This window comes from Pecten maximus, chromosome 16, assembly GCF_902652985.1.
Source record: "Pecten maximus chromosome 16, xPecMax1.1, whole genome shotgun sequence".
Taxonomy (NCBI): Eukaryota; Metazoa; Mollusca; class Bivalvia; order Pectinida; family Pectinidae; genus Pecten; species Pecten maximus.
The window spans coordinates 4,904,881-4,976,969 of record NC_047030.1 but is presented as its reverse complement, the minus strand read 5'-3'; the positions used below and the strand labels follow the sequence as shown (position 1 = coordinate 4,976,969).

Genomic DNA, 72,089 nt, shown 5'->3' with positions numbered 1-72,089 from the left:
AGGAAACCGTGATTTGAACTCGAAATCGGCAAATCGCGTGATATATATGTATAAAATATAGAAGTTCAAGGATAATATAACTATGTGTCCCTGTAGGGTGAACGTCTTCACTTTCATCGGCGACATCCGCCAAGCAAATCTAGGTCCGATCTGGTTTAAATAGCGTCCACATATGCACCGCCTTTGTCAATTCCATCAAATTTGTTACATCCAGTCCTAATTAGGTTATTTAATACTGAAATGGATTAAACAGTCCTAACCAGGTCACTTAATACAGACACGTGCTAACCAGTCCTAACTAGGTCACTTAATACTGACACGGGCTAACCAGTCCTAACCAGGCCAGTTTATACTGACACGGGCTAACGAGTACTAACTACGTCACAAAATACTGACACGGGCTAACCAGTCTTAACCAGGTCACTTAATACTGACACGGGCTAACCAGTCCTAACCAGGCTACTTAATACTGTCACGGGCTAACCAGTCTTAGCGAGGTTACTTAATACTGACACGGGCTAACGAATACTAACCAGGTCATTTAATACTGACACGGACTAACCAGTCCTAGCCAGGTCACTTAATACTGACACGGAATAACCAGTCCTAACCAGGTCACTTAATACTGACACGGGCTAACCAGTCCTAACCAGGTCACTGTATACAGCCACGGACTAACCAGTCCTAATTAGGTTACTTAATACTGACACGGGCTAACCAGTCCTAACCAGGTCACTGTATACAGCCACGGACTAACCAGTCCTAATTAGGTTACTTAATACTGACACGGACTAACCAGTCCTAACCAGGTCACTTAATACTGACACGGGCTAACCAGTCCTAACCAGGTCACTGTATACAGCCACGGACTAACCAGTCCTAATTGGGTTACTTAATACTGACACGGACTAACCAGTCCTAACTAGGTCACTTAATACTGACACGGGCTAACCAGTCCTAACCAGGCTACTTAATACTGTCACGGGCTAACCAGTCTTAGCGAGATTACTTAATACTGACACGGGCTAACGAGTACTAACCAGGTCATTTAATACTGACACGGACTAACCAGTCCTAACCAGGTCACTTAATACTGACACGGAATAACCAGTCCTAACCAGGTCACTTAATACTGACACGGAATAACCAGTCCTAACTACGCCACTTAATACTGACACGGGCTAACCAGTCTTAACCCGGTCACTTAATACTGACACGGGCTAACCAGTCCTAACCAGGTCACTTAATACTGACACGGAATAACCAGTCCTAATTAGGTTACTTAATACTGACACAGACTAACCAGTCCTTACCAGGTCACTTAATACTGACACGGAATAACCAGTCCTAACCAGGTCACTTAATACTGACACGGACTAACCAGTCCTAACTACGCCACTTAATACTGACACGGGCTAACCAGTCCTAACCAGGTCACTTAATACTGACACGGGCTAACCAGTCCTAATTAGGTTACTTAATACTGACACAGACTAACCAGTCCTTACCAGGTCACTTAATACTGACACGGACTAACAAGTCCTAACTACGCCACTTAATACTGACACAGACTAACCAGTCCTTACCATGTCACTTAATACTGACACGGACTAACCAGTCCTAACTACGCCACTTAATACTGACACGGGCTAACCAGTCTTAACCAGGTCACTTAATACTGACACGGGCTAACCAGTCCTAACCAGGTCACTTAATACTGACACGGACTAACCAGTCCTAACCAGGTCACTTAATACTGACACGGACTAACCAGTCCAAACTACGCCACTTAATACTGACACGGGCTAACCAGCCCTAACTAGGTTACTTAATACTGACACGGGCTAACCAGTCCTAATTAGGTCACTTAATACTGGCACGGACTAACCAGTCCTAACCAGGTCACTTAATACTGACACGGACTAACAAGTCCTAACTACGCCACTTAATACTGACACGGACTAACCAGTCCTAGCCAGGTCACTTAATACTAACACGGACTAACCAGTCCTAGCCAGGTCACTTAATACTGACACGGGCTAACCAGTCCTAACCAGGTCACTTAATACTGACACGGACTAACCAGTCCTAATTAGGTTACTTAATACTGACACGGACTAACCAGTCCTAACCAGGTCACCTAATACTGACACGGACTAACCAGTCCTAATTAGGTTACTTAATAATGACACGGACTAACCAGTCCTAACTAGGTCACTTAATACTGACACGGGCTAACCAGTCCTAACCAGGTCACTGTATACAGCCACGGACTAAACAGTCCTAATTAGGTTACTTAATACTGACACGGACTAACCAGTCCTAACCAGGTCACTTAATACTGACACGGGCTAACCAGTCCTAACCAGGTCACTGTATACTGACACGGACTAACCAGTCTTAACCAGGTCACTTAATACTGACACGGACTAACCAGTCCTAGCCAGGTCACTTAATACTAACACGGACTAACCAGTCCTAGCCAGGTCACTTAATACTGACACAGGCTAACCAGTCTTAGCGAGGTAACTTAATACTGACACGGGCTAACCAGTCCTAACTAGGTCACTTAATAATGACACGGACTAACCAGTCCTAACTAGGTCACTTAATACTGACACGGACTAACAAGTCCTAACTACGCCACTTAATATTGACACAGACTAACCAGTCCTTACCATGTCACTTAATACTGACACGGACTAACCAGTCCTAGCTACGCCACTTAATACTGACACGGGCTAACCAGTCTTAACCAGGTCACTTAATACTGACACGGGCTAACCAGTCCTAACCAGGTCACTTAATACTGACACGGAATAACCAGTCCTAACCAGGTCACTTAATACTGACACGGACTAACCAGTCCAAACTACGCCACTTAATACTGACACGGGCTAACCAGCCCTAACTAGGTTACTTAATACTGACACGGGCTAACCAGTCCTAATTAGGTCACTTAATACTGGCACGGACTAACCAGTCCTAACCAGGTCACTTAATACTGACACGGACTAACAAGTCCTAACTACGCCACTTAATACTGACACGGACTAACCAGTCCTAGCCAGGTCACTTAATACTAACACGGACTAACCAGTCCTAGCCAGGTCACTTAATACTGACACGGGCTAACCAGTCCTAACCAGGTCACTTAATACTGACACGGACTAACCAGTCCTAATTAGGTTACTTAATACTGACACGGACTAACCAGTCCTAACCAGGTCACCTAATACTGACACGGACTAACCAGTCCTAATTAGGTTACTTAATAATGACACGGACTAACCAGTCCTAACTAGGTCACTTAATACTGACACGGGCTAACCAGTCCTAACCAGGTCACTGTATACAGCCACGGACTAAACAGTCCTAATTAGGTTACTTAATACTGACACGGACTAACCAGTCCTAACCAGGTCACTTAATACTGACACGGGCTAACCAGTCCTAACCAGGTCACTGTATACTGACACGGACTAACCAGTCCTAACTACGCCACTTAATACTGACACGGGCTAACCAGTCTTAACCAGGTCACTTAATACTGACACGGGCTAACCAGTCCTAACCAGGTCACTTAATACTGACACGGAATAACCAGTCCTAACCAGGTCACTTAATACTGACACGGACTAACCAGTCCAAACTACGCCACTTAATACTGACACGGGCTAACCAGCCCTAACTAGGTTACTTAATACTGACACGGGCTAACCAGTCCTAATTAGGTCACTTAATACTGGCACGGACTAACCAGTCCTAACCAGGTCACTTAATACTGACACGGACTAACAAGTCCTAACTACGCCACTTAATACTGACACGGACTAACCAGTCCTAGCCAGGTCACTTAATACTAACACGGACTAACCAGTCCTAGCCAGGTCACTTAATACTGACACGGGCTAACCAGTCTTAGCGAGATTACTTAATACTGACACGGGCTAACGAGTACTAACCAGGTCATTTAATACTGACACGGACTAACCAGTCCTAACCAGGTCACTTAATACTGACACGGAATAACCAGTCCTAACCAGGTCACTTAATACTGACACGGAATAACCAGTCCTAATTAGGTTACTTAATACTGACACAGACTAACCAGTCCTTACCAGGTCACTTAATACTGACACGGAATAACCAGTCCTAACCAGGTCACTTAATACTGACACGGACTAACCAGTCCTAACTACGCCACTTAATACTGACACGGGCTAACCAGTCCTAACCAGGTCACTTAATACTGACACGGGCTAACCAGTCCTAATTAGGTTACTTAATACTGACACAGACTAACCAGTCCTTACCAAGTCACTTAATACTGACACGGACTAACAAGTCCTAACTACGCCACTTAATACTGACACAGACTAACCAGTCCTTACCATGTCACTTAATACTGACACGGACTAACCAGTCCTAACTACGCCACTTAATACTGATACGGGCTAACCAGTCTTAACCAGGTCACTTAATACTGACACGGGCTAACCAGTCCTAACCAGGTCACTTAATACTGACACGGAATAACCAGTCCTAACCAGGTCACTTAATACTGACACGGACTAACCAGTCCAAACTACGCCACTTAATACTGACACGGGCTAACCAGCCCTAACTAGGTTACTTAATACTGACACGGGCTAACCAGTCCTAATTAGGTCACTTAATACTGGCACGGACTAACCAGTCCTAACCAGGTCACTTAATACTGACACGGACTAACAAGTCCTAACTACGCCACTTAATACTGACACGGACTAACCAGTCCTAGCCAGGTCACTTAATACTAACACGGACTAACCAGTCCTAGCCAGGTCACTTAATACTGACACGGGCTAACCAGTCCTAACCAGGTCACTTAATACTGACACGGACTAACCAGTCCTAATTAGGTTACTTAATACTGACACGGACTAACCAGTCCTAACCAGGTCACCTAATACTGACACGGACTAACCAGTCCTAATTAGGTTACTTAATAATGACACGGACTAACCAGTCCTAACTAGGTCACTTAATACTGACACGGGCTAACCAGTCCTAACCAGGTCACTGTATACAGCCACGGACTAAACAGTCCTAATTAGGTTACTTAATACTGACACGGACTAACCAGTCCTAACCAGGTCACTTAATACTGACACGAACTAACCAGTCCTAACTAGGTCACTTAATACTAACACGGACTAACCAGTCCTAGCCAGGTCACTTAATACTAACACGGACTAACCAGTCCTAACTAGGTCACTTAATACTGACACGGACTAACCAGTCCTAGCCAGGTCACTTAATACTAACACGGACTAACCAGTCCTAGCCAGGTCACTTAATACTGACACGGACTAACAAGTCCTAACTAGGTCACTTAATACTGACACGGACTAACCAGTCCTAGCCAGGTCACTTAATACTAACACGGACTAACCAGTCCTAACCAGGTCACTTTATACAGCCACGGACTAACCAGTCCTAATTAGGTTACTTAATACTGACACGGACTAACCAGTCCTAACTAGGTCACTTAATACTGACACGGGCTAACCAGTCCTAACCAGGTCACTGTATACAGCCACGGACTAACCAGTCCTAATTAGGTTACTTAATACTGACACGGGCTAACCAGTCCTAACCAGGTCACTGTATACAGCCACGGACTAACCAGTCCTAATTAGGTTACTTAATACTGACACGGACTAACCAGTCCTAACCAGGTCACTTAATACTGACACGGGCTAACCAGTCCTAACCAGGTCACTGTATACAGCCACGGACTAACCAGTCCTAATTGGGTTACTTAATACTGACACGGACTAACCAGTCCTAACTAGGTCACTTAATACTGACACGGGCTAACCAGTCCTAACCAGGCTACTTAATACTGTCACGGGCTAACCAGTCTTAGCGAGATTACTTAATACTGACACGGGCTAACGAGTACTAACCAGGTCATTTAATACTGACACGGACTAACCAGTCCTAACCAGGTCACTTAATACTGACACGGAATAACCAGTCCTAACCAGGTCACTTAATACTGACACGGACTAACCAGTCCTAACCAGGTCACTTAATACTGACACGGACTAACCAGTCCTAACCAGGTCACTTAATACTGACACGGACTAACCAGTCCTAACCAGGTCACTTAATACTGACACGGACTAACCAGTCCTAACCAGGTCACTTAATACTGACACGGACTAACAAGTCCTAACTAGGTCACTTAATACTGACACGGACTAACCAGTCCTAGCCAGGTCACTTAATACTAACACGGACTAACCAGTCCTAACCAGGTCACTTTATACAGCCACGGACTAACCAGTCCTAATTAGGTTACTTAATACTGACACGGACTAACCAGTCCTAACTAGGTCACTTAATACTGACACGGGCTAACCAGTCCTAACCAGGTCACTGTATACAGCCACGGACTAACCAGTCCTAATTAGGTTACTTAATACTGACACGGGCTAACCAGTCCTAACCAGGTCACTGTATACAGCCACGGACTAACCAGTCCTAATTAGGTTACTTAATACTGACACGGACTAACCAGTCCTAACCAGGTCACTTAATACTGACACGGGCTAACCAGTCCTAACCAGGTCACTGTATACAGCCACGGACTAACCAGTCCTAATTGGGTTACTTAATACTGACACGGACTAACCAGTCCTAACTAGGTCACTTAATACTGACACGGGCTAACCAGTCCTAACCAGGCTACTTAATACTGTCACGGGCTAACCAGTCTTAGCGAGATTACTTAATACTGACACGGGCTAACGAGTACTAACCAGGTCATTTAATACTGACACGGACTAACCAGTCCTAACCAGGTCACTTAATACTGACACGGAATAACCAGTCCTAACCAGGTCACTTAATACTGACACGGAATAACCAGTCCTAATTAGGTTACTTAATACTGACACAGACTAACCAGTCCTTACCAGGTCACTTAATACTGACACGGAATAACCAGTCCTAACCAGGTCACTTAATACTGACACGGACTAACCAGTCCTAACTACGCCACTTAATACTGACACGGGCTAACCAGTCCTAACCAGGTCACTTAATACTGACACGGGCTAACCAGTCCTAATTAGGTTACTTAATACTGACACAGACTAACCAGTCCTTACCAGGTCACTTAATACTGACACGGACTAACAAGTCCTAACTACGCCACTTAATACTGACACAGACTAACCAGTCCTTACCATGTCACTTAATACTGACACGGACTAACCAGTCCTAACTACGCCACTTAATACTGACACGGGCTAACCAGTCTTAACCAGGTCACTTAATACTGACACGGGCTAACCAGTCCTAACCAGGTCACTTAATACTGACACGGAATAACCAGTCCTAACCAGGTCACTTAATACTGACACGGACTAACCAGTCCAAACTACGCCACTTAATACTGACACGGGCTAACCAGCCCTAACTAGGTTACTTAATACTGACACGGGCTAACCAGTCCTAATTAGGTCACTTAATACTGGCACGGACTAACCAGTCCTAACCAGGTCACTTAATACTGACACGGACTAACAAGTCCTAACTACGCCACTTAATACTGACACGGACTAACCAGTCCTAGCCAGGTCACTTAATACTAACACGGACTAACCAGTCCTAGCCAGGTCACTTAATACTGACACGGGCTAACCAGTCCTAACCAGGTCACTTAATACTGACACGGACTAACCAGTCCTAATTAGGTTACTTAATACTGACACGGACTAACCAGTCCTAACCAGGTCACCTAATACTGACACGGACTAACCAGTCCTAATTAGGTTACTTAATAATGACACGGACTAACCAGTCCTAACTAGGTCACTTAATACTGACACGGGCTAACCAGTCCTAACCAGGTCACTGTATACAGCCACGGACTAAACAGTCCTAATTAGGTTACTTAATACTGACACGGACTAACCAGTCCTAACCAGGTCACTTAATACTGACACGGGCTAACCAGTCCTAACCAGGTCACTGTATACTGACACGGACTAACCAGTCTTAACCAGGTCACTTAATACTGACACGGACTAACCAGTCCTAGCCAGGTCACTTAATACTAACACGGACTAACCAGTCCTAGCCAGGTCACTTAATACTGACACAGGCTAACCAGTCTTAGCGAGGTAACTTAATACTGACACGGGCTAACCAGTCCTAACTAGGTCACTTAATAATGACACGGACTAACCAGTCCTAACTAGGTCACTTAATACTGACACGGACTAACAAGTCCTAACTAGGTCACTTAATACTGACACGAACTAACCAGTCCTAACTAGGTCACTTAATACTAACACGGACTAACCAGTCCTAGCCAGGTCACTTAATACTAACACGGACTAACCAGTCCTAACTAGGTCACTTAATACTGACACGGACTAACCAGTCCTAGCCAGGTCACTTAATACTAACACGGACTAACCAGTCCTAGCCAGGTCACTTAATACTGACACGGACTAACAAGTCCTAACTAGGTCACTTAATACTGACACGGACTAACCAGTCCTAGCCAGGTCACTTAATACTAACGCGGACTAACCAGTCCTAACGAGGTCACTTAATACTGACACAGGCTAACCAGTCTTAGCGAGGTTACTTAATACTGACACGGGCTAACCAGTCTTAGCCAGGTCACTTAATACTGACACAGGCTAACCAGTCTTAGCGAGGTAACTTAATACTGACACGGACTAACAAGTCCTAACTACGCCACTTAATACTGACACGGGCTAACCAGTCCTAACTAGGTCACTTACTACTGACACGGACTAACCAGTCCTAGCCAGGTCACTTAATACTGACACGGACTAACCAGTCCTAACCAGGCCAGTTAATACTGACACGGGCTAACGAGTACTAACTACGTCACTGTATACAGCCACGGACTAAACAGTCATAATTAGGTTACTTAATACTGACACGGACTAACCAGTCCTAACCAGGTCACTTAATACTGGCACGGGCTAACCAGTCCTAACCAGGTCACTTTATACAGCCACGGACTAACCAGTCCTAATTAGGTTACTTAATACTGACACGGACTAACCAGTCCTAACTAGGTCACTTAATACTGACACGGGCTAACCAGTCCTAACCAGGTCACTGTATACAGCCACGGACTAACCAGTCCTAATTAGGTTACTTAATACTGACACGGGCTAACCAGTCCTAACCAGGTCACTGTATACAGCCACGGACTAACCAGTCCTAATTAGGTTACTTAATACTGACACGGACTAACCAGTCCTAACCAGGTCACTTAATACTGACACGGAATAACCAGTCCTAACCAGGTCACTTAATACTGACACGGACTAACCAGTCCTAACTACGCCACTTAATACTGACACGGGCTAACCAGTCTTAACCCGGTCACTTAATACTGACACGGGCTAACCAGTCCTAACCAGGTCACTTAATACTGACACGGAATAACCAGTCCTAATTAGGTTACTTAATACTGACACAGACTAACCAGTCCTTACCAGGTCACTTAATACTGACACGGAATAACCAGTCCTAACCAGGTCACTTAATACTGACACGGACTAACCAGTCCTAACTACGCCACTTAATACTGACACGGGCTAACCAGTCCTAACCAGGTCACTTAATACTGACACGGGCTAACCAGTCCTAATTAGGTTACTTAATACTGACACAGACTAACCAGTCCTTACCAGGTCACTTAATACTGACACGGACTAACAAGTCCTAACTACGCCACTTAATACTGACACGGGCTAACCAGTCCTAATTAGGTTACTTAATACTGACACAGACTAACCAGTCCTTACCATGTCACTTAATACTGACACGGACTAACCAGTCCTAACTACGCCACTTAATACTGACACGGGCTAACCAGTCTTAACCAGGTCACTTAATACTGACACGGGCTAACCAGTCCTAACCAGGTCACTTAATACTGACACGGAATAACCAGTCCTAACCAGGTCACTTAATACTGACACGGACTAACCAGTCCAAACTACGCCACTTAATACTGACACGGGCTAACCAGCCCTAACTAGGTTACTTAATACTGACACGGGCTAACCAGTCCTAATTAGGTCACTTAATACTGGCACGGACTAACCAGTCCTGACCAGGTCACTTAATACTGACACGGACTAACAAGTCCTAACTACGCCACTTAATACTGACACGGACTAACCAGTCCTAGCCAGGTCACTTAATACTAACACGGACTAACCAGTCCTAGCCAGGTCACTTAATACTGACACGGGCTAACCAGTCCTAACCAGGTCACTTAATACTGACACGGACTAACCAGTCCTAATTAGGTTACTTAATACTGACACGGGCTAACCAGTCCTAACCAGGTCACCTAATACTGACACGGACTAACCAGTCCTAATTAGGTTACTTAATAATGACACGGACTAACCAGTCCTAACTAGGTCACTTAATACTGACACGGGCTAACCAGTCCTAACCAGGTCACTGTATACAGCCACGGACTAAACAGTCCTAATTAGGTTACTTAATACTGACACGGACTAACCAGTCCTAACCAGGTCACTTAATACTGACACGGGCTAACCAGTCCTAACCAGGTCACTGTATACTGACACGGACTAACCAGTCTTAACCAGGTCACTTAATACTGACACGGACTAACCAGTCCTAGCCAGGTCACTTAATACTAACACGGACTAACCAGTCCTAGCCAGGTCACTTAATACTGACACAGGCTAACCAGTCTTAGCGAGGTAACTTAATACTGACACGGGCTAACCAGTCCTAACTAGGTCACTTAATAATGACACGGACTAACCAGTCCTAACTAGGTCACTTAATACTGACACGGACTAACAAGTCCTAACTAGGTCACTTAATACTGACACGAACTAACCATTCCTAACTAGGTCACTTAATACTAACACGGACTAACCAGTCCTAGCCAGGTCACTTAATACTAACACGGACTAACCAGTCCTAACTAGGTCACTTAATACTGACACGGACTAACCAGTCCTAGCCAGGTCACTTAATACTAACACGGACTAACCAGTCCTAGCCAGGTCACTTAATACTGACACGGACTAACAAGTCCTAACTAGGTCACTTAATACTGACACGGACTAACCAGTCCTAGCCAGGTCACTTAATACTAACACGGACTAACCAGTCCTAACGAGGTCACTTAATACTGACACAGGCTAACCAGTCTTAGCGAGGTCACTTAATACTGACACAGGCTAACCAGTCTTAGCGAGGTTACTTAATACTGACACGGGCTAACCAGTCTTAGCCAGGTCACTTAATACTGACACAGGCTAACCAGTCTTAGCGAGGTAACTTAATACTGACACGGACTAACAAGTCCTAACTACGCCACTTAATACTGACACGGGCTAACCAGTCCTAACCAGGTCACTTAATACTGACACGGACTAACCAGTCCTAACTAGGTCACTTAATACTGACACGGACTAACCAGTCCTAGCCAGGTCACTTAATACTGACACGGACTAACCAGTCCTAACCTGGCCAGTTAATACTGACACGGGCTAACGAGTACTAACCAGGTCATTTAATACTGACACGGACTAACAAGTCCTAACTACGTCACTGTATACAGCCACGGACTAAACAGTCATAATTAGGTTACTTAATACTGACACGGACTAACCAGTCCTAACCAGGTCACTTAATACTGACACGGGCTAACCAGTCCTAACCAGGTCACTTTATACAGCCACGGACTAACCAGTCCTAATTAGGTTACTTAATACTGACACGGACTAACCAGTCCTAACTAGGTCACTTAATACTGACACGGGCTAACCAGTCCTAACCAGGTCACTTAATACTGACACCGACTAACAAGTCCTAACTACGCCACTTAATACTGACACAGACTAACCAGTCCTAACCAGGTCACTTAATACTAACACGGACTAACCAGTCCTAATTAGGTTACTTAATACTGACACGGACTTACCAGTCCTAACCAGGCCAGTTAATACTGACACGGGCTAACGAGTCCTAGCTACGCCACTTAATACTGACACGGGCTAACCAGTCCTAACCAGGTCACTTAATACTAACACGGACTAACCAGTCGTAATTAGGTTACTTAATACTGACACGGACTAACCAGTCCTAACCAGGCCAGTTAATACTGACACGGGCTAACAAGTCCTAACTACGCCACTTAATACTGACACGGACTAACCAGTCCTAACCAGGTCACTTAATACTGACACGGGCTAACAAGTCCTAACTACGCCACTTAATACTGACACGGACTAACCAGTCTTAGCGAGGTCACTTAATACTGACACGGGCTAACCAGTCTTAGCGAGGTCACTTAATACTGACACAGACTAACCAGTCTTAACCAGTCACTTAATACTGACACGGACTAACCAGTCCTAGCCAGGTCACTTAATACTGACACAGGACTAACCAGTCCTAACTAGGTCACTTAATACTGGCACGGGTTAACCAGTCCTAGCCAGGTCACTTAATACTGACACGGGCTAACCAGTCTTAGCGAGGTCACTTAATACTGACACGGAATAACCAGTCTTAACCAGGTCACTTAATACTGGCACGGGTTAAGCAGTCCTAACCAGGCCAGTTAATACTGACACGGGCTAACCCGTCCTAACCGTCACCCTATACAATACTCCCTGCTGCACTCCACATATGGAGGCTGTATATCAATACATGTGGCAAAGAGATGACTTAAATCCCCATCACCACGTCCACAATTTTGGGACCCTTACTGTGTGTCACAGCACAAGACAGCGTGCCAAAGCAGGGGTAATCTTCTATCATATCTTCTAACATTGGGATATTAGGATATTTATTTTTTCCTTTCTTCAACTGTCATTTCTTCCTATCAGCGTTTTATTTTCTTCTGTATATGCGGCAATACACAGAATGTCGTCACATGAATCAGTGCGTAAACAGTACGATTGATAGCCTCTATGTGTTGTGTGTTACATTAACGCTTTCGTCAGTGGCCCACACATCCGACTACAGTTATCGTTAGATCTTAGCTGTTGTAAGGACATGGCATTCAAAAACATTTCGATATCGTTGTAACACAATTCCTCCGACGACTTTCAGTGAAATGTATATTTAGATTCCTACACAATGATTCTACCTGGGAAAGGAAGTGAACCAAAGAAAACCACCAATACATTGTTACAGCCATTCAACACCGGTATATACAATATATCATATTAACTCGCTCTTACACGCAAGTTTAATAACACGCTAACCAGCACATAAGATAAACAGATAAACACCCTATCGCCTATCGGGGAAAAGAACAGGATAGAAGAGGACACCGAAATGCTCAGAATACCGTACTCCTAACTCATAAAAAGTACTAACAAATTATAAACTAACATGACTGGTGTGCATGGAAGTATAAACGAGAGATGAAATCGTGTATTCTGTTATGGTAAACGTTTCTGTTCCATCGACGACATCAATCAAGGAATTCTAGGTCATAAGGAAACCGTAACCCTAACTCAAAATACCAACATATTACGAACTTAAAGAGATGACATTGTGTATTCCAATCATCGACGACATCCACCAAGAGAATCGAGGTCAAATCTGGTTTTTATCGCGTCCTCAAATACACTATCTCTGTCATACCCATCAAGACATGAAATCACACCTCCAATGTTTGTCTTATTCGATATATTTCTATACAATCAGTAAATCAAAGGTTTATTGATGGCAACTTTCACGGTCATGCCGTGACAAAAAGCTTCAAGACAATCTAATATACGATCATTCAAAACACGGCAAAGACAATGAAAGTGTCTCCGATGCCGTATTATTAATTCGAATAAATTTTGTGCATTTGCATGTAGTTATTGGAGGCAACTAAAGTTTGGGGTTCTGCAAATTCAGGCGTTTTATTTTGTGATCTGATTTTATCAAGGTAAAATTAAAGACCTGAATTACAACACGTGATCGTCACATGTCGCCTGTCAACTTTTACTACGCCCACTTTGTTTCTATTCCGACATCCAGCCTTATACGACCTAGGCTGCAGGGAAGACACCAACCCCATACAAACAAGCAAATAACACCATACGAACAAGCAAATAACCCCAAATCGCAGCTATAAATTGGTGACTGTAAGACCTTTCCACGTTTTCATAAAGTTTCCCTTACCCCAAAATATCCATAAGAAATCAATATTGGGTTTAAGTGATAAAAACTAATGAAGAGATAACAATAGTGCTCATTCTTTACTTTTATTTCATACATAAGTTAATAATGATATAATTTAATTTTGACGCATGCTTTCAAAGTTTGGCAATGTTCAGAATAACGTCATGTCTGGATAAGGATGCCACATAGTGTGAAAAAGTCACGTTTGTAATGTATAATGAACTTTTATACATTAGAGCAAATATGTAGCAAGACAGTATCCAGAATAGCGAATTCGTAGCAAGACATTATCCGGAGTAATGAGTTGCAGTGATTTGCGTATGACAGACATTTACAATACGTCGACTTCTCTATTGCAGTGCCCTGACAATTTAATCCACAGGGGAAACTTTCGGACTTAAGTTACACGATATGACAATGGCTGGACTAGCGAGGTATGAAGCAGATTATGTTACTCAATAACTATTCCCGAATTATCATGTATATGAGCATTTGAATCTTTTTTATAATTAGGGTACCAATGACGATAAAAACACACACAATAGCAACACAACAATAACTAAATGAATTGTTATGTCATTGATCTTTTTAATGACCTCCAGGTCATGTTTTTCACTTCTTTCCATGTATGCAATGACAGCGAGGAGACCCCCTGCAGCGACTTGACAGACCAACGCTAGACCATTGACCACCATAATGAGGTTGTAGAAAGGTGGCGGAGACACGGACGCTTGTAAAAGGCGCAGATTGGTTGTGGTATGTATGAGAAGCACTAGGAGCAACATTCCCTGTAAAATTGTCTTCTTCTTCATATAGTCTGCCTCAACTTCCTGTCGACGGGAATCCTGTAATTATACAAAAGATGTACTTGAAAATACATTACTTGCAATAAGCCAGTGTCCTCTTCCACGTAAAGTATCTGTTATGAGACATCACTATAAGCAGCAGGAGAATCTTATGTTTACCAAAGTGTGTAATATCGAACTTTGTTAATTGATAGGGTCGGTCTATATTTTTTTTTGTACGCAAAACGCATCGTTTTGTATTCTTTATAAGCGCTTTGGTGCGGTTTGATTTCTCGCTCTTTGTGGCGACAATGTGTCTTGTAAGGAACAGCGCTCTTGACTGCTAAATATTAATAGAAAATGGCGTTTTGCCGAGAATATGGTCCGTTTTACATCAAAAAGAGCGAGGATGCATTAGTTATGTTTAGAAATGGGAACAGGGGTGTTGCGTTACAACAGCATTTAATAGAACGTGCTAATATTAACACTGTCTGATCATAAGTGTTTAGCACACTATGAGTCAAGATCGATTATGGTGTATATAATCGACCTTTGACTAATGGTCGTGAGCAAAACCAATAGTCTGAGAGTGAGGTAGCGGAATAATGTATATAGAAATAGAGGATCTGATTGATCACTTCGTGTTATTACCACTTGTGTCGACTTGTCTACCAGTAAAGACCATTGGCGATTATTGATGGAATCGCTACTTTGATTGTCTACTGTAGCGTAACGTCCCATTGTCCGCTTCCGGTGACTGCCACCTTGACGTCGAGACAAGACGGCATTTGCGGCCATGCTCATCGTCGCCTCTTCATATGAATCCATATCGAATTAGTCCTCAAAATGGGATCTGAAGTTAGAGAAAAGGATGTCATATATAAAGCATTCGTTAAATTAAATAGGGTTTATTTTTGTAACAGTTGTTTTTTTCTGTAATGTCGAAAACATTTGGTAAGATATTTATGCAATGGCAAATTATCATAATCAAACTAAGGTATAGGAAGGGATAAATGGGGGTTGGTCGGAGTGGGGGTGTTGTTCAGGGATGCCTACCAGCATGGGCTGTGGTTTGTTTTGTTTAACGTCCTATTAACGGCCAAAACATGTGACGGTAAATATAAAATTCTTTCTTTGCTGACTGCCATGTAGTTTTTGGATATAAGTTGCAAAAGAACTCTGAAGATAGATTGTTCAGGACATTATACATAAAACAGAGTGGCGGTTAGTAATTCGGCGACCATTTAAGTTTGGTAAATATAGCTAGCGAAGAAATGTAAAAGGGCATCCTTTAAAATAACACTATCAGCTTTTTTTGTCAGTTTTTGCAGTTTTTACATATTTTCAATGTTGTTTTGCGAGGCATTTCCCAAGATATAAAAGGAGTTGTCAAAATGGGGTTAATTAAGCAATTGAAATAAGTGAGACAAGATAATTTAATCAAGAAAGGTTGAATGCGTCTCATTTAGAAAATATTATCAGCAATATCTTTTGAAATACATGTGCAATATCTGAAATTTGTTTAGACAAGGTAACCTCGTCTATAGTGACCTCAAGATAAACATTCGTCTATAGTGACCCCAAGATAAACATTCGTCTATAGTGACCCCAAGATAAACATTCGTCTATAGTGATCCCAAGATAAACATTCGTCTATATATATAGTGACCCCAAGATAAACATTCGTCTATAGTGACCCCAGGATAAACATTCGTCTAAAGTGACACCAAGATAAACATTCGTCTAGAGTGATCCCAAGATAAACATTCACCTATACTGGCCCTAAAATAAACAATCGTCTATTGAGACCCCAAGATAAACATTCCTCTATACTGACCCAAAGATAATCATTCGCGAATACTGACCAAAAGATAAACATTTGTCTATAGTGACCCCAAGATAAACATTCGCCGATAGTGACCCCAAGATAAACATTCGTCTATAGCAACCAAGATAAACATTCGTCTATGGTGAATCCAAGATAAACATTCGTCTATAGTGACCAAGATAAACATTCGTCTATAGTGAACAAGATAAACATTCGCCTATAGTGACCCCAAGATAAACATTCGTCTAAAGTGAACAAGATAAACATTCGCCTATAGTGACCCCAAGATAAACATTCTTCTATAGTGACACCAAGATAAACATTCGTCTAAAGTGTCCCCAAGATACACATTCGTCTTTAGAGACCCAAAGATAAACATTCGTCTATAGTAACCACAAGATAAACATTCCTCTATACTGACCCAAAGATAATCATTCGCGTATACTGACCAAAAGATAAACATTTGTCTATAGCAACACCAAGATAGACATTCGTCTGTAGTGACCCAAAGATAAACATTCGTCTATAGTGACCCCAAGATAAACATTTGCCTATGGTGAATCCAAGATAAACATTCGTCTATAGCGGCCAAGATAAACATTTGTCTATAGTGACCTCAGGATAAACATTCGTCTATAGTGACCCAAAGATAAACATTCGTCTATAGTGACCTCAGGATAAACATTCGTCTATAGTGACCCCAAGATAAACATTCGTCTATAGTGAACAAGATAAACATTCGCCTATAGTGACCCCAAGATAAACATTCGTCTATAGTGACCAAGATAAACATTCGCCTATAGTGACCCCAAGATAAACATTCGTCTATACTCTATAGTGACCCAAAGATAAACATTCGTCTATAGTGACCTCAAGATAAACATTCGTCTATAGTAACCCCAAGATAAACATTCGTCTATAGTGACCCCAAGATACACATTCGTCTTTAGAGACCCAAAGATAAACATTCGTCTATAGTAACCCCAAGATAAACATTCGTCTATAGTGACCCCAAGATAAACATTCGTCTATAGTGACCCCAAGATAAACATTCGTCTATAGTGACCCCAAGATAAACATTCGTCTATAGTAACCCCAAGATAAACATTTGTCTATAGTGACCCCAAGATAAACATTCGCCGATAGTGACCCGAAGATAAACATTCGTCTATAGCAACCAAGACAAACATTCGTCTATGGTGAATCCAAGATAAACATTCGTCTATAGCGGCCAAGATAAACATTTGTCTATAGTGACCTCAGGATAAACATTCGTCTATAGTGACCCCAAGATAAACATTCGTCTATAGTGAACAAGATAAACATTCGCCTATAGTGACCCCAAGATAAACATTCGTCTATAGTGACCAAGATAAACATTCGCCTATAGTGACCCCAAGATAAACATTCGTCTATACTCTATAGTGACCCAAAGATAAACATTCGTCTATAGTGACCCCAAGATAAACATTCGTCTATAGTAACCCAAGATAAACATTCGTCTATAGCGACCAAGATAAACATTCGCCTATAGTGACCCCAAGATAAACATTCGTCTATACTCTATAGTGACCCAAAGATAAACATTCGTCTATAGTGACCCCAAGATAAACATTCGTCTATAGTAACCCAAGATAAACATTCGTCTATAGTGACCCCAAGATACACATTCGTCTTTAGAGACCCAAAGATAAACATTCGTCTATAGTAACTCCAAGATAAACATTCGTCTATAGTGACCCCAAGATAAACATTCGTCTATAGTGACCCCAAGATAAACATTCGTCTATAGTAACCCCAAGATAAACATTTGTCTATAGTGACCCCAAGATAAACATTCGCCGATAGTGACCCGAAGATAAACATTCGTCTATAGCAACCAAGATAAACATTCGTCTATGGTGAATCCAAGATAAACATTCGTCTATAGCGACCAAGATAAACATTCGTCTATAGTGAACAAGATAAAAATTCGCCTATAATGACCCCAAGATAAACATTCGTCTATAGTGACACCAAGATAAACATTCGTCTATAGTGTCCCCAAGATACACATTCGTCTTTAGAGACCCAAAGATAAACATTCGTCTATAGTAACCCCAAGATAAACATTCCTCTATACTGACCCAAAGATAATCATTTGCGTATACTGACCAAAAGATAAACATTTGTCTATAGCAACACCAAGATAGACATTCGTCTGTAGTGACCCAAAGATAAACATTCGTCTATAGTGACCCCAAGATAAACATTTGTCTATGGTGAATCCAAGATAAACATTCGTCTATAGCGACCAAGATCAACATTCGTCTATAGTGAACAAGATAAACATTCGTCTATAGTGACCCCAAGATAAACATTCGTCTATAGTGAACAAGATAAACATTCGCCTATAGTGACACCAAGATAAACATTCGTCTATAGCGACCAAGATAAACATTCGCCTATAGTGACCCCAAGATAAACATTCGTCTATACTCTATAGTGACCCAAAGATAAACATTCGTCTATAGTGACCCCAAGATAAACATTCGTCTATAGTAACCCCAAGATAAACATTCGTCTATAGTGACCCCAAGATACACATTCGTCTTTAGAGACCCAAAGATAAACATTCGTCTATAGTAACCCCAAGATAAACATTCGTCTATAGTGACCCCAAGATAAACATTCCTCTATACTGACCCAAAGATAAACATTCGTCTATAGTGACCCCAAGATAAACATTCGTCTATAGTGACCCCAAGATAAACATTCGCCTATAGTGACCCCAAACTAAACATTCGGCTATAGTGACCCCAAGATAAACATTCGTCTATAGTGACCTCAGGATAAACATTCGTCTATAGTGTCCCCAAGATAAACATTCGTCTTGAGAGACCCAAAGATAAACATTCGTCTATAGTAACCCCAAGATAAACATTCGTCTATAGTGACTCCAAGATAAACATTCGTCTATAGTAACCCAAATATTAATATTCGTCTACTATAACCCCTAGATAAGCATTCGTCTATAGTGACCCCAAGATAAACATTCGCCTATAGTGACCCCAAACAAAACATTCGGCTATAGTGACCCCAAGATAAACATTCGTCTATAGTGACCTCAGGATAAACATTTGTCTATAGTGACCCCAAGATAAACTATTCGTCTATAGTGACCCCAAGATAAACATTCGTCTATAGTGACTCCAAAATAAGCATTCGTCTATAGTGACCCCAAGATAAACTATTCGTCTATATTGACCTCAAGATAAACATTCGTCTATAGTTACCCCAGGATTATTAACATTTGTCTATATGGAGTGACCTCAAGATAAACATTCGTCTATAGTGACCCCAAGATAAACATTCGTCTATAATGACCCCAAGATAAACATTCTTGCTCCACATTTTCTATTTTGGTGCCATTTATAAAGACAGAAAGCTGTTCAGTTTGTCTACATTTTCGATGTGATGTTCCTATTTATATAACTTCAGTTTTGCTCTGTGTTGACATTGGTGTGTTTCATGACACCAATTTTGAAGTAATTCAGTATCATTGCTTAAGATGGAAATGGTGTTTTCTATTAATTAGCCATGTGTTTGAGCTGGGACACCAACAGTGAGGAGTAAATGTTTTTATGAAATTTACTGTGTGACTCTCATATTTAATTCTAGTTTCCCAGATATCTACCAAGTTCAAAATAAACCATACAATTAGGGGTAATTTACGAACATTGTGTGACATCTTACAGAAGAAATATAAACAAACTTTCCCCACATAGGGTGATTTATGCAGCGCCTTCATTTCAGATTCACTAGTGAGTATTCTATTCACCTATGTATCAGAAACCGTGTTGCAGGATTTAAAAAGTTACTACGACATACTTCCATTATTACAAATAAGGCTTCCCCTTGTTCGGCTACCCTCTGTTGAGTTTTACTGAATTTTACATTGTAATTTAGCAATATTCCAAGATATAATCCAATCAATTGAACATTTATGACACATAGCTAATATATACTATTGATTAATTTGCTCTGGCAGTTCCACCATTATGGAATATAACTATTTTTTGAAGTACAATGTGATATCCCAATTCTGTGTGTATTTTGGTAAGGAGTCTAACAACTTGTAATCCTTCGGGAGTTTCTGATAATTATCACCATGACGACGGCGTACATTAAAATTAATATATTTATCATTTGGATTTCGATAATAGGTAGATCCTAAAATAACCCATTTTCACAATAAAAACCGAGAGAAATTATTCAATCTATCACACCATTTCACATTCGTATACAGAGATCTGATTAAATTCATTATTTTCCCATTAATTCCTTCGCTAATTAATTCATACCATAAGTTTTGGCGATTTACAAAATCGAACGCTTTCCGATAGTTTATGAAATTACAATAGGGTCTATTTTGTGTTTTAACGCTCTATTAAGGCTGCAGGCCGAAAATTGGATTAAATGTAGACAGTCTACCCAGCATCAGGGATCTTACTAAAGCTTTTATCAAACTCGGCCAATCTATTGTTAAGGAGATAAGCAAAAAGCTTTTAATTCATATACAACTGACTAGTGCAATGCCCTATAACTGTTGGTATCATTAATAATATTCATATAGCCTTTCTTAAAGACTGGAACAAGAGATCCTAATTGTGACCAAAACAATGGATGAATGCCAGATTTAACAAGAGGCCCATTATGCTATTTAAAACAGACGATTCTACAAAATGAAGGCGACTTAGTTGTGGACAAGGGTTTATGTGTGGTTAAATACGGTACTTGGCAGGATAATGACAATTTGTTACAGCTACTTTTGTGACAAAGACTGGACAATTGTTACAACATTTTCAGTTAACCAATATTTCATTAATATTCACACACATACACACAACATCACAATACAAATCATGAATACATATAGGATTGGAAATTGAGCTAAAATGTTATAATAATTCCCATAATTTTTTGACGGGCAATATCCTGTCACGTACGTCCCAATTTGTACAAAAAATTGTTGCATTAAATTGGCACGCAATATCCTATCAAAAATTGCGAAAGTTCCAATTTGTTATAAAAATGCATTGTATTCAAACAAATTAGATGTACGTTGTAATAAAAAATTACTTTGCATAATTGTGGTCGTTTAAATTATTTATAATATTTGTCGGAGAAAAAAAAAGGCAAGCATGGTAGCTACGCCACTGTGCCAATCCCCTTTGTCGGGAGCAGTCAGCACTTTTCATAAATAAGGAAATAACGTAAGCAACACAAATACACTTCCTTCACGAGAGTACGCAATTATAACGTGTTGGGCTTGGGTAGACGTGTAATGGATCTATTACCGACACATGAGATTATGATAAGTTTAGTACAAAGTCGTACTCTCCGATCCCTGCGTACAGAAATTGTCTGTCACGTGTGTAAGGAGTTCACACACGTGGAATAACAGTGTACGACTCATGCTACATAAGATGTGTATTGTTACCCGTGTTCATAATGCCATTCTAAGTCTACAGAAAGCATTATCAACTTAACGAAATTTACAGTTAAAAGTATGGGTTTTTTTTAGCTTGCTTTTCAAGACGACTGTTTTTTTTATTGTTTTTTCTTTTAAAATTCCTATACAATGTGGACGAGGAGTGTATTGTTCGTTGTCCGAAGATGTAAACAATACCTATGTTAATACAGCATTGAACATACGTTAACGACACCAGGCATGGAACTATTATAACGACCAGATGTTGTGATGTAAACAACATGTTCTGTCACGGCGGCGAGATGGAGTATTATACAGAGTGGAGTGATGATGTAGGCCTGTTGCGTTGGTCTTTTTAAATGTCTATTTGATGGGACAAAAACACGTTTTGTTTGCGTGATATCTAAATCCTGTCTTAAGAAGAATCATGTCATTCAAACACGCACCTCTATTTGTTAAAAAATGTGCAAGGCAATCCGGAATATGGTTTCGTGATATGGGACTTGAAATAGATCTCTTCCTTAACAATTGATTCTTAATGTCATTTGAACACGTATGTTGGAAGGCAAATACTGATCTGCTTTTTCTATATAAGTATATATTTTGTTCTAACAAAGAACCACAGGTTCTTGACACATTTTATGACCCAGAATGGATAATTAACACTGGGGTCCGACCCTTAGACCACATATCATTGTCAATAATACGTGATATAGATGTCGGACCCTGGGGTTATTTACTGGTTCGTAGGAACGTGTCAAGCCCCTGTGCTGAGAACAATTAAATTGATAACTTCGGTGACACTAAAAGTGAGCAGTAGAAAAATTAACATATATACGGTAATTCTAGATACTCCAAAGTATCCGGCTTCTAACATAACAATAGGCAAGTGGGTGAAAAAGAGTAACACCGGTCGTAAGCGCCATGTCTTCCGGATCTGCTCAAAACAGGCTTACACGACAACACGGCCTGTTATTTCATTTAATGGGGAGGGTGATGCTCAGTGCCTCGATGATTAATGGAACACCTTTCCCAAGCCGAGCTTCAGTTTACGTTGGGCGTAATTCTAAAAAAACAAAGTCTGTATATTTACAGTTACCGAGTCCAAGTTAGCATGTGTGTATTGTGTATGGTGCATATATACACGTTCTTTACACGAGCATGCTATCCATGCCCGAGTAGATAATCGAAGTTCCTTTCGAAATATATTATTGTATATATCATTTAAAAGCATGTACCCGGTGAACTCACTAGCTGTTGTCTCGATCTACCCCTATTCAGCCTCTACGTAAACGTCTTTACTTCCGTTTCAACAGCTATTCACACTCGGCGTCCTAGCTTTCGCTCCCTGATTGACGTATTTTTAACGTGAGTTAATTCTAACATTCTAAAACGTCTATTATATAGGCTAGACACTCGTCAGGATCGGTACACTTCCCACTACACTGTTTTTCAGGCCCCTATTATAATGATTGTATCAATAACCCTCACCCCACCTCTAACAATACCCCAGCATTGAGACCCGACATATCTCATTGTCAGTCCACAAGAATCAACCTGCCTATCAATGGTCCCACATACACCATCTCCACTTCATGCGATATATACTCCCCACGCACGTACACGTGCATCCCCACATGCAATCCCTAGTGTCCGTCCCCATGCACGTGATCTTACCTTGGGACTCTGCTCCATTTCTTACAGTCGGTTATAAACTAACATGTCCACAAACCTCGCTGGTAAAGCCACCGTATATTCCTCACTACTTCCCTGACCCAAGTACAAACTTCCTGTTACATTCCACCAACAATGTCATTTCATACTAAATATGTTTGTGTATTACGTTTTAATCAGTGTATGCACACGATGTTAACTACGTCCTGATCAGAGTATACTGCAAAGACGAGTAACTTCGCTTACCGTAATTCTCGTGGTTACGGTTACCGTTATAGAACATACATTATACCACAAATTTATTCTTTATCTATTCAAAGCAGTTTACTTTTAAGCTGTTGATTCTTGCACAAATTAACGTGTCCGTTATAACAATTGTGTTTTTGACAGGGCATACTGCAAACGCGAGCATTTTCGCTTTCGCTAAATTTCGCGATTCGTGTAGGTATATAGTCATGCAATAAAGTACAATATAGCAAAACATACATTATACACCACACATGAACTTAGTTTTCATTAAAATTGTATCTAGGTGTTCATGGTAAATTGTGACAGGGTATAGTGCAAAAGTTAATGATTTCGTTTGCTCTGAATTTCCGCGGTTGGCAGAACATTGCATTAAAGCACATACAATATTCTATTTTCTAATTGTTGCGTCTTAAACAAGTATGAAGGACTTGTGATTCCGTATATATACAGCGTATACTGCAGAGACGACTATTCTTCGCTTAATTCTCGCGATTGTAGTCATAGAACATTCACAATGTACATCATGACACGGAAATATTTCAGTTGTCTATTTTTAGCTATTAATTCTTCATTCAAATCATAGGTGTTTCTGATGTAGTGTGACGAAGCACATGGGCTTGGCACGAATTCCCAGCCCACTGTTCATGTATAGTGTAATTGTACTTATTTTAGCGCAGTCAAATTTTAGCGCAAACACAGAAAAATGTAAAATATGATTTATCAGCGTGAAGATGAATTAGCGTAAACGGGAGGTTCAAATATGGAAAAGCCTTGTCTCAAAAATTAAACACAGGCTCAACATGCGAGTATGTGTGACCTTGAATTCATGCCAAGTCCCTGCGTGACAGAATATACTGCTTACTTTTCGCGATTATGATAGCCATAGAACATTTATTTTAGCACACAAACATTTTTTTTAATCTCGATATGTTGAGCCCCTCGTACCTGGACATATTAATTAGATGCAGGTGGTAATGATCTATTGTGACAAGCTATACTAACCAATGCGTATGTTCGTACCATTCGTGATACAGTGTTTAGTTTTGAAACATTGCCTTATATCACCCAAAATATTCTACTGTTTAATTGTCCTTATTTGGTATTCAGTATATGGTATACAGTTTATACAGTGAGGATTTTCTCTTTAACCTAATTTCGCGATTGGTATAAATGTACCCCCCCCCCCCCCCCCCCCCCACCCCCCCCCCCCCCCTGAATATCGCGGTGTACAGGTATGTGGGTTTTACTGCAATGACCAGTATTTTCGCTTACGTTTAATTTCAGCAATTAGAATAGTAATAGAGGATATATACAAAACATTTCGCCTGTTTATTTTATTTCAGTAACCAGGATATATGTCCTCTATGTTCTGACGTACTTTTGTACTATGGCAGTCATGCCAGATATAGAATACTCTGGTATACGGTAAAGTTGTTTTCGGTATTTAGTTTCTTGTCGGTGCTATTAACCCAGAAATTTAGTCTACACACGGTCAGTTATAACATAGATTTCTACAAGTTTCACCCGAGATGCCTGGTGAAATATGATTTGTAGATCTAGAGTCCAGAGTGAATTTCTTGCTAATTTTAATAATATGTATTCAAGGATTTGTTTTCATGGTTAGCAATAGAAATAAATCAGACATTGAGTTTGTCTCTGCCGAGGGGCGAAATCTGCATGGCATGGTGAATTTGAATTCCCCACCAACAAAATTCGAAACTAAACAGATATATATGTGGCATAGCTTTACCTGTTGCATTCAAGATGGCGACGCCCATGCAAACATCCACGAACGCAACAACAGAGGAGTTTTTACCCGGAATAAAAGATGTTACAGAATTTACACAGGTAATTTAGTGTTCTTAAGGATAGTTTTTCCTTAAAAATTCTTATGTAAAGTACATTAGGTTGAATTATTCTTTGTTTGATGTATTGCGATACCTTGCACGTGCTCTGTTTGATCACATGGACCTCCTACAATTTTAATATCAGTCTAGATAGATCTGTATTAAATGTATAGCCAAAAGGGCATCTATATAGCTGTACTGTAGATCTGCGAGAGTATTTTTTGACTCTCCAAAATCAGATATGACTTTTGGGTTTCAATTGACTTCTCTATTTTACATGTTTTGACCCTTTAGATATCTACACTGTATCTGAAAACTTATATAAAATTCATAAAAATCATGGTCAACTACGTATACACTACTTTATGTCCGTCAGATGTACTGTATTTTAACCCGAGCTAGCCCAGTTACAAGGCTTTAAGTATTTTACCGGACAGATGCCTTCTGGCTCTCAACACCAGACAGTAGACATTTTGACGAACTGACATTATACAGTATATGATCATGAACCTAAATGTAATTATCAGTATAAATATATACTGTGCTTTGAGGGGCTGGAGGAAATTTGGCCAGGTTATCCAGACATGAAGTTGATGTTAGTGTGTAGAAGTTTATATTTTCAGACGTTTAATCGGGCAAGACAGGTTGGGGAGAAACCCTGATTTCACTATAATAGTGTTCCACCACAATAGTCAATAGCTATATACAGCTTTGCCTGAGATTCCTCTGGGAGTGACAACATGTCTGGTGTAGGGCCAGAGCGCACTGCTATGTGAAAACGTGGAATTATCTAACACCGTTTGGTGTCGCTAAGAATTTGGTGCAAATACAGTAAAATCGGGTGTGACATAACACTTACCTTACATATATGGATAAATGAGATATTTATACCCCAGAACACACATTTAGTGCCATCTAGGTGTTTTATTCCGTCTGTATAGACCCTCGCTTTTCGCTAGTCAAAATTTCATACTGTTGACCCACCATTATGTACATGTTCAAATATAAAATACAGTGACTTTTATTTTTCATAGTTGAGTTTGTTTCACTGCTGGTGATTTATGTTATACTGATTTGTATGTTTCAGAAAACGCTTCGTGCTGTGCTACAAGCTACAAAATCTTCCAATGAATTGCCAGCTGCAGGAGATGACTTTGATTATTACTCCAGTTTCCAAGGATTCAGAGACATACTGGACATAGAAGGGAAACAAATCCTCCACATGTAAATATGAATAACACCATAAGTGTGAGGTTATTTACTTCTTGTAATCTGATAACAACAATTTAAACTTAACAATCTTCCCTAATTTGGAGGAAGATCCCATATATTGAACCTGAATTTTGAATAATTATAAATTGTCTGTTAAATGTCCTTATTATTCACAACACATTTCCAAAATCCAATTGTTGCATCGGATGTTTTTATAGAATTCATTAAATGTTTCAAATGTAAATAATTTCTTCCTGAAAATCATTTGCATATAATTATGTACATACCATAATATCATGATGTCATAATACATATAAGAGAGGTACGTTTTATCAGGACATGAAATATACTGAACAATGTATGAATTGTTATACATGTTTGTACTGATGAGCTGTAAATTTTAAAGCTCAAGGTTAATAAACAAATTGAAAATTGAATATAAGACTAATTACCGTTTTTTGTTTCTGTTTTTTTTTTCATAGATTAGTTATTTGATAAAATTTGTTTCTTAAAATTTCTCCTTTCTTTCAAGAATGGTGCAGGTGTCTGTATGCGTTTTATAGAAAGGAAATCAATTCAATGTTTTTTGTTGACTTTTATAATTATATATTTATTTATGTGCACAATGTCTACTTAGTTTGATTTTCCTGCAGTCTTGAGTGATACTGTACTTGTAAGGTTCTAGCCTGTAATTGTTTTCCCATTTTTTGCCTATTGCAGATAAGTGATATATATATGTATGTGTCTGTCAATGTATATTGTAGAGTGCAGAATGTGATGCAGCATCAGAACGTCAGAGGCAAACTGTCCCACGGCAGTTCAGATGTTCTCGACCTGGAAGACAAATTTGATGTGTTGACTGATGCAAACGACCAGATACTGGAGAGAGTGGTCAGTGTATTATCTGGGTTTCTTGTTTTTCAGAAAGAGTGTTATAGGAATATGTCTATTACCCACCTTTTGGAATTCTGTGGATTATATAATGTAAAAGCAGAGAGCATGGTCACCTAACCTGCGCTCTGTTGTAGGAATTCCCCTTTAGCCTATAGTGGTTTTGTGATGAGCAGTTTTCTGTAGCTAAGTAGAGCTTCAGACTAGTAATCCACCGGTCCCAGATTTTATTCATACCGGAATTGTCATGAGACAGTTCTGTATTTAATGAGTTATGTACAGGTCTGAGGACACTGGGTCTCCCACAATACCCTGTGGTCTTTACCAATGTTTAACAATATACCCACAGTTACTTGGTAGCAAAACAAGCATTCATTCCATCATTCTATCATAAAATACAAAGTATGATAACTCCTCTCTGACATAGTGACAAAAATACCTACCAGGTAGTGGCTTTGAAGTTGTTTTTACCAACATTACTGACATCTAGCTCTGACAAACTTCAGACAAATTATTTTCTTGACAGAACAAAAAAAAAATGTTTTCTTGACAGAACAGAAATATGGTATTGATTGAAAATCTTAAATCAAGAAATTTTGTTCCAGGGAAGCTGGTTAGATGAAGCTTCAGGAATCAAGAAGAAGGATAACACACTTGTTATTGCATCGGCCACACCAAAGCAACAGGCCTCTACAAGCTGGAACAAAAAGGTTGGTCTGTGTATGGCTACTGGTGTTGTTCTTATTATCAATTACACACTTACAGTAGACAACATGACTGGTTCTGTTTATCAATCAGAATTTGTAATTTATTCATTGGTTGGAATTATTGCATGTCACTGTTGTTATCTATTGTTTATCAGCCACCAAAATACTTTTTAAAATATTTACATATGGCTATGAGGCAGATTTACTGTTATAGGTTTTTTAGTGTGAGAAAACAAAAGAATGGAAGTTCATCATATACTAACATTACATTTTAAAGTCTGGGTGGTCTGATGGTACAAGGTATCCCCAACATTGTATCAATATACAACCTGTCTGTCAATTGACCATGACCTTCTTTAAGGTCACATTGCCATGGTTATAAATAAACTAGCTGTCAAGGACATCACATGGTCAACTATCATACTGACAATTCACAAATCATTTCCCTTTGTGTTCCCAGCTATCAGTTGATGAAATAAAACTGTAATTTCTTTTGTTGTAGAAAAGCACATCTGCAGCAAAGAGTCCTGCCAGCTATCATCTTCTATCAGCTAAAAATATCTTGCGTCCACAATTACGCTTCAAAGACAAAGTCGATAATGGAAATCAACCATTTGTCCCTCGAATAAAGGAGAAACCCAATGCTCTTAAGTCTCTAGAAGGTACACACTGTTCAAATTGTTTTCAATAGTGGTTAGTATGTGTGACTTGTACTGGAGACTAAGACCCCATTGTACTGGAGACTAATTATATAAGGTCCCATGGTACTGGAGACTAAGGTCCTGTTGTTCTTGAGACTAAGGTCCTGTTGTACTGGAGACTAAGGTCCCATTGTACTGGAGACTAAGGTCCAGTAGTACTGATGACTAAGATCCTGTTGTACTGGAGACTAAGGTCCTGTTGTACTGGAGACTAAGGTCCTGTTGTACTGGAGACTAAGGTCCTGTTGTACTGGAGACTAAGGTCCTGCTGTACTGGAGACTAAGGTCCTGTGTTACTGGAGACTAAGGTCCCATTGTACTGGAGACTAAGGTCATGTTGTACTGGAGAATAAGGTCCTGTTGTACTGGAGACTAAGGTCCTGTTGTTCTGGAGACTAAGGTCCCGTTGTACTGGAGACTAAGGTCCTTTGTACTGGAGACTAAGGTCCCATTGTACTGGAGACTAAGGTCCCGTGGTACTGGAGACTAAGGTCCCATTGTACTGGAGACTAAGGTCCTGTTGTACTGGAGACTAAGGTCCCATGGTACTGGAGACTAAGGTCCTGTTGTACTGGAGACTAGGGTCCCATTGTACTGGAGACTAAGGTCCCGTTGTACTGGAGACTAAGGTCCCATAGTACTGGAGACTAAGGTCCCGTTGTACTGGAGACTAAGGTCCTGTTGTACTGGAGACTGAGGTCCCATTGTACTGGAGACTGAGGTCCCATAGTACTGGAGACTAAGGTCCCGTTGTACTGCAGACTAAGGTCCCATTCTACTGGGGACTATGGTCCCATGGTACTGAAGACTAAGGTCCCGTTGTACTGAAGACTAAGGTCCCGTTGTACTGGAGACTAAGGTCCCATTGTACTGGAGACTAAGGTCCCATTGTACTGGAGGACGAAGGGTACCATGTTGTACTGGAGACTAAGGTCCCATTGTACTGGAGACTATGTCCCATGTGGTACTTGAGACTAAAGTTCCTGTGGTACAATGGAGAACTAAGGTCCCAATTGTACTGGAGACTATGGTCCATGTGTACTGGAGACTAAGGGTCCCATTGGTACTGGAGACTAGGGTCCACTGTGTACTGGAGGCTAAGGTCCCATTGTACTGGAGACTAGGTCCCATTTGTACGGGAGACTAAGGTCCCATTGTACTGGAGACTAAGGTCCCATGTGTACTGGAGACTAAGGTACTGGAGACTAAGTACATGTACTGGAGACTAAGGTCCCATTGTACTGGAGACTAATGTCCCATTGTAACTGGAGACTAAGGTCCCATTGTACTGGAGACTAATGTCCAATTTGTACTGGAGACTAAGGTCCCATGGTAATGGAGGACTAAGGTCCCATTGTACTGGAGACTAAGGTCCCATGGTACTGGAGACTAAGGTCCATTGTACTGGAGACTATGGTCCCCTGTTGTACTTGAGACTAAGGTCCCATTGGTACTGGAGACTAGGGTACTGTTGTACTGGAGACTAAGGTCCCATTGTACTGGAGACTAAGGTCCCATTGTACTGGAGACTAAGGTCCCATTGTACTGGAGACTAAGGTCCCATTGTACTGGAGACTAAGGTCCCATTGTACTGGAGACTAAGGTCCTGTTGTACTGGAGACTAAGGTCCCATGGTACTGGAGACTAAGGTCCCATGGTACTGGAGACTAAGGTCCTGTTGTACTGGAGACTAAGGTCCCATGGTACTGGAGACTAAGGTCCCATTGTACTGGAGACTAAGGTCCCATGGTACTGGAGACTAAGGTCCCATTGTACTGGAGACTAAGGTCCCATTGTACTGGAGACTAAGGTGGTGTTGTACTGGAGACTAAGGTCCCGTGGTACTGGAGACTAAGGTCCCATTGTACTGGAGACTAAGGTCCCTGTTGTACTTGAGACTAAGGTCCCGTGGTACAAGAGACTAAGGTCCCGTGGTACAAGAGACTAAGGTCCCATGGTACTGGAGACTAAGGTCCCATGGTACTGGAGACTAAGGTCCCATTGTACTGGAGACTAAGGTCCCATTGTACTGGAGACTAAGGTCCCATTGTACTGGAGACTAAGGTCCCATTGTACTGGAGACTAAGGTCCCATGGTACTGGAGACTAAGGTCCCATTGTACTGGAGACTATGGTCCTGTTGTACTTGAGACTAAGGTCCCGTGGTACAAGAGACTAAGGTCCCGTGGTACAAGAGACTAAGGTCCCATGGTACTGGAGACTAAGGTCCCATGGTACTGGAGACTAAGGTCCCATTGTACTGGAGACTAAGGTCATGTTGTACTGGAGACTAGGGTACTGTTGCACTGGAGGCCTTGGTTTGTTATCAATGTCAAACATTTAAAAAAAAACAACACATCTGTTTACGATGACCTTGAATAAGTTTTATGTGATGGATCTAAGGTTGATGTTGTTTTTAGGAATATAAAATGTTTATTGAAACTGGGCAAAATATGAACTTTTTTCCTCTGATTTTCATATTAAAAATATCTTATATAGAACACATTGTAAAATTCTATGGGCAAAATATCTGCCAAATTGAATGTATAAATAATTTTTCTAAAAAATGAATTTCCAATAACTTTTTTTGAGAGCCTATATTTTACAGATTATTCATGAAAGTTGTAAAATTTTAATGTTTTTGATATACTTATAGACAGTCTGCGGTTACCAGATGATGTTACAGCTGATATGACTGAAAGTCCCTCATTTCTGTAAGTGGATTGATCTTTTAAATTATTATATATAGAGCAAACATAAATGAACCATTAACTCTTTCTGCTGAGAAAACATTAAATAATCATTAATTCTTTCCTCTTAGAATAATATCAATGAACCATTAATTTTTTCTGGAACCATTAATTTTTTTTGAAAATTAATGAACCATAAATACTCATAAAACACCGATGAACCACAAATTCTTTCTTCTCAGAATACATTAGAGATCCATTAATTTTTTTTTCTCTGATCCTGTTACCCTACTGTATTTACATATAGGTGGTCAGCTACTGTTAATGGAATCAGACATTTTGATTGACAGATGTTGTATTTTAAAACAAATTAATCACTAATTGCATTTTTCTATGTCACAATAGTTTGTATACATTATATTATGTATTTTGTATACATTACATTATGTATTTTGATACATTACATTATGTATTTTGTATGCATTACATTATGTATTTTGATACATTACATTATGTATTTTGATACATTACATTATGTATTTTGTATGCATTACATTATGTATTTTGTATACATTACATTATGTATTTTGTATACATTACATTATGTATTTTGATATATTACATTATGTATTTTGATACATTACATTATGTATTTTGTATACATTACATTATGTATTTTGTATACATTACATTATGTATTTTGATGCATTATATTATGTATGTTGATACATTACATTATGTATTTTGATACATTACATTATGTATTTTGATACATTACATTTTGGATGTTGTTAATATCACATGTTGGTAAGATTACTATACACTTGGTGCTTACAGATACCCACACCCATACCAATATGAGCTTGACCACTGGACACCTCGACCAGACACATTGACCTCGGCTGTACCCATAGTGAGTTATTTTTAACAGTATCCTTAGATATTTTAAACACATAACATTGATAACAAAGGGATGCTGTGATGCTTATCAAACTTATTTTGGTAACATGACAAGATATTCAAAGTATTTGAAATCCAGTTCCAAAACTTTACAGGTATTTCTATGTGTAATTATAACTTCATGGTAGTAATCAACAAAATTGATATTGACTGGTTAAAGCTTTCTTCTTTTTTTCCAAATCACAGTTCTGAGGTTCTGAATTATTTAAAGTCCATGGTATGATTTTGACATTGGTTTTCAGGAACCACGTCCAGTAGATGACACACCCCTCACCATGGTAACCAAGGTCCCACAGCTAGTGGCTTTGTGTGACAAGCTCAAGTCGTGTCAGGCTGTGGCAGTAGATTTGGAGGTATAGAGACATGTATAGTTGACACATAAGAAATGATATTTATAGTACTCTCGTTAGAACTGTATACATTGTCCTAGTGTATGGAAAAAAAACATCCGATTCAACAAGTTGAACAAAGCTTTCCATATGATATCTCTAGTGATAAAATTAGAGCACATTTTCATTAGTGTGAAACAAAAACAACCGTAATAGATATTTTTTTCCCCACATTTTGAAACAGTTTATATAAAAATGGAAAATGATAAGTTTTGAAAAAAAAACCACCAAAAAAACATGCCCTCGTCTGCTTTTGACCAGTAAAAAGATAGCAAAAATAACTCTCTTCCTCATTTCTTTCTAGAAAATTTGTTCGAGAACCAAGCAATTAATTTTATTGAGCCTGAACAAGTTTATTAATATCCATAAGACTTCAGTGTAAGATTTGATTGATAACATAACTTATATAAGCAAATTGCTTTTCTCATAAGACCGGGTAATTTCAACTCAAACGGTAGTTTCCACCACAAAAACAATCCTGTGACATCATCACGTATTGACACAATAGTGTTTTTTATGCATACGTTTTTCAAATGAGAGAACCTGTCACTAATTATATATAATGTCATAAATCACCACACCAATGTTCTATTATTACATGTATTTGATATAATAGAAGTTTCTTGTCTAACATAACGATGCTCTTTTCCAGCACCATTCGTACCGGACATTCCAGGGAATTACTTGTCTCATGCAGATATCTACACGAGATGAAGATTTTATCATAGACACAATCGAACTTCGTAGTGACCTTCACCTACTCAACAGTGTGTTCACAGACCCAAACATAGTCAAGGTTTGTCAAATACTTACTTAATGTAAACATTTATATTTTAGCGGTAATATTCTTTTAAGGCTTTTACACTGAAAGCATTTTGTTGTGATTATAATTATAATGCTGTTTAGGTATATCATATTCTCATCATTTCCAAGTATTTTTACAGTAGGTAGACCTGCATGTATACATCATTGTGGTGATATGTTTGATTTGGGTTATGGGCTAAACTTATTAGTCCCCTATCTTTGAAACTGGGGGAACTCCTGTCCATCAGTTCATCTGTCCAGCCAGCCATCAGCTGTCAGTCAATTCAATCAGCTTTTCTCAGCCATACTTCAAGGTATGTCGGTGAAAGTTGGTATGTAACTTCAGTAGCTACAGATCAAGTTTGAGGTTTAAGGTTTTTTGGCAAGTGTTACTCTTTTTAGCGAGTGGCCATAGGAGATATGTATTGCTTTTAGCAATACCCAGCATGCTTGTTTACCTTATTGAACAGGAATACGGCTGTGAAGCTTTGTTTAATGAATTTTGATTATTCCCTTGGGACAAAGTCAGGGAGAGGATATGTAGTTCTGTTCATACGTTTATTCATATGTTCACCTTTTGTCAATGCTCTGGCGAAGGCATTTTCACCCAGATTTCAATAAAACTGTATTCATTGGTCAAGAATGACGATACCTCAAACGAGTTTGTGTTTCAAGGTGCAAAGGTCAAGGACAATGTCACCTTAACTATTTATAGAAATTTTTTGTCAGCACACTTACAACTTTTAAAATTTTATACATCAGTTACTAGTAACCTAAAACAAGTTTATGTTGGTTGAGTATGAGAAGCCGTGAATTAGTAAATGTTACAGGGAGCCAAGATCAAGGACAAGGTCACTGTCACTTTTTATCAAATATTTTTTTAATCACTCTTAGAGACTTCATTCTAAAACAGATTTTGAATATACTTCATATAATGGTCAAATATAAAAATACCTTGTCCCAGTGAGTGAGTTTGGGTTTCAGGTGCAGGTGGTCGGCAACAAATTTTACTACATACTTCATGTGATAGTCAAGTACATGGATGAGAATATATCAAACAACGAAACAATGGAGTCTAACTGCTTTAACATGAGGTGATTCTCTCTCAAGAAAAATCAATTAGTATTATAAATAATCGAGGAAATTCAGGACAGTACAGTAGAGCCAATATTAAGTAAACTGCATCACAAAGCAGGCAGTTTCGTCTCTCTATGACTCGTCAGTGATGTGAAGGGCCTGAAATGTTCATACATAGGGAGCAGTTTGAAAGATATGCAATAATCATGACGATTATTCAGTATTTATATATCAGAAGTAGTTAATAAAAGTTGTGTTAATTTGATGACAGAAAATGTATGTGTTAAGGGATTCTAATGAATGGTCACTAGTCAGAATAATGCCAGGTGTATGTTTTATTGTACATATTGTCAGTACTGGATCAGAGTACCAGAGTAATTTGATGTTTTGTATTGAAGGTATTCCACGGTGCTGACTCTGATGTGGAATGGCTTCAGAGGGATCTTAGTCTATATGTGGTGAATATGTTTGACACAGGCCAAGCTGCCAGGGTGCTAAACTTAGCCCGTTTCTCTCTGGCTCATATTCTCAAACAATATTGTGGTGTGGAAGCTGACAAACAGTACCAGCTGGCAGACTGGAGGATACGGTGAGAAAATTTAACATTTCAGTTATAAACCTTCACAGATCTGCAGATATTAATACAGGCCTTAGAAGTCTTTGTTAAGACTTATACAAATATAAGATCAATAGATCTGATCTAAGTTGAGTTTCATAAATCGAAAAACTCTGGTCACACCAGTCAAATCATTTGGATCATGATAAACAAAATTGGTCCATGACCATGCTATGATTCATCACAAAGAGCTACATACAGGACTTTCTTTAATTTAAAAAAAATTGATAAATGCGAAATGATATACAGTGTGTCTGAGACCCAAATGTACAATTGACTGTTACAGTAGAATTTTTTAATAAGATGGAAAATGGAATAAGATTGATAACAATTAGGTTGTGTCTATTTCAGACCCTTACCAAAGGAACTAACAGCATATGCCCGGGAGGACACTCATTATTTACTGTACATCTATGACAAGTTGAAAAACGAGCTGATAGAACGGGGAAATGAGCAGAAAAATCTCCTCATGTCTGTCTTCAACAGGAGCAAGGAAATTTGTGCAAAGGTGATGTTTTCTGAATGTTGATATATTGCTTGTAATGGGTTTGTATTTACAATTGCTTATTTATTAATTAGGCAGTGTCCTTCCTTTTATAATCTCAGAAACTCTAGTTTTCATTTATTTTTTTACAAAGGAAATTACATTTCATTGGTTAGTCCACTCTGGGCAGATAGAGAATTTGAACAAGGACAAACAATGTACATGTAAAAACAGACATTTCATTAATCAGATAAATGTTTCACATTTTCCAGATATACAAAAAATACATTTTTAAGGAGGATGACTTTTTAGACCTGTACCATAAAAGTAAAAAGGTATTCAACTCTCAGCAACTTGATGCCCTGAAGAACCTGTATATGTGGAGAGACCAGACAGGACGACGCGAGGATGAAAGTCTCGGGTCAGTAAACTTAGGAGAGCTGCTGACAGTAATCGTGTCATAAGACTAATGATCATGCATATCATTAACAATTGACAAATACAACCCATGTTTTTTGACAGTCTGTCCTTATTTCAATCCAACTGTTGTGTAGTAGGCCAGTAATGTACAACAGTACTGTATAATTTTGTGATGCTATACTTTTGCCATTGTTGTCCTCAAAGTTTGTAAGTGCACTGAATTTCAGAAGAGCTTTATCTAGTAAAAAAAGCTTTAAATTTCATGCTGTTTTTGTGTCTTAACAAAATATGTGTGCCACTTTGAGGTTTATAGCCAGGCAAGATTGGATTCTGGAATTTTGTATGAAAAAAAAAGATCTTAAAATTTATGAGTGATGCTTATACTAAAAACCAGTATTAAAGGAAAAAACTGACCATTCCTGGTCAGAACTTCGTCGTGATTATAAGTTACATTACTGCATTTCCTACATCATAACGGAGACGTTTTTTTTCACTGGAAAATATCTGTTCTAATGTCTCAAAAGAATATAAACCTCAGTTTAACAGTAAGTTGACTGTTTATGCATTTTTTATACTTCTCAAGGAAAACTTGAAGCTTTTTTATGTTTAAATGTGGACAGTATTGTCCAGTTTCTTCTTGATTATGATTTCTGCTTTCCTTTCAAAACTCAGAAAGTCAGAGAAAAAAGTCACTTTTCAGTATTTGGGACACAGAAATGATGCTCATTACAGGCGTTTGACAGGTGATCACTTAATTCAGGTCACTTGTATGGGAATTAACATTTGGAGGAAAAAATATGGTCTTATATGAGAGGGGGTCGCTTAATTCAGGTGGTCGCTAAGGCAGCTTTGACTGTAGGTATTTTTACCTATGTAGGTATGTGTTACCGAACCACATGCTGCTCCAGATTGTGGAGATCCTTCCCCGGGAGAGACAGGGAGTACTGGCCTGTTGTAACCCAATCCCTCCACTAGCGAGGCAGTATCTCCCGGAGGTTCATGGTATCATCTCCGACGCCAGGGAGAAACCTCTCGAAAAGGTAAATAGATAACTACAGCTAGTATTCTGGTCTGATCCGTCACAATTATACAAACAAATTAGTCAGGACAGAAAATATTTGTAAATAGTTAAAGGCTATTCCAGCGTAATATTATATACACTGTATATGGCCTGTGGGAAAACAAGAGAAATAAAGAAATATTATGCATGATCAGCTAGAAAGAGATGTTGGCTTATTATACATGTTACTGTTTGAATTCAATCATTTATTTTGGTGGTCCCCATTTATTAAACATGGAGATCCTCCCTTTGGGTACTGGAAAAGCCTTGATATGATACACAAATGTATTATTATAATATAGCCTTTCTCCAATGACCCAGCCCAGATGGCAAAAGAAAACACTGATAGGCTGTTCACAATGCACCAGCCTGCACCAGTAATGTCATTTCATCATCAACTAATACAAAATTACAAAGATGTTTTCATCATCTTATATAACACTTTAACAGGCAAAATTGTACAATATTGGTATCCTCTTGTCACACGACTTATACAATTAAATTAAAATTGAAAATTTTAATCAATCCGTTTTGACCAGTGCGTTGTCCTGAACTGATTTGCCAGCTCACAAGCTGCATGTGTATTTCATATACCACTACAGGTGTGCCACCTTTCGGGCAAACCATTAGAGAAAACTATTTTGCTCTAAATTCTTGTAGTCAAGCGCACGTCGATATATGATTTCTTGTCTATCAGACTTGTTTCCATTGTACAGATAACATAAAACTTCCTATCAACGAAGGATGGAAGTATCAAATATCACTGACATCACCAGATACTTTGCTTGCGAAAATGAATATTTGGTTTCTGTATATGAATCCCTTGCGAGATCAAGGGAAGTAAATTGCATTGTTGGCATTCAACAGCTTCAAAAGTCATTTTATACAGCAAACTCCCAGATTTAATTGCCATAATTTTTTGGAAGTTCACAATACCAGTAAATAATATAAGGAACCAGAATTGTCTGTGGGAGGGATCAGAGGCACTATCAAAATTTGATGGGTGGTGGGGGTAAATCTGCATTTTTCTAGTCTAAGATTTCCTTATTAAACTAAGTAATATTATAAATTATTATTTGATGGGTGGTGGGGTCTGTCAAAAAATGCCTCCCAAACGAATAATTTTGAAACAACCCTAACATAACTGATGTGTATGATGTACATAATGTCCAAATCAAACTCTCACTTGGAGAATCTCTAGAAAGAAGATAGATTCCATTTGGACAGAATGTGTAGAAAGTGTGTATAATTATATTTGATTGATTGTTAAAAATTGAAAAATACTCTACTAACGTTGACAGGTGACAAAGAGAAAGGTGAACAGGCCATCTTACCAGCAGCACCCGAAGTATGATGGAGAGAGCTTGCTCCTCTGTCCTCATGATCTGTCTCACCAGTTGTCAAGGAAACCAGGTGATGTGTCCGTGTTGTTACCAGGTAATAACTGTATATATTCATGGTCACAGAAACTACTGTTAGCATTGAATTACTACATACACACTTAAATAAGACAAAATCTATTTTTGTTGCCATGATTCCTATTGATATATAAAATTTCTGCCGGGTTATTTTACTAATAAAAGTACTACCACTCCATACTCATTTTCTCAAGGCCATTAAGGAAAAACACTTATTGGTTTATATAACTTATTATTATTATTCAGAGCAATTTTTAAATAAACACGAACACAATACATGTATACAGTCAAAATTCATTATCTCGAACTCAGAGACCCTGTTTAACTCCTGGGAAACATTCAGGTATGACAGTAATACTGAACTCCTAGGAAACGTTCATGTATGACAGTAATACTGAACTCTTGGGAAACATTCAGGTATGACAGTAATACTGAACTCCTGGGAAACATTCAGGTATGACAGTAATACTGAACTCCTGGGAAACATTCAGGTATGACAGTAATACTGAACTCATGGGAAACATTCAGGTATGACAGTAATACTGAACTCCTGGGAAACATTCAGGTATGACAGTAATACTGAACTCCTGGGAAACATTCAGGTATGACAGTAATACTTAACTCCTGGGAAACATTCAGGTATGACAGTAATACTGAACTACTGGGAAACGTTCAGGTATGACAGTAATACTGAACTCCTGGGAAACGTTCAGGTATGACAGTAATACTGAACTCCTGGGATACATTCAGGTATGACAGTAATATTTAACTCCCGGGAAACATTCAGGTATGACAGTAATACTAAACTCCTGGGAAACATTCAGGTATGACAGTAATACTGAACCCATGGGAAACATTCAGGTATGACAGTAATACTGAACTCCTGGGAAACATTCAGGTATGACAGTAATACTGAACTCCTGGGAAACATTCAGGTATGACAGTTATACTTAACACCTGGGAAACATTCAGGTATGACAGTAATACTGACCCCCTGGGAAACATTCAGGTATGACAGTAATACTGAACTACTGGGAAACATTCAGGTATGACAGTAATACTGAACTCCTGGGAAACATCCAGGTAACATTCAGGTATGACAGTTATACTTAACACCTGGGAAACATTCAGGTATGACAGTAATATTGAACTCCTGGGAAACATCCAGGTAACATTCAGGTATGACAGTTATACTTAACACCTGGGAAACATTCAGGTATGACAGTAATACTGAACTCCTGGGAAACATTCAGGTATGACAGTAATACTGAACTCCTGGGACACATTCAGGTATGACAGTAATACTTAACTCCTGGGAAACATTCAGGTATGACAGTAATACTTAACTCCTGGGAAACATTCAGGTATGACAGTAATACTGAACACCTGGGAAACATTCAGGTATGACAGTAATACTGAACTCCTGGGAAACATTCAGGTATGACTGTAATACTGAACTCCTGGGAAACATTCAGGTATGACAGTAATACTGAACTCCTGGGAAACTTTCAGGTATGACAGTAATACTGAACTCCTGGGACACATTCAGGTATGATAGTAATACTTAACTCCTGGGAAACATTCAGGTATGACTGTAATACTGAACTCCTGGGAAACATTCAGGTATGACAGTAATACTGAACTCCTGGGAAACATTCAGGTATGACAGTAATACTGAACTCCTGGGAAACATTCAGGTATGACAGTAATACTGAACTCCTGGGAAACATTCAGGTATGACAGTAATACTGAACTCCTGAGAGACATTCAGGTATGACAGTAATACTGAACTCCTGGGAAACATTCAGGTATGACAGTAATACTGAACTCCTGGGAAACATTCAGGTATGACAGTAATACTGAACTACTGGGAAACATTCAGGTATGACAGTAATACTGAACTCCTGGGAAACATTCAGGTATGACAGTAATACTGAACTCCTGGGAAACATTCAGGTATGACAGTAATACTGAACTTCTGGGAAACATTAAGGTTTGACAGTAATACTGAACTCCTGGAAAACATTCAAGTATGACAGTAATACTGAACTCCTGGGAAACATTCAGGTATGACAGTAATACTGAACTCATAGGAAACGTTCATGTATGACAGTAATACTGAACTCCTGGGAAACATTCAGGTATGACAGTAATACTTAACTCCTGGGAAACATTCAGGTATGACTGTAATACTGAACTCCTGGGAAACATTCAGGTATGACTGTAATACTGAACTCCTGGGAAACATTCAGGTATGACAGTAATACTGAACTCCTGGGAAACATTCAGGTATGACAGTAATACTGAACTCCTGGGAAACATTCAGGTATGACAGTAATACTGAACTCCTGAGAGACATTCAGGTATGACAGTAATACTGAACTCCTGGGAAACATTCAGGTATGACAGTAATACTGAACTCCTGGGAAACATTCAGGTATGACAGTAATACTGAACTACTGGGAAACATTCAGGTATGACAGTAATACTGAACTCCTGGGAAACATTCAGGTATGACAGTAATACTGAACTCCTGGGAAACATTCAGGTATGACAGTAATACTGAACTCCTGGGAAACATTCAGGTATGACAGTAATACTGAACTACTGGGAAACATTCAGGTATGACAGTAATACTGAACTACTGGGAAACATTCAGGTATGACAGTAATACTGAACTCCTGGGAAACATTCAGGTATGACAGTAATACTGAACTCCTGGGAAACATTCAGGTATGACAGTAATACTGAACTCCTGGGAAACATTCAGGTATGACAGTAATACTGAACTCCTGGGACACATTCAGGTATGACAGTAATACTGAACTCCTGGGAAACATTCAGGTATGACAGTAATACTGAACTCCTGGGAAACATTCAGGTATGACAGTAATACTGAACTCCTGGGAAACATTCAGGTATGACAGTAATACTGAACTCCTGGGACACATTCAGGTATGACAGTAATACTGAACTCCTGGGAAACATTCAGGTATGACAGTAATACTGAACTCCTGGGAAACATTCAGGTATGACAGTAATACTGAACTCCTGAGAGACATTCAGGTATGACAGTAATACTGAACTCCTGGGAAACATTCAGGTATGACAGTAATACTGAACTCCTGGGAAACATTCAGGTATGACAGTAATACTGAACTACTGGGAAACATTCAGGTATGACAGTAATACTGAACTCCTGGGAAACATTCAGGTATGACAGTAATACTGAACTCCTGGGAAACATTCAGGTATGACAGTAATACTGAACTTCTGGGAAACATTAAGGTTTGACAGTAATACTGAACTCCTGGAAAACATTCAAGTATGACAGTAATACTGAACTCCTGGGAAACATTCAGGTATGACAGTAATACTGAACTCATAGGAAACGTTCATGTATGACAGTAATACTGAACTCCTGGGAAACATTCAGGTATGACAGTAATACTTAACTCCTGGGAAACATTCAGGTATGACTGTAATACTGAACTCCTGGGAAACATTCAGGTATGACAGTAATACTGAACTCCTGGGAAACATTCAGGTATGACAGTAATACTGAACCCCTGGGAAACATTCAGGTATGACAGTAATACTGAACTCCTGGGAAACATTCAGGTATGACAGTAATACTGAACTCCTGGGAAACATTCAGGTATGACAGTAATACTTAACTCCTGGGAAACATTCAGGTATGACAGTAATACTGAACTCCTGGGAAACATTCAGGTATGACAGTTATACTTAACACCTGGGAAACATTCAGGTATGACAGTAATACTGAACTCTTGGGAAACATTCAGGTATGACAGTAATACTGAACTCCTGGGAAACATTCAGGTATGACAGTAATACTTAACTCGTAGGAAACATTCAGGTATGACAGTAATACTTAACTCCTGGGAAACGTTCAGGTATGACAGTAAAGTTTTATGTAAAATTTAATGGGGCATGATGACTGTAAACACAAAGTTTTCTTGATGGTTAACAAAAGTCTTGTTGATAAGGTGCTTTACAAAGGGGCGATAAGGTATTGAACAACTGTAATAATAAGCAAGATGTAGTTAACTCTTTTAATATATCAGTAATATTATATAATATACCTCTATTAAAACAAATACAGTCTAACCTGTAATTGGAAATTATATTTAATATATGGATATAATATTAATATTATATACATATATTAAATATAATTTCCAATTACAACCCACAGAGATTAGATATTTTTTTCTTTCTTTCTAGTGACATAAATTCTTGTGAATTGTAAAAATTAAAATTATCTAGTTACCAGATGAGTGAGTGATTATAATGATTCTGTATATTGGTTTACCAGATGAGAGTGATTATAATGATTCTGTATATTTGTTTACCAGATGAGTGAGTGATTATAATGATTCTGTTTATTGTTTTACCAGATGAGTGAGTGATTATAATGATTCTGTATATTGTTTTACCAGATGAGTGAGTGATTATAATGATTCTGTATATTGTTTTACCAGATGAGAGTGATTATAATGATCTGTATATTGTTTTACCAGATGAGTGTGATTATAATGATTCTGTATATTGTTTTACCAGATGAGTGAGTGATTATAATGATTCTGTATATTGTTTTACCAGATGAGAGTGATTATAATGATTCTGTTTATTGTTTTACCAGATGAGTGAGTGATTATAATGATTCTGTATATTGTTTTACCAGATGAGTGATTATAATGATTCTGTTTATTGTTTCACCAGATGAGTGATTCTGTTTATTGTTTTACCAGATGAGTGATTATAATGATTCTGTATATTGTTTTACCAGATGAGTGATTATAATGATTCTGTATATTGTTTTACCAGATGAGTGATTATAATGATTCTGTTTATTGTTTCACCAGATGAGTGATTCTGTTTATTGTTTTACCAGATGAGTGATTATAATGATCTGTATATTGGTTTACCAGATGAGAGTGATTATAATGATTCTGTATATTGTTTTACCAGACCCCAGGAATCTGACTAGCCACTATCCCCTGTCACTACAGTTCTCTGACCTTCACCCTAGTGTCACACTGAAGACAGACCCAGATCTTACTGTTTACAGCTCCCTAAAAGTGAGTGTACTACCTTTCAGAAACATTTTATACAGTTAAATTATAGTTACATCAACCTCATATTTAGCCTGGTCCAAAGGGCTTGTGAGATTATGCCAAGGCACACATCCATAGTCTGTCTATTGTTCGTTCATCATCCATCCATTGTCCTTCATATTTCCTTTATATCGACCAAAACCCGAATGGATTTTGATGAAATATGGTCTAGAGCATTAATGGGCAAAGGAGGTCTAATGTTGTATAAATGAAGTATGTGGCTCCCCTTGGGGCCAGATGGGCAGGGGGCAATAGGGGAAATTGAGGTAAATTATTTAAATTGCTAGTATAGTCCTGATTACCCAAATGGATTTTGATGAACTTTAATTGGGCAAAGAAAATCCAATGTTTTATAGATAAGAGCTTGGCTCCCCTGGAGCTGGACAGACAGGGTCTGACAGGGTCTAACAGTGAAAATTGAGCTAAATCCTTTAATCCCTACTAGTCCTGAACTACTGGATGGATTTTGATGAAATTTGGTCTGGAACATTATTGGCCAAATGAGATCCAAATTATCTCTTTGTATTGTTTTTATGACAGGATTTTGATTTTTTGGTACATTTGGTGTGTAGATTTAACTTGAGACTGTCAAACAAATATTTATACTGCTTTATCTTCGATTTAGATGAAAACAGAAAAAGAGTCTCAAGCTATGAAGATTGCTGCCAAGATTCATGAACTTTTTGTCAGTCCATTTGAAAAGGTAACTTCTAGTACTTATTTACTGAAAGTTTTCATAATGTGTTAATATATTGACAAGGGTGACTTCTTCCATATTGACTAGATGTTTCATTTAGCAATGTCATTGAAGAGATATGATTTGTGTACATTGGCACACTATACAACATACTGATGTATAAACAAAAATCTATTAAGTGTTGCCCTTACAAGCATTGCTGCTATCTCTATATAGATAACTCTGGAAAACTTTTTCCCTAGAGGTTACCATCTTTGTAAAATTTCTGTCCAAAATGAAATATCTGTATAGGTTTGTAGATTACCTGATACATATATCACTATACCTAGTTATGTGTCATGTCTTTGTGTAGTATTTCTGTCCATATACGTACCTCACAGCTTTACAAGTCAATTTTATTCATTAATGAGAACCATAATCCTGGTATGTATAATCCTGGTATGTGCTAATTAACTGCTGAACTATGAATCACTGAGAATGAGTTAAAATGTAAATATCTGTATATTTGTAGTACTTACCGATTATAAAGGAATCTCCGGTGAAGACAAAGGCAAATTTGAATTCAAACTCATCTGGGGGCATACAGTTGGTGAGTGCATGTTAACATCCATACCTTCTATTTCAGGAAGGATGTACATGTTATATTTCTACCATAATACGCTGTATTATTCCACTCTCAAGCCATTGTATAAATGTCCCGACTGTTGGATAAATATATGCTATATACCACTAGTGGAATATGACCTTCCGGTCTTTTGATTGGTCAAGAATTTGAACTTTGACCCGAGCTGCAATTGTAATTGATAATGGAGTGACGTCACATCACCGGGTCACAGCCGTCACCTGTACAACTTATTTGTATATGCGAAATAAGACTTGGCAACGTTTCCCTTTGATTCCAGCCGATATTATTGTGGTAAAAACAGGTCACATGACTTGTGATGGTATGATATGGAATTTATTTCACACGAGTAAAATAACGCTAAAGCTCGTGTCTTTTGTAACTTTAAAAAAATAACTTACTCGTGTGAAATAAAAACCATATCCAACAACCACTTGTTGTGTAACCTCTATATACACATTTTATTAATAGATTTATTGCATAATCTGTCTGTTATCCAGTAAATTCACATGTGTAATATTTTTTTATAATGGAGCATTTTTCATCTGCAGTGCTAGTCAGAAATAGATGTGACATCATACTATTGGATAATGACGTCACATGATGTGATGAATTGTGAATGACACAACAAAATGGTTGTCTACTTTTGATTTAGTCTTCCACATGTTGACTTTATCAAATCGGTAGAAATCTAAGTTTTCTGAGTCATGTATAAAGTATCATAAATTTGTTTCATTTCATGACTTTGATTTAGGACTCATTTCATAAAATCTCAATTGCACATGAAATGAAAACCCATTTAAGATCATATTATTTATTATTGATTAAAATGTGGATAACAGTTTCCACTTTTACCGATAACTCTCAGCAATTTCATGAAAAGTTATCAAATTATCTACAATATTAGTTACATTCTGCTGTGAAATAGGTAATAATAAGTATTAGGCTGTAAATGATTTCACCATTGGTTTTTAATATTGTTCATGTACCGTCATTGGACTAAAACTGACATGTATAATGTGTGTCCTGTACTAAAAACAATTATGTTGTATAATGCCATTTCCTGGTTTCCAAAAAACTCCACTGTTTGTACATGAAAGTAATTCCTGTTGTGTTTTATAGATTGATGTGAAATGGAAACTAGTCAAGAACACAGTTAAAAGAAAGTTACCTGAGGAAAAGGCCACATCCTCTCCAGCTCCAGGTACCCAATGACAAAAAATGAAAAATATCAATACATGTGTATTAAAACTGTCACAGTGGAACTGATAGAGGAAAAAATAATCAAAAATTAGAAAAGGGCATTCTATCATGGTTAGAGAATATAGTTTAGAAAATTAATTCATGAACTTTTTTGGCGGGTTTTAGTTGAGATTTAAATTGTTGATTAATTCTAAAGTTGGATGTATCCTTAAGTGGAACTCTTTTGGAAGGAGATGCATGACTTCATAAACAAAGTAGGATGTATCCTTAAGTGGAACTCTTTTGGAAGGAGATGCATGACATCATAAACAAAGTAGGATGTATCCTTAAGTGGAACTCTTTTGGAAGGAGATGCATGACTTCATAAACAAAGTAGGATGGATCCTTAAATGGAACTCTTTTGGAAGGAGATGCATGACTTCATAAACAAAGTAGGATGGATCCTTAAATGGAACTCTTTTGGAAGGAGATGCGTGACTTCATAAACAAAGTAGGATGTATCCTTAAGTGGAACTCTTTTTGATGTATTCTTATGTGGAACTCTTTTGGAAGGAGATGCATGACTTTGTAAATAAGGTAGGATGCATCCTTATGGATAGTTGAATTTTGTACTAAACTTATTTAAATAGGAGATTCTCTTATTACAGGTCCTCCTGCCAAGCGACAAAAAAAGGAAGAAAACGAGGAAAAGGCAGAGGAAGAATCAACTCCTCGTAAAACACTATCACAGGTCTGTTATCTTATTAGACCATATTGGTATCATCTTTTGAACAATTTATTACTTCTGGTCAGGATTAATTGTGGTTCATTGAACTATGGTTTTTATCCACTTGCAAGCTAAGTTGTAATGTTCTTGTTGCAAATTTTTATGTAAGATAAAGCTAGGTTTGAAGTATCTTGAGAAATTGCCAACATCTGAAAACCAAATGATGCAGAATAGATACAGTATGTACGAGGGCTGATTGATAAGTTGTGAGCCTCGTATTGAAGGAGGTACTCAAGGATGTTCTTTTAAAGTCATTCTATTCTCTATATACGGCCCTGTACCCAAGAACTGGTCTCATTTGGTTAGTTTATATCGACAAGATAGCACTCTAAAGTAAACACAGCAAGCGGCTTTTGCAAAATGGACAAAACTGGTTAGATGAAAGAGTCTGTTATTGCCATGGCTACCATTCACAATTGTGGCTTTAAATTGATCGAGCATCCGCAATATTATTCACCTGATCTCGCTCCATCAGACTTTCATCTATTTTCCAAAACTGTAAATAGCTATTTCAGGCACCCTAACCCTGACATGCAGTATATTTACTTTCTGAACAGCCAAGAAAGGAGTTCAATAAAAGTGGCATTGAGGCCCTTAAACACTGCTGGCAAAAGTGTATAGATACTGAAGGGAATTATGTTGAAAAATAATACAATATGTCTGGAATAATTCAAATCCTTCAGTATGAGGCTCACAACGTATCAATCAGCCATCATAATTTTGAGAGAGGGACACATGGATTTCAAAAATAACCATTCATTTAAGGTTTACACAATATTTGTTATATTTTTGGGACTCTGAATACATAATAGATACCCCATGATTGTAATCAAATTCATTTCAAATTCACTTTGTCTGGTAAATAATTTTCAGATATTAAAAGCAAAGTACAGTAAGTTGCAGAAAGTGGAGAAGATTGGCGTCACAAAGGACTTGACTGAAGCAGACGAGAAGAAAAAGAAGAACAAGAAGACTAAAAGTGTAGCAGATCTGGAGGATAGTTTCCAGCCTTACGACTACAGCAAAGCAGACAGCAGCATGTTTCAGGGTAAATATGATGGAATAATACAATCCAACCTGTACTATCTTCAAGAAGAGTATTAATTAAAAGTGGTCTATTACAATATAATGTACCTTTACATCTCCCCTTAAATGTATATAACCTAGCTGAACAATCACCTTTATGTGTTCAATTGGATTTGTCAAAACTTTTACAACCTATTGGGGCCCCTGTGCTGATAATGTGCAGCTTGTCTGGCAATATGCCACACTAAAGTTTCATCAAGACTAGTGTTTGTCACTTTGTATAATTTTGCTTTGTTGTTTAACATGTCCCTAATCATGTTGTTTTGTTATGTTTTTATTTCCTGTAGTACAGAATTTGTGTAATCATCATCTTGACAAGAACATTTAACAGGAATTTGGCCTGAGTCAGATTGTTAATGCAGTATAGAAATATATTGGCTACAAACATTGTGGCTTTGTGAAAAAATGTGTAGCTTGATTATGCCAACAGTAAGTTATTGATAAAGGATTCCATAGGATCAGTCAATGTATTAACTAATTAAATTTGGTTGTAGGTGGCGCTTCAGCTGGTAAATCAAACGTGTATAACCCCAACAGGTACTATGGGTCAAAGGGCAAAGGTAACAAGGTGAGTGACCTGTTAACAAGTAGTTGATACATAATAACTGAAAAGTGTGATTTTCTTTGGTTGTAGCAACCTCTCAGGTCCCTGTGTATAAGCACAGACATCGTAGACAGCTCGTCTTTAGTAAAAAAGGTTTATTTAACTGAAAGTAGCTAGACTCTTTAAGTCCAACAGATACACTTAATGTGTGGAGAGACTCTCAGATAAGATGGATTTGAGGATAAGGGGAAAAGGCATTAACTAGTCTAAGAATAGATGCCTGTATACAGTTAGTATAATAGGACAGTGCATGCTTATGATTGTTGTTGATGGATATTATAATTATACAGTTTTCTTGTTGCCAGGCACAGAAACCCAAACTGTCAACATCCAAGTCAAACAAAAGTCACAGCTTCAAGGACAAGAAGCCACGTCAGAAGAAGTGAATGACACATCATATTAACTGAATAAAGACCGATTTATAACCAACATGTGATGTAACACCATTGGCTCAATCATAGCATATATAGGTCATGGTTGGACATCGATCAACATCTCTTCACCACGTAACATCTTAACAGTTTGCCACAGAAAGGACGAATGTAGACACAAAATACCACAGAAATGGCAATAATATTGAATAGTGCTTTAGATATAAATATGAACAGCCATTTAGAAAGAGATAGGAATTACAATCATGATTTTGCTGGATATTTACCTCCATACTAAGCGTTCTGAAAATGTACAGTACAAAATTCAGAGCACTATGGAATTGTCAAAGTGATTTCATCATTTTCTAATTAATACTGCATTAAATAAGCTTCATTTCCCAGTTGGGGACCAAAGTATTTGTGCCATTGGTTGTTTATAACCAGGTAATTCTGGCTGGGTCTTGATAAAGGTCACAGGTGCCAGTAACAATTCATTTTTCTGTGAGTTTAATGTTGTACATTGTATATGATAGATAGCTTGTCTATTCATGACATCCTTCCTATGAGAAAGTAAATTGTGCCTGGCAACTGTGATAAAGATGGACAAGGTGGTTGGGAGATTTTGTTAAAAGTTGTTAATGATATTTTAAAGAGGTATGTAAATGTACATTGAACCATCAAAATTTAGATGTAGAATGGCAAATCTCAGATACATCTAAAGTTTATTTGGGGCAATCTGAGCTAGATACACCCACAGAATTTAAGAAGTTCCTCATGTCTTTTAATTTTAATGATTTACGAGTGCTGAATGGAGGAAGTAAGAATGGTGGAAAAGGTCACAGAATGAGGGAGAGAGGGTGAGAATTGTTGTTTACATGCAGTATGTTGAAATTAAAAGACAATGATAAAGTAGTTATTGTCTTGTTATGTGTATATGTTACAACTCTATGAAGAGTTGAGGCTTTCCTGTTTCTTATTTAATTCATACGTGTACCTAATCCTCAAAACTCCAGGTTTATATTCAGTTTCCCTCTCTCCAACTCTGAAATATGTTGTGGAATTAAGGCTCAGTCATTGCCACCTTGTGGATAAAATAAAGACTAGTCTGACCCTCTCATGTAAATTAAATTAATCTTCAGGTCATCATATTATTAAATTGACGTACCGGCTTTTAACTTTTTTGTCGCCCCTCTGTGACTTCATGTAAGAGATTGGTCAGGTTTTTGTCACCGACACCAAATACTTAGCTAGTTGTGTGCCGTAAGTACTACCATAATGCCGGTATATTCCAGGGTGCAGAGTGAATGTAAACCCTGGAGTATCAAGATGTTCTACCCTACCAACATCAAGGAAGCTTGCGAATTTGAAAATAAACTACATGTGTACCTTTATCCAAAGACTGGTACACTTAAAGACTTTTATATGATATGGCTCTTGTATTTTACTCCTCGATAAACAAGATATATCAATTTCGGATTCATTGCTTGGTGGAGCATCTTTGTAAGAGAATGGTTCCTCTCTCAAAAATACTTATCTTCTCAACATCTGGCAAAATCAAACTCCTTTTAACCAATTTCATTGCTTACTGTGTTTGGCTATACCATATACAATGTACTGCAAAATGTCCTATTTTGACTTTCTCAGATTTGAACATCCAGTTGTAGATCCCAATACGTGACAAAGAATTGGTGCTGCTACAATGTTTGCCTCAGAAAACAATGCACAGAAGCTCCAGTTACCACAGTTATGATTTAGCACAATGCTGACCCAGCGCGAAAAATTACTAAAATACATGTATGGTTACAGCATTAAATGGACAAAGGAACAAACTAAAGTAGTTTTTTTTTTACTTTCATATTTTATTTACATATCAAACTAAAATTGGATAAATTAGACTTTGCTATATACAGTACCAATGTAATTAAATGATAATAAATATACAATGTACTTATATATTCTGGACACATTACATAGTGCTTGTCCGAGATGGAGGAAAACTTTTTTTTGTATAATTGAACTTAAAATTCCTAGAACTACATGTATGCTAATTGTTTAAATGTATTCCTCATCTGAGTACTCTTACTGCGAGTACTGTTACTCCTTAAATGATGGATAGCATGGAAATGGTTAGAAAATTTATATATTACCAGTAATACAAATGATTTCATTGATATTTCAAGGGTCACGATGTTATATCTGCACCATTGCAGAACTAAGACCTCATCATTAAATTAAAAAAAAAAGAAGAAAATTTAATAAATTTTCTAAATACCAAACACAAACTAAATAAACAACGTATGATTATAAACTGTGTTCTGAATCATATGTCAATGTTTAACCACATTTTAAAAGTATTCAATAACTTTATCAAAATCAGCCAAATCTTGTTTTAATGGAATTATTATAGTTTCATAAATTGATAAAATATCAAATGTATGTACACATTTCACATCCATTCTAATACAAGCAGAGCTGAAAGTAGTTAGTCATACTGTGAACAATGATATACCATCTACCCAATAAAAACTGCCACCTATGGTTTGAAAGTCTAACACAACTGAGACAAGGTAATTAATTATTATATACATGTAATATGTAAGTTTAAGTGTTGAATTAGTGAATCTGATATAAAAAGACCAGTCTGCTTCAGTATTGTGAAACTTAGCCAGGTTATTGAAAAGGTTATTGAAAAATTCTTGATACCTGGAGAAGCCTAATGATAGCACTTTCCATCTTTTCTCTTGTTATATACAGGTAGTGAAATAGTTGTCCTCAATTAGCAGGATAGTCTCATAATACATACCATTTTCATCAACCAGAACTCCTATATTTTGATAATACTAGCATGCTAGACATTAATTGTGGGATACCATTTGTCATGTATTTAAAGGGGGAAAAAGTAAAAGTATTATCAAATTATTTCTAGCAATCAAAATAAATAATTTGATTATGGCAAGACTGAGTTGGGAGAACAAATAGCAATCTTATTTTTACAACACAATTAAGAGTACAAATTTCTTTAAATTTGGTATGCAGCCATTTTGATTTCTGGTGATAATTAATAGTCAGTGTTATTGTATGTTACTAGAAATGATCTGAAAGTTAAATGGTTACAAAGAATGAAAAAAGAAATGATCAGGAATTATTTCACTTATATAGAGACTGCTGCGATTCACATTTCATAGTCATAATAGTATTAACCTTATATTGTCATATAAGAATGTAAATATTTGGCACTGCTGGTTTGCTGTAAAATAGGTATTATTTAATGTTATCTGCTTTTATATCGATTATAAATGCCCCATAATTCAATCAAAAAAATATCTTAAGCAATACATGTACTAAGATATAAACATGACACTTAATAAGTTCAATTTGTAATTTAAAATTGGTTCAATCATCTGTAAAGATGGTTAATTTTTTCAAATCAACATTCTCTTCAGACAGGATCGAAACGATTTTGGAATAAATTTGTGGCCGCTAGACCTATCACAGTATAATTGTCTGCACTGACAGTCCTTAACAAGGATGATTATGATACTAAGCCACATTTCCTATGTGGCGAGTACTGTGAATGTCTCGCTGTTTCTTAATCTTTTCCATCTCGAACATTAGAGAGTAGGTGGAATTCAGCAAGTCTTCTGTAGCCTGTTTCAGAGCAACAGATTCCTCCTCCTTTCCTCCTGTGCTGGTCTGGAGGCGTGATGGCAAAGTCATATCCTGGTATGATTTGTATAGGTCTGCATGGTCAGAACGAGGCTGGCGGATTCTGTCAGGGGCCGAGGATGTCCATGGATATGGAAAGCTGGATGCAACCTTCTCAGCGTCGGCCAAAGTCTGGAATGTAATAGAAACGCACTCTTACAAAGAGCATGTTGTATTCTGTAAAATACTTAATATCAAACGTTTTCACCTGAATTTAATTGGATTACATTTCTCATGGCGACAACATTAACAGGTGTGAAATCTGCACTTGGCAAATAGAGCTCTTATTGTTCTTTATGAGACACAAATATTCAGGATTTCCCATCTATTTATAAGGTCTGACAACTGGGGTTTAACCTTACAGTAGATACAAATTAATGTTCTAGTACCTCATATAATCATAACGACATGTGGGGTTCACAAATATTGCTTAAATGAACTTTGAGAAATTGCAGAAGAACTGAAATCTCCAGATTTGAAAAAGAATATCTGCATCACCCTGAAAATGAGCATTTGGACAATATTATAATTGTTAATGAGAAAACTGTATTAGGTGTATATACAGTAAACAGTAACTGTATGCGAGTTACTGATAATAAAACCTCCATAAACATGTGTTAGTAAGAAACAGTACAACTTTCACATTTGTATCAATAGCATAAGAAATTTGTAATAGGCACAAAACACAAAATGATAATTTTTTTTTCTATTCCAGGAGTTAGTCGAACAAAAGGCAACCACAGTAATGCAAAGCGTGGCATTATTCCCCAGGCCCCACCGTTAATACCAGCTGGAAAGGAAACCTGGCAAAAAAAAACCACTAGTCCGATACATTTGTATCATGGGTATCGTGGACCAGAAAATGCACACAAGCAACTGTATGAATAGAGCTCATTTAAAAAATATTGTAATAGTTAATATGCCTACAAACATGTTTCTCGGGAGATAATAAATCACAACTAATGTGTGATGTATATATGATTAGTGAATCGATATTGTATAATTTCATTCAGTATATTATATAATTAATACAAACAAAAAAAATGTCTGTAGAATTTAAAATATTTCTAAAATATCATCAGGACTAATTTCTAAATACAGGCATGGATATAAAGCCAAAAAGCCCAATAATTTCTTGCATTTACATAATATAGTTTAAGTTAATTCTCAACATAAAGATCTGATCAAATCACATTTCATAATTTGAGAGGAAAAGAAAACTGCTATTATTTTAATAGGCCTTTTAAAGAGTGTTTGTTAACTTCAGAAAAATCCATAATTTTTTTCCCTTTTCCAAACATTGTTACAGTGAAGAGAGAATTTTCCTAAAAGTATTTTTTTTATTTCCGTGGACATTAAATTCCTCAAAGTTCAAGAGTTAACAAACTGGGCTTTCAGGTCCAATAAATCTTGTGTTAATTTATTCTTGAAATCAAATGAACTTTCCACAGAGAACCAAGGTCACTGCAGCGTACATATATGTAAGTAAAAGCAATCTAGCCATCACCAAAATGAATGACATTTATTGATTTGCATCAAGTTAACCTGTGTTCCAGTCCACCCATACATTCTATCAGCTGATCTTGATGAACCAGTTCTGTTCAACTACAAACCAGACATAATAAATGTTTCTCAAACAACAAAAGCGAATCCAAATGAACGATTCTGCACAAAGTAATATTATCAGTTCCAGAGACTGAACATTCAATTGCAAAATCTAACTCTTTGAAGCCCTAGCTCTGAAATGCATTTCTGTAGATATATTATGAGTTGTGTAAAATTCCAATGAAGGAGGAACTATTAGAACATATTATGTAATCATAATAGTAAATTCATCAATTCATTCATTAATAGTAACTGTAGAGGTACACAGTGAAAACCCACCTGGTTGGACAGGTGACACCCATAGTACCATTTCAAATCTTATTGGACCCTGGCTGTGAAGCCAATAGGCGAGTGTGTGTGTTACCACTGTGCACAACCCAACTATCTTATACAAATTCTGATCCTTGTGTATACAGGATAACAGAACAATAATGACCTACAGAACACAGTGGATACATGATGCTATAATAGAAGATGGAAATCACATAACCAGACCAAACATGGGACCTCTGAAATCGCAAACCAATTATCTGGCCCTTAGTCCAGTCATACCATATTTCTCCTTCCTTCCCCTCCCTCTAGAGACTGTAGTAGAGGTATCCCCTTATCATGTACAGTCCCCATACTGCTAGAAGCTAAAAGCAGTGATGTTCACAACCACCATAAGACTTGAGTCAGAATATTACAGTATGTTAGGTCACATGAGTGTCTATGGTCAAAAAATACTATGTACAATGTGCTCTGTACAATATACATATGCCTAATGGAGTATGTATTGTGTTATGCCTGGTAATAAGCCAAACCTTGTATTTTGCAGTTTTACCAGTGAATATCTTAACAAATGTAATTTTATTGCCAACAATATTTGCCCACCGTCTACTTTGAATAAAAGTTTTTGTGATGGTGTCCTGGACTTCAGAGGATCAGTACGATAAATTGTTAGAATGCAGTATCATCATTGTAACCAAAATCACTGTTAAAGTAGTAACACATGCTCCATTTAAGGTGCTGTATGCAAAACTCTAGCTTACAAATAATATCCTGACTTCGGGTGGGACATAGCTTAATTATTTAGATGTTCTGAGCAAGAAAACTGTTTACTTTTATACTGGGTAATTAACAGCAATATCCTGAATGATATGTTGAGGACTTTTGTTCTGTAAACACCTGAAGTGCAAGCTTTAAGACCAGGGTGAGAGGAGAAATAGATATTTTGGTCTGTATCCTAGTATAGGACATGGTAAACAAGAAGTTGTGTATTCCATAATCTGAAGCTGTAAGCTCTGTTCTCACCGTTTGTATCATGGATTTGGTACCATGAGTAGCATCTCTCAGGCCAACATTGGAGGCAGCCGGGACCATGGATGGCACAGCATTCTCGTAACCCTTCACACAATGCTGTAATGAAGAATTAAGAAGTCATAATGACAAGTGATCTGTATCTTTTTTAGTCTTGAAAGTCAAGGAAACAGTTTTTCTAGTATGTCTACTCTAAAAATAACGATGAAGCATTATAAAAGCCTACAGGAAACATTCTCAATCACTATCATTAGATCTGGCTAAAAATAAACAATTAGGCCCAAGAAATATCCTCATCTAAATCTAAGGATTATCTCCTAAATGAGTTTCATCTCATTCTCTTTCATCCTAGTAATATGTGTAGATCGTACATGAATGCAGATCCTGCATTTTCCTAGCATGAATAAAAGTTTTAAAAAGCTAGTGTGAACTTACTGCTGTAAGACTAGAGCATAAACCCTAAATAGAACATACAGTAGACATAGACCCTACTTAATAACTTACCGTAGATAAAGAGAAGGAGTCAGTGTCATCTATACTCTTTCTGCGATGGGGTTTAACTCGATGGGGAGACAGTAAGGTAGACCTTGGAATACTCACCCTGAAAATGAATAGTATGCTGATCAACTGATTTTTTTCTGTTTGTATTTCTGTTCACAATTATATGATAAAAAATGCATTATACTAACTGTAATAGTACATGAGAGTCTGTAAATAATCCAGATCAAAAGATCTACAAATGTCTTCAAAACACTTTCAAGTGCTGTCTCCACAACATACTGGAGGCCCGTCACATGCTATTTAGAGCAATTATGGTAAAGTGTCTTGCCCAAGGACACTTCCACAACAGCACACATAAGCTCATTTATAAGCTTCCACAGAAACACAAACTGACACGAGTAGGGAGCATCAAACACCTTGGATCTTCCCCTGAGGTAACAACTGGCACGATAAACTAACAAAGCTATTGCAGCCCCTTGTGACCAAACTGAATCCTATAGAAGCTCTCTGAAACTTAGAATTCAACATTTTCATCAGAATCTACCTCACAAATCTAGGTTCCTCAAATGTAGGAGGCTTGGTTTTCTTTGGATCTTTATCCCTATCGTCATCGTAGTTGAACACTTGCTGCTTAAGGGGCTCTGTAAAAAGCCTGTCATTGACGGTGTACGGCTTCACCTCTGAAAGTGAAAAATCAACACAACTTCTCAGTCTACCAGCTGATTCTGAACAATAAAAATTTTCATTTTTGACAAATTTTTAAGAAAAACCCAATAATGTTGCTCATTTAATTTCAATACTGCATGTACATGCATACCATATTCTTTGCCAAGCTAAATTTTCACTCTGGATGTTTTACAAGAAATATGGTCAATAACTGATATTGATGATACTGTATTATATATATTATATATCATTATAATATTATATATATGCTGTACTTAGTAACTGTTGGACATGCACTGTTGTACATATACATGTGTACAGTATCAATTAAAATTGGGTGAAGGGAGCTTACTCTAAAGAAAACATACATGTAACATTAGCATTTTTTTGCATTTTATCAATACATTGATTATTAATATTTTTTTTGCATTTCATTAATACATTGATTATTAATAAATTGATTATTGATATTACATTTTATTTACCATTATTACATGCATTGTTAGGCATATAATTAATGATTTGAATTGAAATGCACGAGTAAGTTATAAATCTATGCTAATGAAGTTCTGTAAGGGCAGTAAATGTACATACTTCTAGGGCAAGAAATGTTAGAAAATATTATTATGGTGGCTTTAAATTACCAAATTTTTTTTTTTTATGTATATATTTTTTGTAAACACTTTTATATTTTTTCCGTATGATTGCTCTTTTCCATGAAAGAAATTTGTAGTCTAAGAATATGTGTTTATATCATGATCAAGCTAATGTACGTTACTAGTAATAATTGCTAGAAATTGTATCAAACCTTTGCACAACAATAATTATCTCACCCGGCAATTTTTTTAAGTACATATACTGTAAATTAATAAAACCACATGTATATATTTTGTAAACATTAAGTCGTAACTTATAAACTTTAACTGAATTAACTGAAAATCAAATACAACTTTAAAATGGAATTTAAAAGGTAAATAATAACAAAACTGTAAATAAAGTTCAACTGAGAGTGGTGTCGGCCTAGACTGGTACCTACATCTGTAGAAAATATTGACGCCAGTACAAATCTATAACTGTTGTATTAACATAATACTGACGTCAGTACAAATCTATAACTGTTGTATTAACATAATACTGACGTCAGTACAAATCTATAACTGTTGTATTAACATAATACTGACGTCAGTACAAATCTATAACTGTTGTATTAACATAATACTGACGTTAGTACAAATCTATAACTGTTGTATCAACATAATATAGTTAACAAAGCATGCCAATTAAACATGATTGTCACCAGTTTCCCAGGACTGGTCATAGTTGTCATATTTAACACCAGGTTGGTAATTTCAAATTGTAAAATATACAAGCTTTACTGAGTATATTTTACTTTTTAACGATTTGAAAACTTAAATGTTAAGATTTTGATTAACACAAAAGCCAAGCACCATGAGCCTGGCTAACATTTTCTCCCATAATGTTTACATTGTAAACCTGAAATCATGTTTTTGTTTTCTTTTGGAAAGACCAAACAACAGGTTCTGATTCTGGACAATTTCTAGCTGTTAATCATAATGTTGAAATGAAAGTTTTGGTGACATCATAGGTACAACATATTCCAAAGAAACAATGTCTAATGAGTCACCCAAATGTGGCAAACAGGCGTTTAATTATTAATAATTATTTGTATCATCTAATGCAGTGGTAATGAAAAAAATTGTCACATTTTAATTATGGGAGAATCTGTTTTATCACTTACTGGAGCGAGTTCTGCGTCTTTCTCCTGGGGAACAAATACAACGAGCGGTCCACTTATTAGAGAATAACAATCTTCTGAAGTTTGTACAGTACCATGTTCGCTAAAACCTATGTTACTTTTTTAACTTTCATATTGTAAAGGCCTTTTCAAAGGTATATTTATTAATTTTGAGGACTTCAGTCTTTCTATAATCCAAACACTAGTACTGTTGATCATGATTTAACATACTAAAGTATGACAGTATGATTTAGAAGTTTAGAAATAAATATCATTATATGAAACTTTGGAAATCTGGTTCACTGAATTTGTGAAATATTTACTCTGAAAAGTATCAATGTACAGTATATGATATATTAGGTATGTAACTGACCCAGTGTGTATTTACATTGCTACACTGTACTTACTAGTCTCCTCTAACGCCTCTGCTACAGGAGAGGGTTCTCGGTCTCTGTTAGCTAGGAGATCATCCACGCCACTTAAACAAAAATCAGTGAGTGTACTAAAGATCCATATCAATTAATCAAAGGAAATTAATATGGTGAGGCATTTTTTACAAAGGTTTTAGCTTACAATACATGTATAAATATAATGTAAGAGCCGCATCAAAACTCATTGTGTTCTAATATATACATGTTAATTATTTAACTGAAATCACACAGAATTCACAACAAGGATAAAATAGCAACATCTTGGCCAGGCATGACAGGAAATCTGCATGTACTAGAATATTGGTGGGGAATTGATTATTTCTGGAATTTGCAGAATTTCCAGGTTCCCCACAGCATGAAAATTTACTAGAACATATAGAATATATATACAAACAAAATCCATTTCATGACAAAAATGTTTCAATGTAAAGCTCCACACTACTCACTCCATGTAAAAGTTGTTAACACATTCATCTCTGTTGATACGTCGGAATTCTCTCAGTTCTTCAAAGTAGTTTTCAGAATGATCCATCGCTCCGCGGTCATTGTCCAGTAATGCTGCGATCCAGTCATAACCAAGGAGATGTCGATCCATATCAGGAACACTCATACTTCCATCTCGTGACGTCAGAAAACTAACTTTACTGAGGGACTAAAATCACAAATAGTAAATTGCATGTACATGTATAAAAGTCAACAATAAAAAAGTAATTTAAATTATTAATGATACTATTGATTTATTACTTCAAATACAGAACAAAATCATTTTAACAGTGTAATTATGTAAAAGGCACTTCGTATTTGAATAAATTTTGCAAAAAAAGGGAATAATTATAAATCTGAATATGAATAAAGCTTAATATATATTCCATTACATACATGTAACTACTGGTACCACAGTATTAGCATGAAGTAAAAAAAAGTTTTAATGGGAGAATCTACTTTCTTTGTGTCAAGAATATGCCTAACAGTGTATAACAGTTGCAGCAAAAATCACAATTAAGTTACTTTGTAGTAATCACTGTCCAAAAACTACCCAAGTTAAAAATTACGATCATAGTAGAGTTTAATACCTTAATCATTATCCCTTGAATATGTTCAAGGTTGTACATAAAAACACATTTACTCATTAATTGATATCATACATCATTAAATTAGGTTAGGGATATTCCAATAAAATATCTACCCCATCGGAGGACTGAAGGTTTGTCAAAAAGGGATCACCAATAGAAGTGATTTAATTAAACAATACCATAAAATAAGCTACATACATAGAATTTCTTTATTTCTCGAGTCCTCCTGTAGTTTAGTAGAATACATATTGTACTGGAATATCCCTTATGGGGTTTCACCTCTAGCATACCCTTTTTAGATCCTTTGGTCCAGACGTCATCAGAATTGACTTTGGTTTGCTCATGGTGTCACGGATGAAGTTAGCCACTTTTCTGTCATTCCCCGCTGACTGTAACATTCTATCGTGGTCAATAGCATTGTTGTTCTCTGTTGTTTCTTTCTTTTCTCCTTCATCTACATCAATGTCCTCTGGAGAACTACCAAACTTTGATCTGAGATAATTTATGTCACTTTCATCAAATTTGGAGTAACTGAAGTTCAGTCTGGATGCTTCATCTTCTCTACATAATTCACTTTCATTGAATTGGGAATCAACTTTTACATTTTTGTCAATTATTCTCCTGCGTAATTTTACGTCTGTATCTTTATCAATGTCTCTTGATCGCCTGACCTCTGACCTCAAGTTTGATAACTGACTACACAGCCTGTCATCGTCAGCGACTACTTTTGGCTTGGTTACACAATCTTCACTCTCTTTATGGAGATCTAATTCTTTATTCCCAACATCTAGTTTTTGGTCGTGTGTATTAAGATTATTTGCGTTGGTAAGAACACCATTACATAACTTGTCTGGTTTATCTCCATCAGACTTTTTCCTGCTATTTAGCCTGGCTCTAGCAAGCTGTTCCCTAGCACGGGGTTGGCCATTACTAGGTTTTTTTTCTACAGTTGTAGACATGTCTAATTTTGTTTCCCTAGAACTGATCCTTCCAGATCTCTCTGCACTGACACTTTTTACCATTTTTTCTTTATTTTCTTTTAAACAGGGGACTTCATCTGACTGAGAATTGACAATGTTCTGCAGTCTGCCTTGTTTTGCCTTCAAGCGCTGCAACAGGACCTTGCTTTGAGCTCTCAACTGTTCATCAATATCCATCTCTTTAATTGCACAAATCAAACCTAAAAAAAATATTACAGGCTGTAGTTATTAAATTTATTGGAAGAAAAATGAGGAAATCATCCCCACAAAACAAATAAGCTATGCAAATAATAGACTTGAAACCATATATCATGTATCCTATGGGATTTTGGTCTGTTTTTGTTTAACGTCCTATTAACAGCCAGGGTCATTTAAGGACGTGCCAGGTTTTTGAGGTGGAGGAAAGCCAGAGTACTCGGAGAAAAACCACCGGCCTACAGTCAGTATCTGGCAACTGCCCCACGTAGGTTTCGAACTCGCAACCCAGAGGTGGAGGGCTAGTGATAAAGTGTCAGGACACCTTAACCACTCGGCCACCGCGGGAATATCTCAAAACAGTTTACAGAAAGTCAATGTTAGTCTCAAAAAAATATGCAATGTTTATCATTAAATGGAACTCCCTCCCAGCTACAACAGTGATGAGATCAACATTAGACTCATTTGAAACAGCCATCATTGCTGTCCACCAATGGTCTCCTATCCCAAAACCATAACTTAACTAAAGTTCTATGTTAACCTTTCAAATGCACTTTTATTAATATTTATCTTCTAATTCAATTTTAATTCCAATTTTCATCCAATGCATATAACCAGTAATATAAAGCTATACTGATAAACAACAGAATAATAGGTGGTGGCATAATAGCTTACAAGTGAAAAAAAACAATAACACATTAATAATATTAAGTACTGTACATGTGTAACAGGAAAGACAGAATGCAACAACCAGACTGAGACTCGATCGCGAACAGACTAGAGCTAAGTGACCACTCGTGTTCCGCCGAGTTCGATTCTTCCACACGTGTATGGATAAATAATCACTGAATATGAGTGTAGTTTTATGACCACACAGTCTTAATGATAATATAAACAAAACTAGATAGTGTGGAAGGTTAGGGGAAATCGCGATCGATTAATAGGGATCGGCTGTGTGTAACTGATCGATACACTACAGTGCAATGTCTAGTGAAAAGGGAGAAACGCATTCTAGTTACCTGGTGCAAAGTTTTCTATCGGTCTGAGTTAAGACACCATAAACAAATCTGTGAAAACATGTACACACAAGTTTTTAGCGAGAAAGCGTTCTTGGTAACGTAAAACAGCGTCCATGGAGAGATTACATCTAATTAACAAGTGTGATATATGTGCACCAGAACTTGCGATATTACCTGGAATGTTGCCTATATCTCATAAATACTGCATTTAACACAGTTTCTACAGGAATCAATGGACAATCACATTCATGTCCTCCATTTTGGCCGCCTGTATTGAAATTGATCACATGACATGTCTTCTAGTAAAATGATTGGTCGAATTATTGGCGCATTCGGTTACACATTTTTCTAGTGCATTCGATGACCGCATTCGATTACTATATTTAAATTAAATAATATCTGACAATTAATTTTACCGTCATCGATAGCAAAATATACATGATATCAGCAAATTGCGGGTTGAAAATGAATAAATAAATAACAGTTGATATACATCATGTATTGTATATTTAGAGACAGAATAAAAGATAAAATCATCTGGGGCCTTTTTCGTTTATGAGGACAAACCGATTTGTCAAATTTTAAATGGAGTATTTCCAACATATATATCATAACGGACCTGCAAAAGGTTAATAAGGCCTTCGAAGTCTTTGTAAAGGCTCTTCTGACAACAATATAAAATCATCAGGTCCGTTTTTTTTTCATAAATGAACATCACCGGTTAAGTGGTCTAACCGTTTGGACCGCCAAAACGAAAACGGCCCAGGTAAACGAAAGTAGATCAATGTCAATTGAACGCTTGATAATAAAAATACACGTTGTGAGCTAACGTTAGGTGTATACAACGGAATATGACTTACATCAAGAAATCTCAGATATTGATTATAATAATTGGATGCATATTCGTTTACATACTTTTTAACTTCTGGCCGTGGTCATCACAAACTTTTACTACAAACAATCAGCAATACTACCGCAAATCCAGTCCCAGTGACAAGGGAAAAATCCATAAGGGAAAGCCATCTACTGCAACTACTGTGCAAACGAATAAAGAGGATCATCGGGATGTGAAGAAATTGATAAACAACATTGATGTTATCATAACATTTAGCAAGGCAAAAGATAATAGAGGACTCCAACAAAAATTTGAAGTTACTGTATCTTCCATGTTTAAATGGGCCACTGTTCCTCTGTCTTTACATATAATAGGAGATGATGAAAGCAAGGACCTGGCTGGTCGCATCTTAGAAGGAGCTGCAAGCAAATACAATGCTACATATATGGTAATATTTTAACACGATATTATCTGTTTATCTTAACGCATCCGACCCACCTGGTCCAAAAGACACTATTGAGCATTTGCATTGACACTGTATTGTAAAATTATAATTATATATGTATATAGTTGCATTAAAAGCAGAATTTGACTAGAATTTAGAACTTGCCTTTGGGGAAGGGAAAGAAATTTTGTACAAATGGTAAGTCTGCCTCCATTCTCTTTCTCTCTTTTGGGCTCAATCCAACGGACATGCAGAAACGTCAAATTTAAGTACATGTATAGGTGAAATTGAAAGGTTTTTAGCTCACCTGCCCGAAGGGCAAGTGAGCTTATGCCGTGGCCCGGCGTCCGTCGTCCGTCCGTCCAACTGTCCGTCCGGCCGTCCGTCCAGCGTCAACTTTTCCATTCAAGCAACTTCTTCTCAATAATCAAAAGGCCCAGAGACCTAATATTGGGCCTGTAGCATGCTGGGGTGAAGGGCTACCAAGTTTGTTCAAATGAATAACGTTGACCTTCATTCAAGGTCACAGGGGTCAAAAAGGCTTAAATCTTTAAACGACTTCTTCTCAATAACCAAGAGGCCCAGGGACTTGATATTTTGGGACCTTGACCTTCATTCAAGGTCACATGGGTCAAATAAGCTATAATCTTCAAACGACTTCTTCTCAATAACTAAGAGGCCCAGGGACTTGATATTAGGGCCTGTAGCTTGCTGGGGTGAAGGGCTACAAAGTGTCTTCAAATAAATGACCTTGACCTTCATTCAAGGTCACATGGGTCAAATAAGCTATAATCTTCAAACGACTTCTTCTCAATAACTAAGAGGCCCAGGGACTTGATATTGGGCCTGTAGCTTGCTGGGGTGAAGGGCTACAAAGTTTGTTCAAATAAATGACCTTGACCTTCATTCAAGGTCACATGGGTCAAATAGGCTATAATCTTCAAACAACTTCTAAATAACCAAGAGGCCCAGGAACTTGATATTGGGCCTGCAGCATGCTGGGGTGAAGGGCTACCAAGTTTGTTAAAATAAATTACCTTCATTCAAGGTCACTAAAGGTCACATTGTTCAAATAGGCTATAATCTTCAATTAACTTCTCCTTAATTACCAAGAGGCACAGGGACTTGATATTAGGCTTTTAGCATGCTGGGGTGAAGGGCTACCAATTTTGTTCAAATAAATGACCTCGACCTACATTCACAGGGGTGAAATCAGCTTAAATCTGTAAACAATAATTTTGCGATAGCCAAGAGCCTCCGAGACCTGATATTAAGCCAATAGAATGCTGGAATGAAGGACTAGAAATTTATTAATGTGAATAAACCTAGCTTACTATGATATTTGAATAAAGAGGTAATCAGCATAGTATCTGTAGAAATGACATCAATCAACTTCAAAGTTGCTGTAGAGCCAGGTGAGCGATACAGGCCCATCGGGCCTCTTGTTTTGATAATCTATTATGTAGATTTTTTTTCTACAACTCCTCTTCCTCCTTGCCTCTCCTCCTCCTTATTATGCTCCACCTCAATGCTTGTCCTCCTCACAATGCTCATTCTCTTTTTTTCATAATGCTCCTCCTCCACATTGCTTCCCATGCTCGTATCTCCTTACTACTCTTCCTCAGTAGTCTTCCTTAATATTATCATCCTCAATACTCCTCATTGCTCCTCTTCCTTGCTCCTCCTAATCATGAGCCTCTTCCTTATCATTGCTCTTCCTCATCTTTCCTCCTACTACATTGTACTCATTACTCTTCCTCATCCTTCCAACTACTCCTCATTTCTCTTCCTCATCATTCCTCCTACTCCTCATTTCTCTTCCTCATCATTTCTCCTACTCCTCATTTCTCTTCCTCATCATTCCTCCTACTCCTCATTACTCTTCCTCATCATTCCTCCTACTCCTCATTTCTCTTCCTCATCATTCCTCCTACTCCTCATTACTCTTCCTCATCATTCCTCCTACTCCTCATTTCTCTTCCTCATCATTCCTCCTACTCCTCATTTCTCTTCCTCATCATTCCTCCTACTCCTCATTACTCTACTTCATCATTCCTCCTACTACTCATTTCTCTTCCTCATCCTTCCTCCTACTCCTCATCTCTCTTCCTCATCATTCCTCCTACTCCTCATTTCTTCTCTTCCCTCATCCTTCCTCCTACTCCCATCTCTCTTCCTTCAATCCATATCATCCTACTCCTCATTTCTCTTCCTCATCATTCCTCTACTCCCTCATGCTTCTTTCCTCATTAATCCCTCTACTCCTCATTTCTCTTTACGCATCATTTTCCTCGACTCCTCTTACTCTACCTCCTCATCATTCCTCTACTCCTCATCTTTTCTTCTCTTCCGCCCATCATTCCTCCTACTCCTCATTTCTCTTCCTCATCATTCCGCCATATTCTCCTCTCTCTTTCCTCATCATATTCCTCACCTACTACTCCCATATTCTCTTCCTCATCATTCCTCCTACTTCCTCATATTCTCTTCCTCATCCTTCCTCCTACTCCTCATCTCTCTTCCTCATCATTCCTCACTACTCCTCATTCTCTCTCCTCATCATTCCTCCTACTCCTCATTTCTCTTCCTCATTAATCCTCCTACTCCTCATTGCTCTTCCTCATTAATCCTCCTACTCCTCATTTCTCTTTCTCATCATTCCTCCTACTCCTCATTACTCTTCCTCCTCATTTCTCTTCTTCATCATTCCTCCTCCTTCTTATTGGTCCTCCTCATCATTCCTCCTCCTCATTTCTCTTCCTCATCATTCTTCCTACTATAAATTGGTCCTCCTCATCATTCCTCCTCCTCATTTCTCTTCCTCATCATTCTTCCTACTATAAATTGGTCCTCCTCATCATTCCTCCTCCTCATTTCTCTTCCTCATCATTCTTCCTACTATAAATTGGTCCTCCTCATCATTCCTCCTCATTGCTTTTTCTCATCACTCTCCTCAGACTCCTCTTTTTTCTTCCTCATCATTCCTCCTACTCCTCATTGCCTTTCCTTATCATTCATCCTCCAACTCATTATGCCGCTTCTCATTGTCCATCATCATTTTAGAAATTCCAAATGCAAATATGTCATGTGTTTTATATTTGTATGCATGTTGCCTACTTTAATTTCATGTGATACAATATTTGCATGGGAGGGGGATCTTGATGACTATGTCCTTGTTTTGCATTTATAACAATATGAATGACTGATGCTTATTTAGGGGAAGACCTTATAGGTGAAGTTCTGATTAATAATCATAAAAATTCTTCTCATGCATTTCAAAGGGACTTAACCCAAATCATGTATCATTATCAAGTGAAAGAGATTCAGTTTTTGATCCCCAGCTCCATTATAGGAGTGCTAAGGAGTATAGGAGTTCAAATCATAATGTGAATTTTCTACTGTTGTTCAGACTTAATCAGTATTAAATATGTTTTTACAGTGTATCTTTATATTGTTGAATCAGTATAAATCAGTGTGGAATAATGATATTTCATCTTTATTGATACAGATGGTGTCATTGGATGTGGAACACCTTGCGAAGGAGTTACACGAAATTGTGAAAGAGATGCAGCCGTATTTTAGTTACAGTCCTGAAGCCTACTACAGTGATGCCCTCTTTTTCCTCTCCATGGCTCTCCATAAAGTCCTCCCTCTCACTATCACCAAGGTCATCATGTTGGATGCAGATCTTAAATTCAATGCAGATATTGTAAAACTTTATGAAGAATTTTACAAATTTTCTGACGATAATGTAATGGCCATTGCCCGTGAGAACCAACCAGTATATCGCCACACTTTTTCTCTGTATAGGACAAAACATCGTGGTACTCGTGTCGGAGACCCTCCACCAAATGGTCTCACTGGTTTTAATAGTGGTGTGTTACTTTTAGACTTGGACAAGATGAGATCTTCAGGTCGTTATAACTCTTTACTGACTGCATCCTCAGTGAAGTCGCTAACCACTGAATATTCATTCCAAGGTCACCTTGGTGATCAAGACTTTTTCTCTTTGGTTTCCATGGTACATGAAAACTTATTTTACATTCTACCCTGTACTTGGAACAGACAGCTCTGTGATTGGTGGAGGGACAAAGGTTACGAGGATGTGTTTGACCTCTATTTCAAATGTGAAGGTCATATCAATATCTATCATGGAAATTGTAATACAGCTATACCTGTATTAGATTGGGAAAAAAATTAGTTGTTTTATATATTAATTAATATATAGTTACTGGTGCAGGGATTGATTAACTTCAAAATAAATATGCTGTGTGTCAATATTACACATCTATATTAAAATTTAAATGTAAATGAGTAATGACAAGTACCCTGCCCCCTGCTGGGGCTCAAATTACAGAACACTTGCTCCCTAAAAGGACATCCTTCCACTAGTTAAAAGAAAAATACCTGCTAGCCGTAGTCAGGTGACCACTTTTACAATAATCCTTAAAATAAAACTTTAGCATGTATACAAAACCATATGATGGTGTGCCCTACTCTTGAAAGGAAACCTCTCGGTCTTCTCAAGCTTTAATTTGGAGTAAGCTTTAATTTGGAGTACTGGTCATTCTCACCAAATCTGTAATGTAGAATAGGGTAATGGAATACAAGTGTGTTTCGTGCCCAATCTGGGAGTCTTTCGGGGGGTATCTGAAAACCGTACCGCTAGGCTAAATAGAAATTTAATTCCACTATCCTTCAGAACTGCAGGTACTGTTTTGGATACTGACCTATAATATCCACTTTAATGTCTGAAATGACAAAATTTTTATGGTCTACAATATCATTAGCCCCAGACTTCAAATGATTGATCACCAGGAAAATGGACTGCACATGTAAAAAAAAATTTCAATTTTGGTTAATTGTACTTATAGGGATAATATTTAAGTCATTCTCTAAAATGCAATGCCATATATATATATTGATTCAACATTGAACAATCTGCATGCATGTCCCTGTATTCCTTGTGGTCCAGAAGCCAACAACAGTTACAGATTTGCTGTCTGATCCATAGTTGTTTAACTTTGTCCATGATGTATATACACCTTTGTATACATTTTATACTCTAAAAGTTCTAAACATCAATAGTATAGTTGTTAGGTTGTACAAGGTTGAATATTTTGTGGTTTAATTTTCATTCTGACCTTGTCCATTGACATTATGCAGGGAACACTATATGCCTGGTATAAATATTCACAGAGTATTATTTTTGTGCTTTAAATCCTCTGAAAATAATATTAACTATACAGTTATTTATGAATTGAACAAAAGTTGAAGTTGTATGTTAAAGTGCCATATATATTTATAAGGAAACATGTTTTTACCTACAATGCAGAAAGTGTGTTGACACTTTGTTTTATTTTCATACCAAAGTTCTGGATAAACTTTATTCTGATCAATGTATAGATCTTCTCTCTGTGGCAACACAGCAGTTTAACCACTTGATGTGTTAAGTGTTTTTTACACATAATACGGTATGTGTATGTTTGAAAATAAGAATTCCTTCTGGCTTAATTAGACAATTTTGTCCATCTTTGAAAAGATTGTTTTAAACTTTTATGTTAAAACAATTAAATTTTTAAACTTCAGATGCAAGGAATATTTTTTGTCAAACATTTCATATTGGTGTTAGTTTATTTGACTTTCATGTCAAGCCTGAACATTTGCAAACATTACAGCTTTAGAATCAAGTGACCTTTGGCCTATGTATGTCTGCTATATGAAGAGTTATTGTCCTTTGATAAATGTTTTTACAAAATTTGTTGCGGGACCAATTAGTTATTCTATTATGTTAGCAAGCAATTCTTTATTTTAAATGAACATTTTTAATATAAATTTGTATATATGTTATTACAACACATCTAACACTCATATTCAAGTAATATTAAATTTATTGAAAAGTTTCTTAATTTCATACAAAATTCATACATAAACTAGATATTGATAAATTCAATATTACATGAGCATAAGTGTTAGAGACTATTTATCATATATGATGGAAGAAACATGCTTCCAATGTATTATTCATGCTTCCTTTCATTCCTGGGATATATTGAGGAATTTAGGAAATCCATGTTTTTCACCATTGAATAAATGACCATATGTAAATAGTGTGACATCATTTTATACTATGTCTCAATAGTGTATTTACTGATGTACCTAGTGTTAAATATGGTCCCTATCACTCACCTGATAGAACATGCTTCTTTGACTCATTAGGTAGAGTCGGGGATTATCTCGCCAGAGACCTGGGTTCGATTCCCTCTGGGCACTCAGCAGGAATGTATTTTTGCCGCTTCTTTTATACCAAGTATATGTCATAACAAATACTCTGAGCATGACAAGAGACTTTTCTGTGATGCATATTAGATTGTTGTTTTTACAGTTTTAGTTTTCTGAGTCTATCATAATATCAAACAGAGTCTATGAACATCTAATGTATCATTGTCATATCATGTATAACGCACAAGATGTAAGATTTGTGTGAAGTAGATTATGTGATATTATTTCAGTAACCTATGATATACATGTGTATTACAAAATAATTATCACGTAAACTACAGTTATATACAGTATGTCATTGCCTGTCATTGCCATTTAGGAGAGATGTTTGAAATATCTACTAGACACGTATTTACAATAGTAAAGGAAATGGAATATAAATATGGCTAGTATCATTAAGGATTTTTAAGAAAGATCAAGAAGGTTCTACTTTTAGTAATCATACAATCAGTGCACATTTTTATTTTTACAATACGTAGTGTATAATATACAATGCGTTTGTTATTTTTACAATACGTAGTGTATAATATACAATGCGTTTGTTATTTTTACAATACGTAGTGTATAATATACAATGCGTTTGTTATTTTTACAATACGTAGTGTATAATATACAATGCGTTTGTTATTTTTACAATACGTAGTGTATAATATACAATGCGTTTGTTATTTTTACAATACGTAGTGTATAATATACAATGTGTTGATACATAACTTGCAAATTGTGACAAACTTTTTTTAGATGGATACCCACAGAGTGTAGTGTAATGCAATAAACCATGGGTTTCCATTGATGAACTCTTTTAGGATTTGTGGAACCAAACACCAATTTGTGTAAAAATTTGGAAATGCTACATTGCATGTCTTTCAAAAATAACATGGGTATGGCAGGACCACTAGAAGAATTGGGATGGTTTGGTTACAAGTTTTTGATTACATAGGGACCTTTATACAGTGAAGTGTAGTTTATATATATATATATATATATACAGATTATATTGAAAGTTTCATACAATTTCGCCATATCATGTACGAGGGCTTGTGAGCCTCGATATTGAAGGATTTGAATTTTGATGGACATATTGTGTTATTTTTCAACATAATCTCCTTCAGTATCTATACACTTTTGCCAGCAGTGTTTAAGGGCCTCAATGTCACATTTATAGAACTCCTTTTCTTGGCTATTCAGAAAGTCATCCACTGTATTAGGGTTAGGGTGCCTGAAATAGCTTTTACAGTTTTGGAAATAGATGAAAGTCTGATGGAGCGAGATGAGATGAATAAGGCAGATG

General features: G+C 37.5%; 4 protein-coding genes across 5 annotated transcripts; 2 read left to right on the top strand and 2 right to left on the bottom strand.

Annotated features, from left to right (window-relative positions):
• Positions 1-14,301: 14,301 nt before the first annotated feature.
• On the bottom strand, positions 14,302-24,144 carry LOC117345045. The gene is made up of 3 exons (XM_033907984.1): positions 23,996-24,144; positions 15,669-15,870; positions 14,302-15,077 (listed from the first exon to the last, which is right to left on the bottom strand). The coding sequence occupies exons 2-3, from the start codon at positions 15,843-15,845 to the stop codon at positions 14,742-14,744; spliced, it is 513 nt and encodes a 170-aa protein (XP_033763875.1). The 5' UTR covers positions 15,846-15,870; positions 23,996-24,144; the 3' UTR covers positions 14,302-14,741.
• A 1,835-nt stretch (positions 24,145-25,979) lies between these two features.
• On the top strand, positions 25,980-50,918 carry LOC117345043 (exosome component 10-like). Its single transcript, XM_033907981.1, has 22 exons — positions 25,980-26,089; positions 27,176-27,312; positions 28,065-28,191; positions 28,797-28,901; positions 29,401-29,560; positions 32,255-32,312; positions 33,126-33,201; positions 33,491-33,601; positions 34,290-34,433; positions 35,917-36,107; positions 36,486-36,642; positions 36,891-37,039; positions 37,916-38,078; positions 39,400-39,535; positions 44,512-44,621; positions 45,283-45,360; positions 45,866-45,943; positions 47,099-47,180; positions 47,827-47,909; positions 48,819-48,993; positions 49,526-49,599; positions 49,941-50,918. The coding sequence occupies exons 1-22, from the start codon at positions 26,006-26,008 to the stop codon at positions 50,019-50,021; spliced, it is 2,559 nt and encodes an 852-aa protein (XP_033763872.1). The 5' UTR covers positions 25,980-26,005; the 3' UTR covers positions 50,022-50,918.
• A 1,350-nt stretch (positions 50,919-52,268) lies between these two features.
• Positions 52,269-63,517, bottom strand: LOC117345044. 2 transcript variants are annotated; one of them, XM_033907982.1, is made up of 8 exons: positions 63,411-63,517; positions 61,333-62,222; positions 60,416-60,621; positions 59,946-60,016; positions 57,661-57,796; positions 57,120-57,216; positions 56,610-56,714; positions 52,269-53,843 (listed from the first exon to the last, which is right to left on the bottom strand). In XM_033907982.1, the coding sequence occupies exons 2-8, from the start codon at positions 62,197-62,199 to the stop codon at positions 53,547-53,549; spliced, it is 1,779 nt and encodes a 592-aa protein (XP_033763873.1). In that variant the 5' UTR covers positions 62,200-62,222; positions 63,411-63,517; the 3' UTR covers positions 52,269-53,546. The 2 variants fall into 2 exon arrangements, with proteins under 2 accessions (XP_033763873.1, XP_033763874.1); XM_033907983.1 differs by lacking the exon at positions 63,411-63,517 and adding an exon at positions 63,237-63,295.
• Positions 63,518-64,046: 529 nt separating this feature from the next.
• Positions 64,047-71,347, top strand: LOC117314575 (xyloside xylosyltransferase 1-like). The gene is made up of 2 exons (XM_033868642.1): positions 64,047-64,519; positions 68,025-71,347. The coding sequence occupies exons 1-2, from the start codon at positions 64,088-64,090 to the stop codon at positions 68,715-68,717; spliced, it is 1,125 nt and encodes a 374-aa protein (XP_033724533.1). The 5' UTR covers positions 64,047-64,087; the 3' UTR covers positions 68,718-71,347.
• Positions 71,348-72,089: the final 742 nt, after the last annotated feature.

What these genes read in the sequence shown, in the direction of transcription:
- LOC117345045 (XM_033907984.1), bottom strand. Translation starts at nt 15,845, where the DNA reads ATGGATTCATATGAAGAGGCGACGATGAGCATGGCCGCAAATGCCGTC. An exon ending in TAGACAAGTCGACACAAGTG is followed by an intron (nt 15,078 to 15,668) that starts GTAATAACACGA and finishes GTATAATTACAG; the next exon opens with GATTCCCGTCGACAGGAAGT.
- LOC117345044 (XM_033907982.1), bottom strand. Translation starts at nt 62,199, where the DNA reads ATGGATATTGATGAACAGTTGAGAGCTCAAAGCAAGGTCCTGTTGCAG. An exon ending in GTTAACAACTTTTACATGGA is followed by an intron (nt 60,017 to 60,415) that starts GTGAGTAGTGTG and finishes TTTTTGTTTAAG; the next exon opens with TGGCGTGGATGATCTCCTAG. An exon ending in GAGGAACCTAGATTTGTGAG is followed by an intron (nt 57,217 to 57,660) that starts GTAGATTCTGAT and finishes ATTCATTTTCAG; the next exon opens with GGTGAGTATTCCAAGGTCTA.
- LOC117345043 (XM_033907981.1), top strand. Translation starts at nt 26,006, where the DNA reads ATGGCGACGCCCATGCAAACATCCACGAACGCAACAACAGAGGAGTTT. An exon ending in CTACAAGCTGGAACAAAAAG is followed by an intron (nt 28,902 to 29,400) that starts GTTGGTCTGTGT and finishes CTTTTGTTGTAG; the next exon opens with AAAAGCACATCTGCAGCAAA. An exon ending in ACTGAAAGTCCCTCATTTCT is followed by an intron (nt 32,313 to 33,125) that starts GTAAGTGGATTG and finishes TGGTGCTTACAG; the next exon opens with ATACCCACACCCATACCAAT.
- LOC117314575 (XM_033868642.1), top strand. Translation starts at nt 64,088, where the DNA reads ATGACTTACATCAAGAAATCTCAGATATTGATTATAATAATTGGATGC. An exon ending in AATACAATGCTACATATATG is followed by an intron (nt 64,520 to 68,024) that starts GTAATATTTTAA and finishes TTATTGATACAG; the next exon opens with ATGGTGTCATTGGATGTGGA.